General features: G+C 35.7%; 2 protein-coding genes and 3 long non-coding RNA genes across 23 annotated transcripts in view; 3 read left to right on the forward strand and 2 right to left on the reverse strand.

Moving 5' to 3' along the window:
• Positions 1-4,127: 4,127 nt before the first annotated feature.
• On the forward strand, positions 4,128-41,207 carry LOC139982982 (neuronal acetylcholine receptor subunit alpha-9-like). Of its 5 annotated transcripts, XM_071996296.1 has the most exons (9): positions 4,175-4,256; positions 7,651-7,713; positions 8,802-8,906; positions 9,775-9,920; positions 11,523-11,567; positions 36,096-36,205; positions 36,748-36,937; positions 38,757-39,108; positions 40,067-41,207. In XM_071996296.1, exons 3-9 carry the CDS (start codon positions 8,846-8,848, stop codon positions 40,315-40,317), a joined length of 1,155 nt encoding a protein of 384 aa, XP_071852397.1. In that variant the 5' UTR covers positions 4,175-4,256; positions 7,651-7,713; positions 8,802-8,845; the 3' UTR covers positions 40,318-41,207. The 5 variants fall into 5 exon arrangements, with proteins under 5 accessions (XP_071852396.1, XP_071852399.1, XP_071852397.1 ...); XM_071996295.1 differs by lacking the exon at positions 7,651-7,713 and having other exon boundaries at positions 4,128-4,256; XM_071996299.1 differs by lacking the exon at positions 9,775-9,920.
• Positions 17,184-28,085, forward strand: LOC139982996 (uncharacterized). The gene is made up of 4 exons (XR_011798462.1): positions 17,184-17,767; positions 21,281-21,533; positions 22,104-22,293; positions 23,028-28,085. It is a non-coding gene; the product is annotated as an uncharacterized lncRNA (long non-coding RNA).
• Positions 31,618-35,477, reverse strand: LOC139982995 (uncharacterized). Its single transcript, XR_011798461.1, has 3 exons — positions 34,923-35,477; positions 33,016-33,236; positions 31,618-32,290 (listed from the first exon to the last, which is right to left on the reverse strand). It is a non-coding gene; the product is annotated as an uncharacterized lncRNA (long non-coding RNA).
• An 8,206-nt stretch (positions 41,208-49,413) lies between the features above and the next one.
• Positions 49,414-51,669, reverse strand: LOC139983002 (uncharacterized). Its single transcript, XR_011798470.1, has 3 exons — positions 51,315-51,669; positions 50,270-50,316; positions 49,414-49,656 (listed from the first exon to the last, which is right to left on the reverse strand). It is a non-coding gene; the product is annotated as an uncharacterized lncRNA (long non-coding RNA).
• Positions 51,670-69,239: 17,570 nt separating this feature from the next.
• The window catches only part of LOC139982976 (uncharacterized), a 31,011-nt gene continuing 28,161 nt past the window's right edge, over positions 69,240-72,089 (forward strand). For 9 of the 15 annotated variants that reach the window (XM_071996258.1, XM_071996261.1, XM_071996265.1 and 6 more), the window contains exons 1-3: positions 69,241-69,454; positions 70,158-70,253; positions 70,419-70,542. In XM_071996258.1, the coding sequence (XP_071852359.1) occupies positions 70,172-70,253; positions 70,419-70,542 (206 nt within the window). In that variant the 5' untranslated portion in view covers positions 69,241-69,454; positions 70,158-70,171. Of the gene's footprint in view, positions 69,481-70,157; positions 70,254-70,418; positions 70,543-72,089 lie in introns of all 15 variants that reach the window. The other 6 variants (XM_071996270.1, XM_071996271.1, XM_071996272.1 and 3 more) reach the window with 4 other exon arrangements.

Raw genomic sequence — 72,089 nt, forward strand, 5'->3', positions numbered from 1 at the left:
ACTGTAAAATCTTATAATAAAGACTGATGGCCCACTATATGTTTAACAAAATAACAAAAGCATACCAATTCTTTTCCAGTTTCCACATGATTTAAATACAATGGTAATGGTTTAACAGAATCGTGTTAGCTTCATGCTGTAATGGCTGTAGCAGTAACTACATTTTTTTTTCTTCAAATAATTAAGGGTGCTTACAATCTATGCATAATAGTACTGTGTTTTGCAATTTCTTGAGCATTATAATATTCAAGTATTTGTTATTAGGTAAACCTATCCTAGATTCATTTGGGACGATCGAGTACATATTGCAGTTCTGACAAGCGTGCTTATTCACCCGACGAATGGGTACATATGCAGGACAGGCGGGCTAATTTGCCCGACGATCTGGTACCGTGATAGCTTCATGCTGTATTGGCTGTAGCAGTAACTACATTTTTCAAATAATTCAGGGTGCTTACAATCTATGCATAATAGTACTGTTTTGCAATTTCTTGAGCATTATTATGTTCAAGTATTTGTAATTAGGTTAACCTAGCCTAGATTCATTTGGGACGATCGAGTACATATTGCAGTCCTAACAAGCGTGCTTATTCGCCCGACGAATGGGTACATATGCAGGCCAGGCGGGCTAATTTGCCCGACGATCTGGTACCGTGATAGCTTCATGCTGTATTGGCAGTAGCAGTAACTACATTTTTCAAATAATTAAGGGTGCTTACAATCTATGCATAATAGTACTGTGTTTTGCAATTTCTTCAGCATTATTATGGTCAAGTATTTGTTATGAGGTTAACCTAGCCTAGGCCTAGGCTAGATTCATTTTGTGACGATCGAGTACATATTGCAGAACAAGCGTGCTTATTCGCCCTATGATCGGGTTCATATGCAGGACAGGCGGTCTGATTTGCCCGACGATCGGGTACATATGCAGGACAGGCGTGCTTATTCGCTCGACGATCGTGTAAATAGGCCCCACCAATTATAACAATAGCCAAGGCCCTATTTGCTATAGTACAGCCTAGCTAGGCCTACCTCGCGCGCAAGCCTAGAATAACTAACGTTACGAACTGCCAAGCTTTTATTCTTTATTAATTGGAAAACAACAAAAAACATACATACATACCCTCGAACACTGTTATCACTTCTTCGTGGAAACCTTTATTTGTAAGAAAAGTTCTTAAAGACTCAGCCATTGCTAATTTATAACCTTTACTCTAGTTTAGACATACGGTCGTCTGTCTCGTTCATGCCTAGCTGTGTGTACGTCGTGCGTACGTACAGTATAGCGAGTACCTGGCTAAGCGAAGAATATAGTAGTACATATGTACACAAATTGTAGCGCTCGTTGTCACTTATTTTTGTGGGGCGTATTTGCAAGTTTTCGGATGACGTAGGCGCATTTCTATTCTCTGATTGGATACATTTTTCAGTGGAATACAGAGACTGAAAATGGTAAGATGCCATGCCACATGTGATTAGCTGATTGGTTAATACAGTCAGTCCAAAACAGCGACTGAACGGTGTAACTGATAATATAGTCTAAGTAGGTGTTTCTCAGTCTAAGCTCAGTGTATAACACTGAAAAAAATTTCAGTCTCACAGAAGACTGAATTCTTCAGTCTATCATTTTAAGAGAGTAGTTACATGTAGGTTACTCGCAACATTGATCCGATCTCTGTTTATTATTTGTAATCTCACTCACACCAAGGGAAATTCCTACTTTTACTCGTACCAATGTTGTTTAACTACTATAAAACAAGTCTGATCTATGTTTAGAATTTGTAATCTTACTCATACCTAGAAAAAACTCTACTTGTATCCGCAGTCACGTTGTTGTACTCGTTAAATATAAATCTGATCTCTGTTGATTTTTTTGTAATCGTACTCATACCGAATCAAACCAACCTTAGTTTAATACGTTAATGCGAGAAATTAACACTACAACACAAATGAAGAGCTGGTACATGTAATCAACTGTGAATAAATACTCGTATAGATGGCCTTCTTTTGTGTACTCGGGGTCACCTTTTTGTCGTTACATTGACTCTACCCAGGCTTTCCAAAGAAATATCAGAAAATGGCGTACGCAAACATTTGTCTCGTTATCTATAAAAAAAATAATAATATGCACATTTGTATGTGCTAATGACATAACAAAATACGGTATGTCAGGTGATTGTATTCTTAAAAAAATGGTCGAATGATGGCGTTAGCAATCAGTTGATAGTACAGTTCTTGATGATAATAGTGATTAACATCTCGTCTTCTTGGTTGCAAAGTTACGCGATGATGCAATGCAAACTCTTTGGGAGAAAGGAGAGAGAGAGACAAAGTAAGACTCAGTCAGGTAAATTATTCAATCTGTAGTAAGATTTTAGCAAACCTTCATCAGCGGTAAAAAATTAAAAAAAAATCTTAGTACGGGAACACAGATCTTACTCGCACAATATGGCTTATTTGATAAAGTAATTGCCATTATTTTCTCTCCACACCCGCCATTCAAATGATTTTTTCTCTCACATCACACAACGAGAGTGGGTATGGCTTGGTCAGGAACCCGGTGGCAAAAGAGCATGTGAGATAAATTCCGGAAGTAAAGTTCTCTTTCTTAGCTACTGGTCTCTTCCCGGGAATGTGGGATAATTAGGTCTGGGGCAGCCTCCCAATTATGTTTAAGTATCATAGCTTCCTTTCTGAATATTTTGCTTGTCTGCCTATTATTATTACAACATTACTTAAAAAAAAAGGAATGGTCTGATTTGTGAAAAAAAAAGGTTTTATTTTTTTGCTATCCTGCAGGAGCCGATCAGGCATCGATCAGGCATGACACTCTTTGATCATCCACCCGGCTGATTATCTGTTATATTAACAAACTTGCCACGTTTCACTGTTATATACAACCGATACATTAATGCAGTACACCACCGACCAACTGATACTGGAAATGGACGTGACGTCATTTCTGTCGTAAATCATTCACGATGAAGGTCTTTGACACCATTATTCAAGAAACTGAGTTGTACACACTAAATGACTGATTAACGCACACCCTTTGCCTACTGACAAAGATTTAAATACGTTCAATCTACATTTTCTTACTCTTATTAAAGAATCAAGTTAAGAGATATCAAATTTATACATCCAATTATTCACATAACAAACATATTACAATGTACACATGCAGGGTGTACTTTATTGTTTAATATGTTTCGATAGTGATAGACTAAGTTCAACATTTCCCCGACTGATTTAAGTTAGGAGCTCAACTCTTATTAAAGGGCATAGGGCGAATGAACAATGTTATAAAAAAGGATGTTTCCATATGGCCATTGAAACCGACTGCTTTGTGAGGATCTTGTGATCCTTCCCGGATTTATTCAGATATCAAATGATACATTCTGAGGCATAGTTAAATTACTTTCAGGTTCTAATGTTCTCGGCGTCTGTCGTCCATTATACGTGACGTATTATATATAAACTTGAACAATTCCTCAACGGTGTGTGACGGGACTTAATTGTACTGTATTATCCAATTCATTTTTAATATTAGTTATGGTTTTCCTGTATTGTGGTCCTAAATGTAACAGTGAAAACCAATGAGCACCATTATTTTCCATATTTTCCATATTTGACTTCAATCATTTTTTTGGAACCAGATAATAATAATTTCAAATTTTAATTTATTAGCAACGGAACTAGCTATATAAAAGCAAGTGTGTCATCAATGTTTGCCTGTTAACTTATTTTTGTGTTATTTGTAGTCGTCGCTATCCCGTAAAATCCTGAAAGTTCTCAACTAGTTGAGTTGCAAGATCTACCTACAGTTATTCATTATGTTAGTTCTGTGCAAGGTTGTTGAAAATGAGTTATATTAATCATTAGAAAAAATCTGAACCCGACTCGAATTTAACTTATTTTCGGGTTTCATATTTACATACAATGCAGTTTACGTCGAGGTCAAGTTGCAAACGTGGCGAATCCCTGCCGTAATTTACTTTTCATCGGTATTGCAACATCGTTGATTATATGCAAATTACCCGCATTGCGTTTCACTTTACTTCGCCACATCTCCTCAGTATAAGAGACATTTACACGGTGAAGTCCAATCCAGTTAGCTTTGTTCGGTACCACTTATCCTGGTCTACTTGTAGTGTGACATGACACTGCTGTTTTGGGATTCACATTTCTTGTAAATACTTACAGTCAGCCTAGAAGCTTGAGCCTCACTCAACGGATTAAATCGGTATAAACTAAAGGTAGGCCTATTGTTGACTTTTTTGTTCCTATAGCAAAACCAAACAGGTGTACACTCACTGGCGCTCCCAACGTACTGTTTGACTCTTTGAACAGAATAACATTCTTGAATAAGTAATGCATAGTCTCATTAATTTACATGAATACACTTAATCATCATTTCCAGACGTGAACCATATTCCATTGTTATACCAATCAATATTTACATTGGAAGATTCATTTCTTTGGCACCCGGACCTTCTCCACTCCTTCTGGCTACAACTGATTAAGCCCCAGCAAATAGTAAATGGCATAGAATATATATGAAATTTACCTTTAAAGCGATTGTACGTTAGAGGCTTACGCTCGTTGACAAAAAGATCAATTACGGCCTTCATATTTTTATTAAACAAATGATCATAATTTAAAGTACTGTTGTTAATAAGAATGAAGGAGTTGTTCCACATCATTTGGTTTCCAAAACTTTCCTTCGGAGGTCAAAAGGACCAGCCACAAACAATTTGCCTCACAAATTATTTTCTTTATGTTGATTACATCGTTCTTAGAATTCTTGCCGTAAGAGTTCAAGTGAATATCGAAAAAGAAAACCGTCAATGGGCCTTTATTATCATTGCAATTTGTTCTAATCTATGTACACTTTAATCAGTTTATAAAGCTGTGGACGTGGGTAACCTTTAGCTATCCGTCGCTAATCTAATCAATAATAACTGAACGTTTAGTTTTTTCGTGATTACCCGACCAAGCAAAGTCAAAGATGACTTTTTCTAATAACCTCTCTAGGAGTCTGGAGAGCTTAGGCACGTAGTTCAAGCGAAACAAGTCATTTACGTCCCATTAATTTATAGTACAAACGCAAGTTTCAGTCTTGTGAAGGATACGCAGAGTCTCGTCAATATATTTTTTGCTACCATCAAAGGAAAACGTAGTATCGTCGGAATATAGCCTAATTGTTACTTCCATGTTGTTAATAGTGGTACCTTTAATTATATTATTATTCTGAATCCTAAAAAGCTAACATCTTAGCAACTAGAGTAAACAAGTACGGACTTAGAGGGTAGCCTTGCCTGAACCCTCTTTGAACAGGGAAGAAACCTGTAGAGTGCCCATAATTGCAAATACAAGCAGTTCTATTAGTATATAAGACTTTAACTCACTTTTTATAGCTACCGTTAAATTGGGAGTAGGAGAGTGTGCTATCAATAAAGTTTTATTCCAGTTTAAAAAAAAATATATCAAATTCTATTATAAATCTACCGAATGGACTATATTCCTGCTTAATAAAATTAAAAGTTAAACTAGGATTAATAAGAAATACAAACTCTACGACTTACGGTAGTCCCATGCGAGAATCAATTAGTTCCACCCCACCTTTTCAGTTAAAAAAGTACGACACCATATTGTGTCGCAAAAAAGGGCACACAAAGTGGCGACTGAATAGGATCAGCAAGAGCAAGAGCAAACAAACAGGAAACAGTCAACACTTTAATCGAAACTAAGAGAAGAACCTCGGTAAATGTTGAGCCGAACCGTGGGTGAAAGAGGCTTCTACTATTCAAATTCAAAAGGTTTTACATTTACTTATCTCTAGCCGCATCCGCTAAAACGTAATATGATCCCCTGCTGGGACATCTCATTCACCTTCCCTGTTCATCTTCTCTTCTCCTTTAAATCCATTTTTTGTTAAATTGTTAATTATATAGTAGCTCTCAGATTCTAACGATTGTCTAGCATTTCGAAGAATAACAATTTGACAATGACAACACATTATTTCTAGCAATTGTACACAGTACATAATTGATTGGCAAAGAAAGGTACAAAAAAAAAATAATCATGTTAATCGATATACAATATTTAAGCTATACAAATGCATTGAAAAGGAGAACAAAAAAGCGCAATGCTTATAGAATGTTTTCTCCATTTGAATGTAACAAATATATACATATACTGGAGAAAAATTGGTGAAAGGAAAAAAAAACTACAAAACAAAATTAAATAATATAAAACAAGAAAAGAAAAGAAAAGTGGGGGTAAAAAATTGTCGTAAATCAATACAGTAAAAACTGGAAGTAAGAAATTACTTTTGGCAAGTTAACACTATTTATTTTGTATCTATTTTGAAAATAGTTCAAGGTTGGGGCTTACTTAATTATAATATATAATGAGTTCCAGAATCTAACTCTAGAAATGGAGATGGAAAACTGTTTTTCTCTTGTCCTCGCATAATTTACATAGAAATTATATTTAAATCGTTTAATTGAAATTAAGGAAATATAATTTTGTAGAGTTGAAGTTAAAACCATGTGAAAAACTTTGAACATAAAAACACCCGTGCTGATATCTATTATATGATGTAACTTTAATGCTCTTAATTTGAAAAAAAAAAGCTCAGAGGTATGGTCCCGAAGTTTAGCATGACAAACGATACGAATAGCCCTCTTATGTTTCAAAGAGGGAACTGTTGGTTTTATGTACTTCCCCATGCTTCAACGCAATAATTCAGGCAGGGGAGACAAATAGCAAATTTTAGAGATTTTCTTTGAAATATGAGTATCATGATCATTCCAAGTAAGTTTATGGTCTTTAAATACACCAAGTAACGTTGCAATGTACACTCTTTCTATATCGGAATCAGTTATGGAGATGTTTAAATTATTTTCACCTCTACGGTTGAGACTATCATAAACTTTGTTTTGTTTACGTTGAGAGATAATTTATTTAATGCAAACCATTCACTTAAATTATGAAGTTATTTGCTCACCAAATTACATAAAACATTGATATCTTTATGACAACAGAAAATATTTGTGTCGTCTGCAAATAATACAAAATTCAAAATATTTGAAGCACTACAAATATCAATTAAGTAGAGAATAAACAACTTGGATCCAAGGATTGGTCCTTGGGGTACCCCGCATGAGACATCAAGAAAACCGGACTTGGAATTCTTTATTTGGACATATTATTTTCTATTAGAGAGATAACTTGAGAGCCAGTCATGGCCTACACCACGGAAGCCATAATGATCCAGTTTCTTGAGTAAAATTTGGTGATCTATTGTATCAACAGCCTTTTATAGATCTATAAATACCCCTACGGTTGATTTGCTATTGTCCAGAGATGATGTTATTTCTTCAAGCAAATGTAGTATAGCCATAGATGAAGACCTGTCAGTCCTAAAACCGCATTCTGCAGGCTCTCTGCAGGAATCTTAAAAATTAACCTCTTTTCATCAATTTGTCGTTGTTTAGCTGCAGCTTTAGAATAGGCAATTGACACGGATCCTATAATAATTTTACATGCTTCCCATAGCAGGCTAGGGTTGTGATTGTGATGGTTACTGATTGTCTGCTCAATAGTGTCCTTGACTGAACTGATGTTATTTTGGTCTTCCAACAGCAAAATGTTAAGTTTCCAAACACCTTAATACCACAGGCATTACCAACGGCTGTTTCCATGGTTGTAAGGTACTTTATGCCATCTTGATTAAAAAACGAGATCAATAAATGACGAAAGTAGAATAATTACATTTTCGAGGATATTTTTGTGGATGGTAACACGAAATGTTTAGCAATTCATATGCAGTCTTGGTAAAGAGTTATCATCTACAGACCCATTTGACTGCAAGCACGGCATTAAAACCCTCGCACGGTGTTAAATTTGTAATGTAAACAGGCAGCTCGGGGTTGACTCGGGCTCAGTGATGACCTATAACTTTCGTTGTTGACTTGTTACGTTCGTAATTTGTTCAGGAACGCAGCCACCAAATATGTAAGTAGAGACCGATAATTATGACGTGCGGGTATACTAGTAAATGGAGGGTGCTTGCATCCAAAAGTAGTTTGAATTTATTATCAGTGCTGGACATCAAAAGGCTTTTGGTTTCGCGGATTCTTTTCCTATTATGAAAAATCGCAATGCAGTTCGATGATCACTGGTGCTTACACCGAGCAAGGGGTCTAATGTAAACGGTCGTCGGTTGCGAAAGCCTGTCCTACTCAATTCAGATAGATCTACATACTGAACTTTTCCTTTTAGATGTTAAGAGTTCAAATGGTCATACTTAGTACAACTTCAACTAGGGCATCACAATTAAGCCTTCAAATGGGTCCCATCAGTGTATAGCGACATACAAGCAGTTGAACCATCTCTAGAAACATGTTATATCTGAAGAACGGTCGCCATGGTAGAAAATGCTGTCAGTACATCAAAATCACCGTTGACAGAGTAAATACAGGGATAGATTCGGTACAATTAGCAGTTGAACCGACTGAACAATTTCTAGTGCTTGTTCAAGACGAAATAAATGCATACTGCTATTGCAATGTCACCTTTGAGTGGGTACATACAGCGTTGGCAGATTAAAGTTGAACCCACTAAACGACTTAAATGTTATCAAAAGCATTTTTACAGTCGTTTGCTGAGAGACACCTACGTAGGTGTTGTTTTCGTATATGTTGATTATTCCTGATAAAGTATGACACCAGCATATAAAAGAAGCTATATAAATCGAAGCATAGCATATCTTCTTTCATTCTTGATTAATATAGTTTTGGGTTTGGATGAGCTGTGACATCTTCATAATCGGAGCATCATGTTTTTCTCTCACTGCTTGCTGCTTACGTTAATGTTAAATGCATATCCCTCATATTTCGGTGAGTATGTTGATTAATTTAGCCGAATTTAATGAAAAGACTTGAAAATTTATTAACAATACCTGTTAGCCTTGTTAGAGAATTTACATTTGGATTTGTAATGAATGGAACGCTCAGCTCTTTGGTAAAACGGAAGTTACTACATTTTCGTTAGGGAACATTTTATATAGGTTTGCGTAGATAATAGGTTTATTTTTCATTAACGTTGAACAAAAACGTTAACATAATCATTAGTATACGTAATAAAGATAACTGTGATGAAAACTTCCACAAACAGCTAAAAATTATCTTAGGCCATGTGGAAGATATCACAGATTTAATGTTTGGTCATACATAATACGGAAGCCGAGCTATTCAAAATATGACATCGTCATCAAGGCACGTGTGCTTCAATTGAAATCATTTTGCTTAATAAATGACTGTTTATTATGGCTTTTATAATGACAAAATAATGTTGTTTGTTTCAATGTCAACACTTTTAACATACTACCTTGAACACATGAAATGAAAAACTATAAAAAGTAAATTTCAGAGCATAGCCTCTCTATAACAAATAAGATTACAAAATAAGAGCCCTTAGTAAAGAAATTTACAGTTGGATATCTCCGAAATGGAGCAAGGGGACATTGTTCAGGGGACATTGTTCATGACAATGATTTGTATCACAAAAACTGCATATTCTCATCAGGTGTATATCGTCTTTAAATATATGAAGTATTCACCAACACTTCAGGAATAAACCTATCATGTCCCTCACATGTTAGCTGTATTTTAAATATCTTACAAAAAAAAAAAACAAGACAATACAAGCGAACCTTAAATCGTGTGATATTTATGACCGTCCTTTATTTCACGTATCCTTCTAAAGTGGAGAGTGCTAACATGAACGTTCGAAATTGGTTGTATCGCAACCTCACCGACACAACAGAGTATGTGAAATACTTGAGACCTGTGAAAGATTCATACCAAACAGTAGAAGTTGGATTCCGATTTGAGCCGTTTATACATTATTTGGTAATGTACACTATCTATCTATCTATCTATCTATCTATCTATCTATCTATCTATCTATCTATCTATCTATCTATCTATCTATCTATCTATCTATCTATCTATCTATCTATCTATCTATCTATCTATCTATCTATCTATCTATCTATCTATCTATCTATCTATCTATCTATCTATCTATCTATCTATCTATCTATCTATCTATCTATCTATCTATCTATCTATCTATCTATCTATCTATCTATCTATCTATCTATCTATCTATCTATCTATCTATCTATCTATCTATCTATCTATCTATCTATCTATCTATCTATCTATCTATCTATCTATCTATCTATCTATCTATCTATCTATCTATCTATCTATCTATCTATCTATCTATCTATCTATCTATCTATCTATCTATCTATCTATCTATCAATCTATCTATCTATCTATCTATCTATCTATCTATCTATCTATCTATCTATCTATCTATCTATCTATCTATCTATCTATCTATCTATCTATCTATCTATCTATCTATCTATCTATCTATCTATCTATCTATCTATCTATCTATCTATCTATCTATCTATCTATCTATCTATCTATCTATCTATCTATCTATCTATCTATCTATCTATCTATCTATCTATCTATCTATCTATCTATCTATCTATCTATCTATCTATCTATCTATCTATCTATCTATCTATCTATCTATCTATCTATCTATCTATCTATCTATCTATCTATCTATCTATCTATCTATCTATCTATCTATCTATCTATCTATCTATCTATCTATCTATCTATCTATCTATCTATCTATCTATCTATCTATCTATCTATCTATCTATCTATCTATCTATCTATCTATCTATCTATCTATCTATCTATCTATCTATCTATCTATCTATCTATCTATCTATCTATCTATCTATCTATCTATCTATCTATCTATCTATCTATCTATCTATCTATCTATCTATCTATCTATCTATCTATCTATCTATCTATCTATATATATATATATATATATATATATATATATATATATATATATATATATATATATATATATATATATATATATATATATATATATATATATATATATAAGCAGCACATATGTGAAAGTATATATTGCAACCCGAGGAAAAATCGTACGCTTATAAGTCCATGTTTATCAAATATTTGGGACCAGAGGCGGAATAAGGTATTCGTTTTACCGGCTCAGGGATCCAAATCCGCAAATTCAACACCTAAACCAGCTGGTTCACGGGTTGCGAGTAGGTAAACTGGTAAACCATTTCGCCTCTGATTGAAGCCAGGAACAATTCCGAACCCTTAATGTAAAATTCAATCAACCAAAACATTGTACAACGAATCGGGGATTTTGTCTTACTTATAATGAAAGCATGTGTAATAACTTTTGTCATCTACCATATTTATATATATATGTTTATGTATATTGCTTGATACATGATTGCGAAAATAAGTGGTGGTACATTTGATATCGGTACGATACAATGAAATATTAGTATAGCTGACTGTGATGCTAATACTTAACTTGGACTACGAACCGTTTGAGGTATTTATGTTGCCTATTTCTTTCAGGATTACTCGAGTCAGGAATTGCAGTTAAGAGGCACCATGGTCATGGTTTGTTTGTTTTCCTTCTTATGTTAAACCGAGCAACATTTCTCATGTCAGGATCTCAATCTCTATCTCCATCTCCATCTCCATCTCTATCTCTATCTACATCTCTATCTACATCTTTATCTATATTTATATATATATATATATATATATATATATATATATATATATATATATATATACCTATATATATATATATATATTTATATATCTATGTATATATTCATATCTATATTTAATATTTTATATATATATACATATATATATATATATATATATATATATATATATATATATATATATATATATATATATATATAAATATATACTCTAAATACAAAAGAGTGAACTTTGCGGAAATTCACTCCATAGACAGCAGAAATCTTCGTATTTCAAGGCCAAAGTACTTAATATTCACTCTTTACAAAGAAGTAAACAAATGAGCCAATCAAATGCTAAGAACGCTAACTCTTTTTTGGAGTGAAGGATCAACGAATCAGTATGCGTTTCTTCGAATTCAGAAATATTTGTATTTACGCCAATATTTTTACTCGTTTGCCTTCGCTCGTTCTTGTCGTTTTACATCTCAAAACATGGTAGTTTCGCAGTGGCTTGAAGAAAGCGGATTTGGACGTGATGGTATTCAGTTGGTTGGAGGTAAGTTTATCAAGCAAAGGTTAAAAGAACGTTAAAGTGTATATAGTTTAGAAGGTCGCCATAGCCGCAGGTCGTCGTTGCCTACAGTCGATTGGCTAGGCTCTTGAACGTTACGCTTAACAGCGTTCTTTAGCGGAAACATTTAACATTATTCTTGACGCTATACACATAACACATCGGCTAGTTTATTTGAGGTTAGGCCTAGGCCTAATGTTAGGCCTATGAGTAATGGGCCAGAAGTTAATGCAGCTAAGGTCCAGGAATTGTGTTTTTTCTTCATGAACGTTTTTCTTTATGAGTTCTTGTTATTTCACGTATAAAGATGTATAATGTCACAAACTGAAACAGCATAATTACCAGATTGTTTTTGGATACATATTTATTCACTGGTGGGAAATTCGGAATAAGGGGAAATTTCCTGAAAGAAAATTACAAAATAATATAGAAACAATCAAATGCGGTCGACAAACATTTGCAATAATCAATCATAACTATCATAAATAACAATAGCAGATAATAGATATGTATATATCACTTTAAACAAAGTTCAATATATCAATTTAACTTCAACATACAGTAGAAAAATAATATACGGCCTTCAGATTAAGCGTTCACTGTACAGACAGCAATGGGTAATACTGTTGAAAACAAGTCATAGCCAAGAATACCAATAATAAACAAACTACCAGTTACTACAACAAAGTTTAAGCACTTTCACTGCTTAATTCACAAGGGAATGCAAATATGGACAGAAAATACAATGAAATGTTGCACTGTGTTGGAAAATCCGAATGACTGATTACAGTTCAGGTATGTTAATGGTCCTACGCAGCAATGAAAGAAACTTACGCCAAAAGATTGCATGACCTTCTTACCCCTTAAAAGGGAATATCCTGAGAGAATTACAAATGCCTACTACACGGTGTATGGACATAGCAAATGAAACACCCTTCAAAGCAAACACAAGATTCATCTACTTTAAGATGGGTACTATCTGTGACGTTGAGTAACTTCTTCATTCACAGTACAGACAGCAATGAGTACTAATGTACTAAACCAGTCAGGGCCTTAAAGGAATATCAATAATTAACAACGTTGCCTTTTACCAGTTAATAATACAACAAAGATGTAACCCCTTTCACTATTTAATTCACAAGGGAATACAAAATTAATATGGACAGAAAATATAATTAATCTGTCAACTGTGTTGGAAAATCTGAATGATTGCTTACAACAGGGATGTTAATGGTCCTATGCAGCAGAGAGAGAAACTTATGCCAAAAGATTGATTGAACTTCTAACCCATAAAAGAGAATATCCTAAGAGCGTTACAAATGCATACACACAGTGTATGGTCCTGTTAGTGCAATACAAAAAGTAAATACCATTTGTTGTGTTTGGTTATTACCCTTCCTGCTTTAACTGTTGGATAGTTTTAAAAAGAAACAATTTATAGTTATGTAAAGAAAGTTATTTTTGTCAACTAAAGTGTACCACAGAATAAGAAACTAAAAAAATATGTCCATTTTATCCATAGCCACACATTTAACTGGGTAATAATGTTTTGAAATAACTTTGCCTTTTCAGGTAGAGTGTGGGCACCAACGTTGGCCAACTTGTTAAGGAGAAGCCCCTGAAGTGTATCCAACCTTTTCTTTTAGGCCTTGGTCCAGACAGGAGGCCAACCCAATTAATTTTCATTTTGATTCAACAAGCTCACCAGTTTGTGACTCAATCACTGTTGTAATTGGCAGGGTTTTTAAGTTTCATTTGTTTTAATCTTCATTTTGCCCTTCCGTTAACAATATTTTTGAAGAGCTAATATTTAAGGTGCATGGTAAGACCAGATAAAGTAAGTCCACCAATTAGCTCTCTGGATGTTTCTCTGGCAAATGTGTGAGCATTCATAGATTTCAAATATTAAAGGTATGTAGACAGGTAGCTATTACTTCAGTTGAAATATCATAACCCCCGCACCCCCAACCCCCCAAAAAATCCTCTATGAAAAAAAAAAAATATATATATATATATGTATATAAAGGTTTCGAACCTATGGACATACAATCAGCGTCCATAGCCTAGTGGTTAGGGTGTCCGCGTACAAGGCCCGTGGTTCGAATCCCGGTGGAGGCTGAAAGTTTTTCACTGTTCTTGATTTTCCAACTCATTACGATTTTCATTTATATATATTCATTTGCCTTTGTCGTTTACCTCCATTGCATTAACATAAAGTCTGTTCAAAGTATCTGTTTCGAGATCCGGCTTTAGGAATCACAAATGATTTCGAGTTGGTTAGCATCATGTTTGATCTCTAGAGTAAGGCAAAATATGTCACCAAAAACAGAACTAGTATTGTTCGATACAGGTGACAAACGCCTACAGTGGAATTACGACCTTCCTTAACAGTTTCGAACCTCTGGACATACAATCAGCGTCCATAGCCTAGTGGTTATGGTGTCCGCGTACAGAGCGGAAGGCCCGTGTTCGAATCCCGGTGGAGGCTGAAAGTTTTTTCACTGTTCTTGATTTTCCAACTCATTACGATTTTCATTTATATATATTCATTTGCATTTGTCGTTTACCTCCATTGCATTAACATAAAGTCTGTTCAAAGTATCTGTTTCGAGATCCGGCTTTAGGAATCACAAATGATTTCGAGTTGGTTAGCATTATGTTTGATCTCTAGAGTAAGGCAAAATATGTCACCAAAAACAGAACTAGTATTGTTCGATACAGGTGACAAACGCCTACAGTGGAATTACGACCTTCCTTAACAGTTTCGAACCTCTGGACATACAATCAGCGTCCATAGCCTAGTGGTTAGGGTTTCCGCGTACAGAGCGGAAAGCCCGTGGCTCGAATCCCGGTGGAGGCTGAAAGTTTTTTCACTGTTCTTGATTTTCCAACTCATTACGATTTTCATTTATATATATATGTATATGTATATATATATATATATATATATATATATATATATATATATATATATATATATATATATATACATATATATATATATACATGTACATATATATATATAAATCCCAATTAAAGGGGTTTGGACATTTTGCTATCAAATGTTGATATATATATAAATCCCAATTAAAGGGGTTTGGACATTTTGCTATCAAATGTTGTCAGCGTAAAATTAAAGTTTATATTACTTGAAAAGTGCAGCTGCTACTTTGACTTTACAGAGACCATCTTACATACACTTCTATATGAATGGGAACTTTGACCTGTCGGTTTACCTTTACATTCCCATTTTTTTTCTATATTCTATTAGCATTTTTGATAGTTTTAAGAAGCAAATGAAGGTATGTTTTATTCATTACGTACTGTTATGTTAGTAATTAAAAGGTTTAATTAAACCGTTAATGGATGATGCATTCTTTGTAAAGGATTTATTCCAAAGCAAATTTAGACCACTTGGCTCACTTTCTGTTTTGATATATTTTTCATTCATCATTATTACATTATTACTTTACATGGTCCCAATGCATCTGCTTGAAAAATGGACACGCTTAGACTGTTTTCAGACGCTACCATTATTTGTTTACAAGAGATTTAGTACCACACTGTTTGTACAACAAATGTTATGAGGGTCCTTGTTACTATATTTTTAAAATATGATCCCTGCCTTTGTTGCTCCTTTATTAATGGTTAAATATTTCATTCAAAAAGTGCAGTAGTTTTATGCTGGCATTATGTCACTTAAAAATTAGTTGACAAGGCAGTACTTTTATGCTGACATTATGTCTAGACACTCGTTTTACTTGATTTCAGACATTCATGGCATATACACGCAGAATTTAATGGTTTACTTGAATATCAGTTGCCAAGTGCAGTATTTTTATGCTGACATTATGTCTAGACACTCGTTTTACTTGATTTCAGACATTCATGGCGTATACACGCAGAATTTAATGGTTTACTTGAATATCAGTTGCCAAGTTCAGTATTTTTATGCTAGCAGTATGTTTATCTTGAGTCGTTTATCTTGATTTCGACATTCACGGCATATTCACGCAATATTTAATGCTTCACTTAAATCAGTTGACTAGTGCCGTATTTTTATGCTGGCATTATGTCTAGACACTTGTCTAGACATACTCGTTTTTCTTGATTTCCGACAATCCACAGTATATATTTAGCCGATAACATTATCAAAACACAATTTTGCGTTCGCAATTTGACAGTAGTCATTTTTTTATTGTATATTAATTATAGGTTTCATCATTAAATGTGTTTGAATACATTGCACTCTAAAAATAAAAGAGTGAACTTTTCACTCTCTTCACGGAGAAATTTTGCCGTAGACTAGTTACAATATATGCAGGCCTGGACGGCGTACATTGCACACTGTTATACGGTATACAACCAAAATTTAACTCCAAAGGAGCGGAAATTCACTCCATTAGACAACAAAAATCTTCGTATTGCAAAGCCAAAGTACTTAATATTCACTCTTTACAAAGGAGTGAACAAATGACCTTTTGCTATCAAAGTTTGTCAGCTTAAAATTAAAGTGGAAATTACTTGAAAAGTGCAGCTGCTATTTTGACTTTTCAGAGACCGTCTTACTCAGAATTACATACACTTCTATATAATGGGAACTTCGACCTGTCTGTTTACCTTTAACTTCCACTTTTTTATATTTTTTATTAACATTTTTGATAGTTTTAAGAAGTGTGTGTGTATGTATTATCTATACATCGATATATCGATATAGATATAAATAAAGATACAGATAAGAAACTTTATATAGATATATATATATATATATATATATATATATATACATATACATATATACATATACATATATATATATATATATATATATATACATATATATATACATATATACATATATATATATACACATTGGTATTTTTGTTTACTTCAACGCATGATAGCTGGGACTTAGGTTTACCTCGGGGATAGGTTTACCTGACACCAGGTAAACCTAAGTCTAGGGCCTTCTTGTTCAATCAATTTCACTTCCTTTGAGGAATGAATATTTCGAGTTAAGAGAAAACCTCATAAACTTTTCAATTCCGAAGTTACAAAAAAAAAATCGTTCATTTAAAGGGTAAAATTTCCCCTCAAAAGTGGAGGTAATTCCGAAGGGTATATAACAGAATTACGAACATGGTATATATGTTGATCCCAACTTTACACCTCGATTTTGACCAAATGCGGATATATATAGTTCCGAAACTTAAAGGTTCCTCTAATTACACTGAAATCTTCGTGTTTGTACTTTTTCTTCCATTAATTTGGGATATTTAAGAAAATAAGTGTTTCTATTTTAACTGGCAAATTTACACGTAACGAAACAACGCCCCCACATATAAGCAGTTCTTTCTGTGTTCGGTGGTAGGGCAGTCGATCGGATCGTATCGTTGCTATCCCAATAGCCTACATTCAACGTTACTTTATGTGGGCCTAGCCATGTAGTCTACAAAGGAAAGTGCCGCAGGTTACCGTAAACGTTGCCCATTTGAAGTTGGCTTTTGGAACTTTGGTGGAGTATATGCATTGTAAGTAACTTCCTTAAAAGTGTTCCGGATATATTAATAACATTTAGAGTAAATACCTTCATGCTGAGCACAAATAAAGTAAGACCATGGTTAGAGTTAGAGTAGACTAGCCTAGGCCTAACGTTAGCCCTAAATTGGACCTATCAGTATTACTGACTATGGTAAATCACAGCTGCCTGCTACTGCCTTTGCTGATACTCGGAATATAAAATGTGATAAATAAATTAAAGTATATACTTGTAACAGACTGGTCAACCTACACATTTTGCAGCCTGGTGATCTTCCAGATCTTTTAAAGTAAAGGCTTAATAATTGACGCACCTCCAAATATTACTAGGCCTACAAGGCTAGTACTACTATTACTATACTAGCCTACTACTACTGTAGCTAGTACTAGCAACTATACAGCAGGCAACCATAACTTTTTGCAGCCAAGCAGAGTTAAATATTTCATGAGTTTGAATCCATTTCAGGTACTGTATATGCTGATCAAATTGTGTTTGTGCATGTTTTGGGGCATTTGGACATCTTACTCCCTAAAAATAACCAAAATTACCTCAATATAATACCACTAATATCTGGGACCTGACCTTTCTGAGGTTAGAGGCTCAGAGCATAGCAAACAGCATCCAAAGATAATGGATGTTTACTTAGGCCTTCACTACAGTAAGCTTATCGACAGATGTGTCAATTTAGGGGTATGAAAGAACTTGCATTCGTGCGATGCAATTTTGAACCATTTCACGAAATATAAATCTTTGGGTATGTCTCAATCTCTCTGCCATAAAATAAGGCAGTCAGAAAGTCACAACTCCAAAAAACAGATACTCAAGCAAACGGAACACTACAGTAAAAGAAAGGGCCTGATAGATTCCATAAATGAGTTACAAAAGTAAAAAAGGTGAAAACTTTTGCCGTCTCAGTACAATATTCATCCCCACAATATTCTCTATATATGTGTTAGTGTGCATCACTTAGCCCTGTGCGTACAGTAGTAGTGGTGTGACATTGGTTCTGATTCAGAGAACTAAGTCACACAGGGCCTCAGTGTAGCAGTGTACAACAATTTTTTGTAACATGAGTTTTTTCCCCCTGCACCTATGGGATGAATCATGGCTGAAGGTAAACAATTGAGTATTCATTTTAGAATAACAACGCAATCATGGCTAAGTAATTTAGGCATTTTGATATTAACGTTATGATGTGGGTAGTGTTAATAGTGCTGAAGTAATAGCTTGATCAAAAGTATTCCTCAAAGTCCCGCAATGCCTTTACAGGGTGACCTACTGTACAGTCACTTGAGCACTTAGGAGTTTTTGCAAAAAGAGCAAATTCCTTGTCCAAAATTGCTAGGTTTGATCCAGTTTTAAGGAGTCCCATAACAAAAAAACACAGTCTGTGATATATCAATGGAAAAGTGTAAAGATTCAATGTAACATATTTGAAAGGATTAGAGTATGTTGAAAAACCACTAGATATGCATTTTAAGGAAATAAAAAGTACCTCATTGAACCTTGCATTGTGTTCACACTAATGAGTGATGAAATTGTTATCAGTGTCTTCATCATTAAAAGCTAATAATTAGGTTGATCAATGGTCTCACATATTAGTGCAATCACAGAGGTTAAATTTCAATCAGGTTATAATGCCAAGGGAATCCAGACCTACTTCATAAAAAAAAAACAAATTCATGGCTCCTATAAAAATCATTCATGATAAAAACCAGCATACATACAGTATGTGCAACTAAAGTAGTTTCATATTGGGTATCATGTCCAAATAAAAGCTCTTGATTGTATTCAGTTTTCATACTTTTAAAAATGACCATCGGTGTGCAGTAATTTGGTGTTAGTAATTTAGTAAGTAACATGAAAATGCACAAGACTAATGTTCAACAGGCACAAGATAGTTCTCATGTCCATAGCACAAACCAGGGAGTTGTTCCATTACAACTCCCTGCACGAACATGCTATTATGATCAGAGTTGTTATGGAACAAATAAAACTCCCTTGTATGATGTTAGCACTGTACAGTGTGACAAAACACTTAAATGCATACATGTGGTAACATGTTGCTATGATCCGATACTAGCTGGTTGGGTGCATAAATAGATCACCATTATGCAAACTGCACTGCACACGGTTTCCATTATGTAATAAGTTTCATTTTATGAATTTGTCAATCTGACATGTATGCTCCTGTATGTGTAGGCTGCATGTACAACTTATTGTATCTTAATAATATACAGCAAGAAACTATTGAGAACTGTGATAAACAACATTTTCAAAGTGACAGTTGGGGATCTAAATAGACCACTGAAAGCCTTCCCAGCCCCCCCAGTGAAAAAATGTGGAGGGGCGGAAGTATCATTCCGCCCCCCCCCCCCGCTTCGCAAGTCAAAAAACCCCTTTTTCATTTCCAAATGAGAAAAAAATCTCATTTGGAGCACCAAATTGCATCTAAGGCCTGGTGAAAATACAAAATTAAGTTTACAAAATGGAGTGGGTGTTGAAGTGTTCTATACTGCACCAAATTGCATCTGAGGCTACCTGGAAATGCAAAAAAATCCAAAGGGGAGGGGGACACCCCCCTTATACCCCTCCCCCAGGCCGGCCATCAGTCTTCAGCCCCCCCCCCCACTCAAAAGTACCTTCCTACGCCACTGAACATGATACTAAACATTATCTATCTCTGCAAGCTAGTGTACCCTGCTTTGAGATGTATGGTTTAAATAAGGTTTTCACAAGTTTGCCCTGTTGACCCAACCACTGGCCTAGACATACCAATAAATAGATCTATCCATGCTTCAAATTGAGTTTTCACAATTTGACCATTTTTACCTAACTTTCCTTTGACCTTCACCAAAACCAATAGGCTTCTTGTACTTGTGATGCATCTATACATACATACTGTACCAACCATGAGATCTGTCCAATAAAGCTTACTGTCATGAGAAACTGTGTTTACAAGCTAGGATCACAAACACAGTACTCCTACCAATGCACACGCACACATATGCCTTAGTGAGTGGAAAGTTTCAACATCATTGAAACCAAACATTAAAAATGAACTCAGTCATAATGCCAAAGTCTGTGTACACGAGTAGTCCTGAGCTTAAACCCCAAATGATACGTTGAGGGACTAAATGTACCGGTATACATAGTCTAGGGTGCATGCAATTTTTAAGTAAATGAACTGCATGCGGGATGAGGCATTGAACCATGCATGAATACTCAGTCAATCTCTTGAAGTGATTGCATGCTAAATTCCTGGGTACAACTTACATACCAAATAATAGATCAATATTCAAACTTAGTAGTGTGGCATTTTTCTCAATTGTTGCATATGCGGTTTCCATGAAAAAAGTGATAGCTAACTTAACTAAACTGACATGAATATTGGACAACATGTACACTAAGTGTTGACATCAAATAGGGAACTGCACTGTCAAGACTTCCACCTGCAATTTATGAAACAATTATCTGGACTTATTTATGTTCATTCTCTTGTCAGAAAAGATGGCTTAAATTTGGCACAATTTGAGGAATGCATGAATGCAGAATGAGAACACCACAGCAGATATGCTCCACTTTATTGCAAGAAGTACAGGGCTGCAATTTCAAGGTCGACACAGGATATCAAAATACTGTAACTTTGAGCTGCTGGTTCATGCTGACCATGGGATGCAGCGAGAAATGGCTTATATGGAAATAAGGAGCTCCCACAAGCATATATTGCAAACATCCCCAGTTGTCTTTAATATTCAGTAAGTATTGACTGTGAGATATATTTTAAATCCCTATGACCTGAAGTTAGTTTTCTAAAGTCTTCCTTTTAATATCCTCTAAGTCTGATCAACACACACTATACATAATATAAATTTACTGTACTAAGTTTCAACACGAACAAAGATGATGAAAATTTGCTGTTTATTTTCAAAAACTGTAAACGATCTAAGGCAACGTCTAACAAAGTAATGTAAGAAAGACTTTCCACTTCCCACCAAGTCCACTGCCAAACCTTTTGTTTTACTTTGCTACTTCCACCATCATAGAATGTTATCAGAATTGAAATGACTTTATGTGTAGTCTTTGAAAACCAAATGTACTGTAAATCTGCCATCTGGCAGGCTGGAATGAATTGTAGGTAGGATTGCGAAGCAAAGACTTGAGGTGTTAACAGACCATCACATTTTAACCTTGATTATGATGTGTTTATTTGTACCTTTTGCAACAATGTCAATATCAAAATGTGAGGCTTTAAAAAAATATTTACATGGAATGTACTTCAGTGAAACTTTGACATATGATTGAAATGTTGTTTTGGTTTGTTGTAGGTTAACAAGAGCTGGTGGAATTTCTCCACAAGAGAAGGAAGTACTGTCATCAATAAAATCTGCAGACAGAAGAATATTTTTACTGAAGATCAAAATTTTCAATGAAAGGAAAGGCTTTCGATTAAAATTGGACAAACAACTTCTGTAGATACAATGAGGACTAGATTTAAATGTCATTGATTGGAGCCAGGTACGGTGCATTCTATGAGTTTGAATTTTTCTTTTTAGTTTCTGGACAGGTATATGACATGTAGCATACAAATTAAAATTTGTTAATGAATTTTCTTCCTTCACAGCATCATAAAATTCATTATGAATAATCCATTTATACAAATTCTTATGTTGCTGTATTTGAAAATAATTTTCGTTAGTAAAACAAAGATTTTAATCATATTCATTGCATTAACTATTATTCATGTAACTCCCTTACTTCACTGTATCAAATAAAACATTGTTTCACCAATCCATTATTCCAGTTGTTATACTGCTGGGAGGGGAGACACCAAGGTCTTTTAATACTTCAGTTACCCAATTAATGCTAACTAGATGCTCAATAATGCTTCCCTCAATGGGGATGTTGGGTCTAGCAAACCTTAAGTCTAGTGGACCCTCAATGTAATGGGCATCCCCCCCCCCCATGTTGGTACTGCATGTGGTATACTTTTGTTAGTGAAACTAAGAGTTTCATCCTAGTCATTACATTGAGGGATGCTCTTTATTAAACTCCCTTACTTCACTGCAGCGTATTGGTAATCAACTATTCTAGTTGTAATGTTGCTAGTACTGTATTTGAGAATCCTTTTGTTAGTGAAACGAAGAGTTTAATGCTATCCATTACATTTAGGAGTACTCTCTAAGTGTCTACCTTCACAACATCATATAATAAATTATTAACAATCCATTATCTCTTTATATTTATGGCAGAGCTGTAGTCGAGTCCAATTAGCCAGAGCCCGATCCAAGTCCGAGTCCATCTGGTCTGGACCAAATACAAGACCCCTCAAGTCCGAGCCGACTCCAGATACCAAAGATCACCTTTGGTAAAAATTCTTGAACTGTTATGATAATTATGCACCCAGGAGGAAATTTACCTCATGCTATAATTGTTTTCGGACCAGATAAGTGGCAGCAAGCTTTTCCTGGTTCATAAATGTTCAGCCCGGGCGCTCAACTTTCAAACCATGCAGGGAGAGGCAAAATCATATTCAAACCACGACCACCGCCAGGTTAGAACATGCTTGTGAGAACCCTGCTCTACTAAAAGTGATATTCTAGTTACATTTAGGATTGCTCATTAAGATTTTCAAATCATCATCATTGTCATGGTTGCTACTTTTTCTGATGTCATCATCATTTGTGAATTATTGTTATTGTTGCCATGTTACATTTGCCAGTATCAATTTTGCTTATTGTTCTCTCAAAATTGCAGAGTAGAAGGAAGAAATGTTAGCTAATAGTTACTATAGCATATGTTCTTGGTCTCTAAATTGTTTACGCTGAGGTCAGTATGAACAGAAGTGTTTATAATAGTTTTCCTTTCTGTCAAAGTATTTTCTGAATCATTTCATTAATTTTATATTTATACTGGAATTTTCAGTAGGTGTTGGCTTCATTGAGGGTCAAAGGCTACTCAAGGTCAGTAGTGTAACATAGAGCATCTAACTCAACAAGGAAAAGTTGGTAGTCATATGTAGTGCATTTAGGTTTCTGACATTGAGTACTATTCTATAAATTTGTACAGTATAGCAGAAGCCCATGTGAGATAACTAGATATCTGAAACTGGAAGCTATGTTAACATGATAGTTCAATATTGGAATGATGAATGGAAGTTTGTATGCAGGTGTATCATGTGCTGAGTACTCTTAGCCAAGTCAAAGGTTATTTGAGGCCAATATAGGTAAAATCTGAAAACCTTCATGATCCCATACTATCTAGTATCTGACTAGTAGCTGCTTTAATAGCTGAATCTTAGGGCAATTAATATATTTATCAGAACAAGTAATGTACCTCAAAAGACTTCTTAAGCTCTTTTGAGCCCCCATTCAATATTTCAGTGTATTAACTTTATCATTCTTTTAACAAATTTACTCCAAATTGCTAGTTTCATGTTCTGGCAATGAACCTTTGTCATATCATGTTGCATGAGTGCTGTAACTGGAGGATAGGGTGTTGGGATAAATAGTTCAAAATAATATTAACAAAATTTGTACCATATTTTGCTTTTCTTTTTTCCCATATGTTGCCACTGCTTGAATAAGACTAGTTGATAGGACTTTTTGTGAGCTCCACCTTTGACAACAAGGTACCGTAGACTTCAACTGCATCTTGTTGGCAACATCCTAGGAAAGTTTCAATACACACAGATGTTTCTATAAATGAGGAATCTGATGAACATTCCAATACTGCGAGTCTTTATTGGACATTTCAGCAGGAGGCAATAACCAATTCTGCTATCGTTACATACTGTAGGTCCTTCATAAAATGCCACTTAAAGAACTGTATTACTTCCTTGGGAAGGTGAATTTTATTGTCAAATACAACATCTGTCAAATATTTAGTTTCCCAACCTGTCCAACTCCCCACCCCTCCATTTATCCCGAGTAGTTTACAGAAACTGGGACAGAACATTTTTTTGTGGGAAACAAGGTTAAATAATGTTGTTTGAGGTATTGAGCATTTATCTATGTCCCTTTCGAATCTAGATAGGAGGAAGTAGCAAACAATGCAAGGAAAAGATGAAGTTCAAGTGGATGCTTTAATTGCTTTTACCCAAAACATTGCTATATTCATTGATAAATATAATCCACTTCAAATTCAGTACCGTTATACAACATGCAAAAGAGTTATGATATTGATGTACTTTCTGAATTTAGACCATTGCAGGTGAACAAGTTTAACATTGGTTTTTAATTTGACTGTATGTAGAAAACACCGGTTACATAATGAACCTCAGATACAATGTCGTGTAAATACATATTACTGCTAGGAGCTGTTTAACAAACAGTGAAAGAAAAATGTATTACTTGACTATCAAGAGATTCGCAGAACTCCACTCCTTCAACAATATTTACAGTGGTGCAGACTTCAAAGCAGTGCAAGGGCAACAACTGCCTATCTCTTTAAGAAATTACCAAGTGCTTTCATTTCTAGCATTTGCATATGTTCAAAAGAAAAATGACAAATTAAAAGATGTGGTCTTTTCAATATGTTACCACATCTCCCCCCCCCCTCTCTCCCCCATCAAAAAAGTATTGCATGTACAGCAGTAACCCTTTTTGTACATGTGCAATATATGGGGCAGAGCCTTATTCATGACTTGACCAAGCCCTTTATCCATTTGAATAGCACAAGTTTATGTCAGTGGTATTCACATCAATGCCTCATAGAAAATGTGCCTCATGGTAAATTTTCTAGCTGATAGCATGAATGTGAATGAGCTGAAGTTGTAGAAGTTGCTTTGTTTATATATTTCTGAAAGTAACATGAAATTTCATATTGATTTTTAATGAAAATATTTGCATTTATCAGTAATAAACAGAAAGAAGACATAATGATTTCTGCTATAGTGTCTTATCTCTGCCTCTTATGTTAAAATTGTGTTCATTGGTTGGTCCTTGTTCTTCGAACATATTGCTCCCTAACTCAGCAAACCCATATTCGATCTGAATATGCTAATTCAGACAGCTTACTGTTCTAGCAAGTTCTCGACCAATTATATTGATGAATTTGCATCTGGATGAATTTCCACTGGATGAATTTGAATCATGCCAACTATGTAAGGAGCCATTTCTTTAAACCTTGCAAGACTGGTCTATAGAGTTTCAGCTATTTAATACAAGCCGATCGATGAAGAATTCAAATACTGTGTAATCCTATCCTACTTCAAAGGTGTACGTGGTCGAAAGGTTTCCTAGTAAAATTACTGGTCCTTTCAGATCTGCAACTTCATCTTGAGAACTTCTTTTTGGTCACATAGTAGCTTGAAACAATTGGAAGTTGGAGACAGTACTTTGAAGATATGTGCTTCGGCACCATGTACCCAGTGGCGTAGCCACGAGGGGGGGGGGGGGTGGGGGCGACAGCCCCATGAAAGCTTGTCGCCCGCCCACTGGGATTTTGGGTGTCGAAAAAATTACATGTGCGAAAAATATATCATTCATTGGTCTGCATGGTATCGAATCTCCATGATGACCACTCATGAACGACCCTTCGACCGCGGACCGGCAGTAGGCTATAGTTGCTGAAAAACCTGACGTGACATAGCGCATAGGCCGAGATATGTCATGATATTTCAAAGCAACTTACCAGATTGTCTTTTTTCTTCTATTTCTCTAAACTATTTGATGACCATATCAAGACATGGGGATCTCAAAATAAAGGATGTTGTGAAACTTTAGAGCAGCTTACAAGGCCTGGGAAGTGTTATTTCCAACGATCTAGGAGGTCTTTATAGCTGAAAACTTCCCGTACGCTGAGCGCCAACCCATGGTGGCACTCCACTCAGGTAGTAACAAGACGCCCTCCCAGGAATTGGTCAAGCCCCCCCCCCAAGCGCCCACCCCCTCCACTGGAACAATCCTGGCTACGTCACTGCATGTACCACAGGTTTATCTGATATCAAAGTGAAAGCGGCTTTCCACAAGAATAAAGAACTCAATCCCCACGCAAACAAGACTACCTACGTATAGTTTTCATTGAGGATTCCAATAATTCCTGCAATTTCCTACCAATAACATATGGAAAGTCACTCCTGTTATCGTGGCGGAGCTAGGGGTATTGGTAAGAGGGGGTGAGAATGGTCTGTATAGGCGCTTTCGACTTTATCTAAGCGGAGCGCCACCACAGGTTGGCGCAGAGCGTACAGAAATCTTTTGAGTAAAGATACTCCCTATATGGCCGGAAATTACCCTTTCCGGGCCTTGCTAATTTGCAGATAAACGAAGAATAAATAGGTGTCATCGCCAACAAAATGTGACAAATGTCAATAGGTAGATGAGAGCGCCATAAAAAAGTCAATAATCGCGAATAAGTAAAAAAAGTGATAAATAGCTGAAAAGGGCGCCAGCAGTCCATATGAGTCCGTTGAGGGGGGGGGGGGCATCCGCCCCTGACTGTATTGACGCTCCGCAACTGTTGGGAGCTCAGTGTAGGAAGAGAAGGGGGGAGAGGGATGGTATTTTTTAACGGTTTGGGTGAGCGTCTGCAATGTTTCGTAATGACATGTTATCGCAAGCGTTCAACATGCTCAAATAAAAAGAATGAATGAGGAGGAATTCATATCACTTTTCAATCATTTTTTGAAACAAATTGAGCGAATTGATCGCTAGTAATCTTGAAATTGGTTTTATCACGGTCATTGTCATGTTTCTCATATGTACCTTTCTCATATAAAAGAATTCTGTACGTAATGTTATCAGAAATACTTTTAAAATGACACCAAAGAGATTAACAATTCTTTTCGAATTTGTTAATAATATTGTCTTTTAAGAGACACCGTAGACACGTTGCTCGGTTGGGTTTACTGCAATAGTGGCAAATGGAGACCAATATCCACACTTAGTGGACCTAATGTTATAGTCGTGCATTGACCTTGAACAGAGGGGCCTACCGTGAAAACGTACGGAAAATTCACCCTTTTATATCTCAGCGAGACAATTCCACTGGATACAATAATACGACTCAAAAGTCCTTAGATGTGGTCATCATAACAATCACAATAAAAGATATGTATGAAAAGCAGATTAAAGATATGATGGAAACTCAAATGTGGACCAAAAACACGATGTCCCTACGGATGCCGTTTAGTGACATTTACATAATTTGTGTGTAGTAGGTTCCGTAGCTCTTTTGTGGAAAAACTTTGTAATATGCTTAAAGTTGGTAGTTCATCCATGCTTTAGATTAATGAGAGACATAGTTCATCACGTTTTATGAGGAGGGAGGCTATTTTTAAAAATCTGGGTAATAGGTACTGTAACTATTTTCTTGGAGAAAGCTTGGAATATGCGGATAAGGAAGAACGTTTCGAGTTCCTCCCACGCATTAGATAAATGAGGGACCTAGTTCATAACGCTTTGCGAGGATATCTCATATATTAGGTGTAAGAGAAGCGGTGATTGTAAGGAAGGGAAGGGGAGAATGGGGGGGGGGTAAATGATGTTACCAGGGGGACCTAATAATTTGTCCTAAATGAGATTTAAAAAAATCATTATTGTAAGTAAATTTCATTACTGCCTGCTCTCGCTGATTTCTTTTAACCCTATAGAGCGGAGTGTGTGAGGTGAAGAAGGGTAGGGCAGAATGGGGAGGGATGATAAATGACGATGTAACCAGGGGGCTGATAATTCGTTCAATAAGAGATTTGAAAATATATATATATGTAGGTTTATATCATTAATGCCTGCTCTCACTGATTTCTTTCAACCCTAAGTTACGCTTATCGGAAGACTATACGCCGATAATACAATTCTTTAACAAAGAGATGCTTCTAATTTATTAAACTGTGTAACTTTCATTAATCTATTTGGAAAAAATATGCTTTTAAGTTGAAAGACTCAGTAAGGATCAATTAAGTAGAACAAAGATCGTTGCGTGCTGCGTGTAACGATGAAGTTTCCTACATTGGGATGGAAGAGTATCAGGGAGTGTAAGATTGAGTGGGAAGTTAAATGACGGTGTAACTGAGAAATTAAAAAAATCTTAGTGATAAAATCATTATTGCTTGCTCTTTGTTGATTTAACATTAGAATAAATGTCTCTAATCATTAGATATTCCTTTAACATACGAGGTTCGGTTGGGGAAGGGGGGGGGGATACTAGACGGATTGACGGGGAAGAAGATTGGGAGCCAGTGGCGGAGCTAGGGATATTGGTCAGAGGGGCGAGAAAGGTCTGTACGGGCGCTTTCGACTTTATCTGAGCGGAGCGCCACCACAGGTTGGCGCAGAGCGTTCAGGTATCTTTTGAGTAAAGATACTCCCTATATCGCCGGAAATGACCCTTTAGGTATAGGTGTAATCGCCAACAAAATGTGACAAATGTCAATAGGTAGATGAGAGCGCAATAAAAAAGTAAATAATCGCGAATAAGTAAAAAGTGGTGAATAGCTGAAAAGGGCGCCAGCTTCCCGTTTGAGTCCGCCCCCCCCCCGCCTGACTGTATGGACGCTCCGCCAATGCCTGTTATGACATTAGAAACAAATACTGATATGAGATGAGTGTGGTATATACCTACTGACGACTGATAACAGTATTATAGTGCATGTTCTAGCCTTTTGACATCGTATGAATCTAGCAGACAACGTACAGGTACCGTCTGGTACCATTATCCGTTTTGAGTGCTATTTAGGGGTTCTAGGACAAAATCCCCCGGACAAAATCCCCCCAGACAATATCCCCCTGACCCATACAAAGCCTGCCTGCAACAACCAGGGATGGCCCAGGTGTGACAGTCAAGGCATGGGACATTGCACTGGTTAGGGTACCGTTCAGGGGATTGGTCAGGGGACTGGTCAGGGTACTAGTGAGGGTACTGGCGAGTGTAACTGTGAGGGCTCCTGTTAGGGTACATGTGAGGGTACCGGTCAAGGTACTGGTCATGTGACTGGTCAGGGTACAGGTCATCATACTGGTCACTCTACCAGTCAGGGTTCCACTCAGTGTACTGGTTAGGGTACTGGTCAGGATACCAGTCCGGATACTGGTCAGGGGATTGGTCGGGAGATCATTGAGGGTAACTGTCAGGCTCACTATTAAGGTACCGGTCGGGGTATGGTCGGAGTACTGGTCCGGGAACCACTGAGAGTACCAATGGAAATACTGGTGAGGGTACCGGATGACGGTACTGGATGACGATACCGGGGACCGGGATGACGCATTTTTGTAAAGAATTGATGGGATTTTTTATAGCTTGGGGAGATTTTGGCTTGGGTGGATTTTGTCCTAGGGGGATTTTGTCCAAGGGGGATTTTGGCTCTGGGGGATTTTGTCCTAGGGGGACTTTGTCCGGGGGGATTTTGTCCTGTCACCCTATTTAGGTATTAGTATTGGACCAAAAACAGTATTAATGTCGGCACGAAGCAAACGTTAAAGAAAGCTCAAATGTTGTTTGTCCATCTCTAACATCCCTGGTGGAACTATGGAAATATTTGAAAATTGTCAGCACTGTGGCAAGTCCCCAGACATTTTGATATGTTACCATTATAGTTAACAAATTGGGTAAAGCCTGTTCAGGGAATGATGATAAGCAGCCCCTCCACTTTTATGTTTTTGACAAAATACTATACACTCAAAGCCAGATTTTTAAAGCAAAAAAATTATGGCTCAGGAACTAATGGTATACTGGCAGTTTTGAACTAAAATCGACAGTGAATATTACATGAATTGCATCAAAACATAATTTATAAATGCATGCGCAGTTGCAACTGTTCACTGTATGTTTATTTTTTTCACTCCTCAGAGGAACACTGCTACAAATAGTCAAACAATTTTCAATTGATCAGGAATACAACAGAAATTGTCCCTTTCTGTACACTACTGTACAGTATACTGTGTTGCTGACTCAAAACATAAACAGAGATAGAGGCAGTGAATGTGATTGCTTAAAATTCATCAAAAATTGTTGACGATTTGTTTTTTTAAACTTCTACCCAGAAATCTGGCTTATTACCAAACACATACAGTAGTGGAGATTAGCATGATATTAAAAGACGAGACACAATAAAAATTGTACAATCATATTCAAGCAGTTGATTGTATTTTCTATCCCAGTTTATATTTTCCACAAGATTTATTTCACATAAACCAGGATACTTGCACTATTTCATGACCTCAATTTACTGACCTCTCTCATACATGAGAAACATTTTGGGAACTAACTTATACCTCAAGTATTTATCTAGACTTACCAGTATAGGCTGTATCTAATACCGTAACCAATGCAAATGACCACAATATCATGGAGTTTCCATGCTTGGAGGGACAAAATTATACACAATACCCCTGGATTGCACAATTTCATACCTACAGTATAGTTACAAATGTTGTGGTTTTACAGTATGTTTCATTGGGCTGCACTAGGTTTCCATGACATTGGTGCTAGTTGCATGTGCCTTTGCTGTATTCACGCCCCTCAATTTTGAGGGGAAATAATTTAATTTTGTTTAAAGAATAAACTGGTTCTTGGAGTAATAAAAGACCACACGCTTTCAGTAATTAAGTCAGGCCTAACATTGTAAACTTTTCCCATAGCATAACCCCTGAACCCCACTTGTAGAATTGTGAAACCGTGGTTCAGAAACAATGCAGTGTACCCCTGGAGATTTTGAGGGATAAAAGTTTGAAAGATTTTTATAATAGTAATCTGCTTAACAAATACCCTTAGTCCTGCACAAGTATCTGTGTGGTGGTTGTTGAAAATTACTATGGCTTGCTGATCTTGCTTGGAATACAAACTTAAAACATCTTAAAACATGAGAAATGCATTTAAGAACAGTTAAAGCAAGGTAAGGCAGCAAAATATCCAGTAACCTCAACACTTAAGCATCAGGACCACTTCAGTTGTATAAAAAGTTCCATGTTCTTGACAAGCAGCTGCAAATGTTCCCTAATACTTACAAAAACATGTAGTGCCACAATGTCACCAAACTAAAATATTTCAAGAAGTACATTGCAAAAGAATGAGTCCATTTATACAGTTAAATATGTAGAAGACTTCCCATGAAGACTGGTCTGCATTCTCTTGGTTCTGTCTGCTTGAAGCTTATCATATTAATTTCCTCTATCTTTTATATGGTGTAACAGTGTAACATATCCTGGAACTAGTTAGTTTTCTGTTACTGCTCTGCATTTATGTGAAGCAAATACTACATTACTGTGCCAATCCAACAACTATTCCCAGCAACTTCCTAACTCCATTGAAAGATGTGCTGTGTCCCAGAGGATATACATGAGATGTGTGAATCTACTTCGCGATTTACAGGACATACTTTTGCTTTGCTTGGCATCGGCTTCTATGCAAGCTTTTAATTGATAAGCCCAACAAGGAGCTACTGTATACCACTATGTACAGCATGATGAAAAGCTTGGTTGATGATTGTATTCACCCCACTGTAAACTGTGTGATAATCTTGCCTGGCATTTCTAATTAGAGCATATCCTTTGCTGTATTAGCCTGTAGATCTATCCATCTGTTGGTACAAAAAGAAAAGCTTTCTCTTAAAGATATGCTGATTTGGTCCCAATTATAGCACGCGCAATATAGCTTGGAATGTTTTGCGATTACCGATTATACCTCACATGACCTCACACTCTACAAATGAAGAAAACAATAAACTGCTTTACAAAACTAAATCTCCTGTAATTCAGCCAATATTTTAATCATCTCACTACCTTTCATATATACTATTTTCACTGTAAATTTCAATTCGTTTATCCATCCCATTTCGGGCCCATCAATTCTTGATTCATCTTGCCTTGTATACAACATTACACATTTTATTTATGCAGCCATGCATTCAATTGGAGCTGAAACAGCTCCCTACCATAGCAAGTGCTTTTAAAAGTTGCAAGTCATTCAAGCTTTAACAATTGTAAAGATTTCAAAATTTAAATATACATGTACATTTTATGTGGACCTAGCCTGACAATTTGGTGTTGTCTTGCATTGACCTTTAAGATTAAAAACCAGAGAGTGGATATACTGTAGCTCTAGTGTAGTTAAATACTATGGACATAGAGGAAAAGATACCACTACATTAACCAGATCATACAAAAGTTTTCATCCCTTCTGATTGTTTCTTTCTTCATTCCATAACTTTGGAATAAATTACCTCAGATGTTACTCGTATTTAAGATAATAGAGTCCTATGGTATCAAGTTTATGCAATGTCAAACATACAGAATATTAACTTACTTTTTGGTTAATTCAGAAAATATCTTCCATTTTGCTGTCAATGATGCAGTAGGTCACCACATCAGTCTGTCCCAGACGGCATCTGTGCTCTAGCTATGATTGCTACCGTTCCAACATTGACTTTTTCACTGCATGGCAGCTACATCGTACAGTGTTATTCCCTTGGATAGTGGGCTGTTGTCATTCATCTTGAGATTGAGAATGTTGATCATCAAATTTGTCTGAGAAAACATTAACAGTGCCAATCAAATGAATATCAATGGTCAGAGTGTAGATGTGCATTATTTCAATTTTTATTGTACACTTCTCTCCAATATATTTTGGGCCAATACAGAGCTCAGATCTTTAACACTGAATATTGCACATTTAGTCAACTTGGTATTACTTATGGATCTAAACAGACTTAACAAAATGACTTACAGTATATGCAAGGGAGGGGATAGAAGGCTTTATCAAATTTTTGTGTTATATAGATTTTTGGAGGATGTTAACTTTTAATTAGGTGCACTCAGCTTTTGTAATAGTTACATTATGGAAATGTACTGACTCAATAACCTTTTGGATGCATGGCATTGTTATTTTGTACAAATTTTGGCTAGTTATAAATAAGACACTTGAAACACAATGCATCACTTGAGAGACTTAGATTAAAGGTGTTCTGCATTGGCCCAAATTTGATGCTAGATTTTCTAGTATTATATCCTTTAACTGTTCTTATTGATACCCTCACTGGTATATTCAGACATCTTACAGTACAGTGGTGTTTAGAATGTCTGAGAATATTTTGGAGAGTAAAGACTTCCAAGAACTTTTTGAAAAGTTCTAGCAATTATAGCATCTCTTATTCAATACTACTTGTAAGTTACATTTGCATGTTGACTTCAGTCTCTAATAATCTAGCATAGCTACGTACAGTATAGTAAAGGCTTCATAATTGACGCACCCCCGTAATTGACGCACCTTAAATTATTACTAGCAACGATACAGCAGGCCACCTAAACTTTTTTGCAGTCAAACAGAATTACATATTTCATGAGTTTGAATCCACTTGAGGTATTTGCTGACCAACTTGTGGTATTTTTTAAGCTTTTAACACCCTCCCCCCAGTTTTGCACGTTTTTTGGCCATTTGTTAATCTTACACCTTTAAAATACCCAACATTACCTCAATATGATAACACTACTCTCTGGGACATGACCTGTCAGAGCTTAGAGGCTCAGAGCATAGCAAACAGCATCTAAAGTCAATGGATGTATACTAAGGCCTACACTACAGTTAGCTTATCGACGAATGTGTCAATTTAGGGGTATGAAATAACTTGACACGGCAGACATTTTGTGGTCAAATTCTGCTCAATTGTACGGTGCATAGGCACAGAACCTTAAATATTTTGAGATCAGAACATTTCTGAGGAACTAAACATATGAAAAACACACACAGTTGAGTAATTTGGATTTTTCCCTGATAGATATCATTGATCAAATCCTTAAGTGCGTCAATTATAAGCCCACATGCTACAGTATCTGGTCATGATTAGGGCAATGTACAGTAACATAATTGTCCAGAAAAATCTAAGGCCATATATGATACATACATGCACAGTAGGCTAAGAAGTTAAGCTGACCTACTTGAAATCTAATTTCTCTGGCAGTAGGTATTAATTTGTAGCTCAAACTACAGACCAGTTTACCCTTGACCCAATGATAAGGTAGTGTTAGGACTTGGACTATGGCCCTAGGCTACAGCCGAACGTAGGCTAGGCCTTACAAGTTTTAGGCTAGAAGCTAGTCTAGACTATAGTATTGAAATATGGGTATGAACAAATAACGTGAAGCTGTATGCAATAACGTTATAATATCAACGTTATTAATATCACCAAACTTATTGACTAATCTCATGGACCTTACCTGAAGTTGTTGGTGAGACGTTTTCGTGTTAACGGTACTTTTTTTAAGAAAAAGTCAACAAGGAAAGAACCTGGGCACGAAAACCAAACTACCCGGCGAACGACTGACCCGATCTCAAGCCCAGTCCCCTTGCATCGAGAGGGAACAGATACTACACATCATCTTATATTAGCCGAAACTGTTATTGGGTTGCATGCAATGCAGCCTACGGGTATGCTTTAGCGTTAGCCCTGGCGTATACAGTGTACACAGTGTAGAGCGTATACACTGAATACAGGCTACTGCCGCTGTCAAGAAAACTACGGATGCCTGTACGTCAGGTCAACTTATATACCAACTGGGGGATATACTTTGAGAGCAAGACTTAGGTTTACCGTAAGGGTTTGACCAATTGGATTTTTCCTTGCCAAATGACCCAAAAAGTAGGTAGCAACTTATAACGACTGATATGCAGTCCTAGTACCATAAGGTATGCTGATGTAAAATTTCAAGTTGATCCAATCATTTCACCTCAGGTAAACCTAAGCACCAACTTGGAGAAGTAAACGTAAATACCAATTCAGTGCTATATATATATATATATATATATATATATATATATATATATATATAAAGTTTCTTATAAATATATATAAATATATATATATATATATATATATATATATATATATCCTAACTATGGATCCTACCTTAGGTCGACAGTTACATTGACTTACACACTAAATTTAATCTAACCCTAACCCTTTTTTCTAACCCTTACCCTGAACCGACCATAACCAAAACGTTTAAATGAACGTTTTAGAGGACGGGGAACATTATAAAGCTATTTGCGACAATAAAAAAGTGTCTTAAAATGGTAGTGAAAACATTTTTTACCATAAACTGTCGACCTAAGGTACATATTATGCTTATATATATATATATATATATATATATATATATATATATATATATATATATATATAATATAATATATATATATATATATATATATATATATATATATATATATATATATATATATATATATATATAATATAATATAATATATATATATATATATATATATATATATATATATATATATATATATATATATATATATATATATATATATATATATATATATATATATATATATATATATATATATATATATATATATATATACAGACTTGGTATGACTGTCGCCTTTCCTGGAATCCTGATGAATACGATGGTTTAGACTACATAGAACTTCCCCTCACTGAAATATGGCGACCGGAATTGATTGTGTATGAAAGGTAAGAAACCATTTACCTGTCGGTTTTTATTAATTCAATGACTGTGCTATAACATGCGACATACGTTTCACAATTGGCCAAACATATATCAAGGAATTGTGAAGGTTTATATCACCCGGTGTCTATCCAAATGTAAAAAATATGGTAGGTCAAACATATTTCTTCACTGTCATCCTTTGAGGCTTGACTCAAGCTCTTTCACAAAAATCAGTTTATGCTTGTACCTCTATTCTCTTCGAATTATCCTTTGAGGATCTCAAATACTCGCTGACCACAAATCATAATCCGTCCTATTCGTTCTTCTGTTTTATTTTCGAATTTGTGAAATCCTCAAAGCCATGCATAATTGAAACAAGTACATTTCGTGTACTTTCTCCCAATGCCAACAGACAATTACTTTGTCACCAAAACGATAAACTTTTCCTTAGCAGGAATGAACAAATACACAGTCCATTTTATCACATCGACCCAGTTTGCTTCAAAAGAGTCATTTCTTGGATACTTATATTTTTTTCATCAATGTGTTGCTTGTTTGTTCTCAGGCTATCAAAACATAGCGATGTAAGTTTCCAAACGGAGACCGATATTGTAAAAGTTCGTAACACTGGTAAAGTAAAGTGGGTAACCGTAGCGTCAACGAGAACGTTATGCTCGATAGACGTGGAGAACTTCCCAAGAGACAAACACACTTGTGACGTTACGTTTACAACTTGGCTGCACCAAGACAATGAGGTAAACATTGAACTATCGTTACAAGCGTTATGAACACAGAGAGAGCAATTAAATTATAAACAATGTATAAAAATTGATTATTACTTGACTAAAATGAGGTACGGTTGCATAATTCTTCTGGAAGTTATAAATACGTTTTCATTATTTTGCTTTTGGCTTATTAAGAAAACATTTTGTTACATTTGGAACTGTTATTTTTGTTTTGTTTCGTGAGGAAGAATATTGATACAGATATAAATATCATCACTCAAGGATCTTATTACTAGAAACACATCTGTAAAACTTGTCTCGTAACATCCTTGTCCGTCGTTGAGATAAAACGTCCAACTTTTTTGAAACCTGTTTTGTCCAATAACTTAAACCATAATCGTTTTTGTACGCACTAACTGAGAAGTAGGGGATTAATGTGGTTACACAAACATAATTTGTAGTTCAGTATTGTAGCAATTTGGCTCACAACGTTGTAAAACGTCAAAGTTAAAAGGATACTTGTTGATTCTTCTTCTAAATATTTCTTTATTCCCCTTCCTCTAGCCCTGTTCCCCTGTTCCTATTCCCCTGTTCCTATTCCTATTGCAGTTCCTATTCCTACTCCTATTCTTTTTCCTATTCCTATTTTTATTCCTATTTCTATTCCTGTTCCTATTCCTGTTCCTGGTGCTACTACTACTGATATTCCTATTCTATTCCTATCCCTATTCCTATTCCTATTCCTATCCATATTCATATTCATATTCCTATTCCTATTCCTACTCATATTCCTATTCCTATTCCTGTTCCTATTCCTATTCCTGTTCCTATTTCTTTTCCTATTTCTTTTTCTATTCCTGGTCCTGTTCATATTCGTACTGCTCTTCCTATTGCTATTGCTATTCCTGCTCCTTTTCCTATTCCTATTCCTATTTCATTTCCTATTTCTTTTCCTATTTCTTTTCCTATTCCTGTTCCTATTCCTATTCCTACTGCTATTCCTGTTCCTATTTTTTTTCCTATAACTGTTCCTGTTTCTATTCCTACTGCTATTCCCATTCATATTCATATTCCTATTACTATTTTTGCTCCTATTCCTATTCCTATTCCTCTTCCTATTCCTATTCCTATTTATTTTCCTATTTCTTTTCCTATTCCTGTTCCTGTTCCTATTCCTACTGCTATTCCTATTCCTATTCCTATTTTTTTCCTATTACTGTTCCTGTTTCTATTCCTATTGCTATTGCTATTCCTATTCATATTCCTATTACTATTTTTATTCCTATTCCTATTCCTATTCCTTTTCCTATTCCTATTCCTATTCCTATTCCTACTCCTATTCCTATTCCTATTCCTATTCCTATTCCTATTTCTATTCCTATTCCTATTCCTATTCCTATTTCTATTCCTATTCCTATTTATTTTCCTATTTCTTTTCCTATTCCTGTTCCTATTCCTATTCCTACTGCTATTCCTATTCCTATTTTTTCCTATTACTGTTCCTGTTTCTATTCCTACTGCTATTCCTATTCTTATTTATATTCCTATTACTGTTTTTATTCCTATTCCTATACATATTCCTATTCCTATTTATTTTCCTTATCCTATTCCTATTCCAATTCCTATTCCTATTCCTATTCCTTTTCCTATTCCTATTCCTGTTCCTGTTCCTATTCCTACTGCTATGTCTATATCCTGTTCCTATTCATACTGCCATGCCTATTCCTATTCATATTCCTATACATTTTTATACATTTTTATACATTTTCTTTAAATGTTTCTCTGGAATTAAACAAGTTTTCTTTGAAGCATTGAACTCATTTTTGTCTTTCACACTTTATTTATGCAGCAAAAACTACAAATTTTGGGCAAGATGGATCCATGTGAAATTGAGCATCTTACTTGGCGTTTAAAGTTTACTGGTCTTGGAGGTAACGACTCGCTCTACATATGTGACCAATACCTTAAAAACCAATCATATGTTCGTTACATCGCCACTTTGGAAAGACTTGACACAAACTTTGGCATGTACACCTTAGTGACACCAAACGTATTTGTATCATTTTTGAGTGTGATTACTATTTGCTTTCCAAGGGGAGACAACACCGGGCCAACGTTTGGTATGATGTGCCTTCTGGCTTTAATCATTCAACTTTGGACACTATACCAAGTACTTCCTGATACTGCTTTCTCTAGAGTGGGTAAGTAGAGTCCCCCCCCCCCCTCCCCACTCTCCCAATTCACCGTTTACGGTTCCTCCTTTATATTACATATTAGAGTATTTATATCAGAAATATACATCTACAAAATGTATTTACGCATTCCAAACAACTATTAACATTGCTCGAGTTAGACGTAAAATCCCAATGTTTGAAGCGACTTTGGGATCAAGCAATTATTTCTATGGACTAGCATCTGTCATACTACGCTGGATTTGAACATACAATTTAATATAATTTATGGCTTCAATAAAATGACCACTCTTTAATCAAGTGTGCATATTGGGGTTGAGACATTGTACTCGTTCGTCAACTGATAAAATAAGTATATGCAATTCTTCCCACCTTTCATCGTTGGTAGCACTGACCTGAAACTTAAATTAATGCGCATTATTGGGTGGAAAAAAAAAGTGGTAACATAGTGTGTGCTTACCCGTTCTGAGGTTAGGGTAAAATATGTTATGCTTGTTAATGTGTTGTGGAAAAAAATAACGAAGTCTTCTGAAACCGTACAACCAAGTGACTTGATTGTTGCGTGTCTGTCATATGATCAAACTTCAGACAACATAGGTAAACTAGCATTTGGTCATTACTCGAGAACCAAATGTCAAAATATCGAAACCATCGTGGTTTTCTAGGATACATTACTTTTAAGATAGCCCTTTGTTGCCATTGAAAGGATTTCCCTTGTTGGTTTGTCAAGATATATTTTTGACGGTAATCTCTGATTTTTCTCTGTTTTTTGAGATATATTGTGGCTTGTCAGCTGCTTTTTTTTTCGAGATATACATTTTGATGTGTCAAAAAAATTCCTACTAGGTAAGAAAATGGTTAATTCAGTGAGTAAACGAGAATATATGATATATAAACAGATGTGCATACAGCAAATGTTTTAGGTAACCTTCAATATTGTGTATGTATTTTTCTATGGCTTTTTCAGGTAAATGCATTGTGACTTTAACTATTGTAGTGGCTTTGGAAACGGTCATTTCTGCAATAAATATGGGCATTAAAGACGTATGTTCCTGCTGTTGCAACAAACGTAATCAAGAAGAGCAACAACCTGTAGCTGATCAATCAGATGTAAACGTGGTACAACACAACGATTGTTGGTATTTTTCTAAGATATTGCTGATAATTTTCTTTCTCGTAGTCATATTTGTGATCAACATGATAATGATTTGTAGTTAGAGCAATTAATAACCATGGTACAAACAATTAAGGTATACCATATGCATCTGCTAGTAAGTGTGATAGCTCCAAGGCAACTGTAGATAATCTGTTTTAAAAGAACTCAACTTTCTGAAACATTTCCTTTTATAATGTAAGTATAATTGAACGAACCAACAATGTAGCTTTCTGATGTACTTTGTATTTGATAACAAAGAAGTTACACCGCACACTGAATCAAGTAGAATATTTGACCAAGACCTGTTATATGTACTATACATTTCAATTATAAATACGTGAAACATGTTAGAAAATGAGTTATGATTACTTAAGAATGAAAGTTTTATTAGGAATAACCTTGTTTACTTTACAGCCTTTCAACGTAGATTATTATTTTATGAATAACTGTTATATTTGGTCACATTCTTTGAGATCAGTCATAACGTACATTGAGAAGTGAAAAGTATCTCATATATGATTTTCTATCAATACTATTATATTTCCATTTTATTGAACATGAAATATTGTATGCATTGCTTGAAGATATTCCTTTGTAAATATCATTAATATTTGTTCGGTAGTATTATAGCACTAACTAGATTATAGTATTATAGTGTTATAGCACTAACTAAAAGAATGCGATCTAATAAGGTTAATTGATAGTTTTACAACTATTAAATATATTGCTCCATTAGTTTACTAAAGGGACATATCATATGGAAAGCAGAATAACCAAACTGAAAGCCTGCCAAATCAAAGAAGACATGATGCACTGTTGTTGTCTCTACCGACTCATGTGTCAATAACTCATTACGTCTGTCTCACCGTATAAATACCCCTCCCATTCCCTCTTTTTTCTTTGGGTAACTGCAGGCTATCAAGACCTACCGTACTGAATCAATAAAAGTAACACCTGTTAAAATGTTTTGTTTATGTTATCGCAAGTCACCTCTTGCGGTTAAAGAGAGCCGATTATTCCACTTATTATGTACTGATCTACAATATGCAAATGCACGCAGTTCCAAGAAATGTCAGTTTCAAGTGGTAGTCCAAAATCTCAATCAGCACACCCCTGATATCATTTCTCTGAATGAGACAAAACGAGATAATAACACCCATGTAAATACCTTAGACTATCATATTTTCCGAAAAACTTCTTGATGTCATTGTTTGCTCTGATCACATGTCTCCATAATCCACTGTATTCATAATATTAAGGACGATATTATTTGTAATCACTACCGTATTATCTTCGAAGCCAACTTAAATATAACCCTAAACCAGGCTATTTTGATCTATCGAATGCAAACGGGTGGGGGTGGACATCACTCTTGGAAACATAACCCCTCCCAATGAGAAACCCTTAGATTACTTTGACAGGTAAACCGATTAAATTTACCAAACAATTTGTTCAAACCTGCCACAAACACTCTTCATTTAAGATTCTTAAACCTAAGCTGTGGAAATTAACCAAATGAATTTTTAATCTTATCAAGCAAGAAGAACGCTCAGCAGATTTTTATATGCTTAGTCATGACTCACATACTAAAACACACATCAATTAGACTAAAATGAAATTAATAGGCTTATCGCCGCTACAAGAAATACACAAGTTGAAAATAAATGTAACCATATCACAAATGATGAAACCCCAGGACCTACTGGAATAAAATCAAGCGAATCACCAATCATTATGCTAGCCCAAACTTTCGGAACAAAACAAAATTCGACAAGGTCCATATTAATATCAAAAGACCAAGATTCAACTTCTAGAAATCCATTTCAATAATTCTACTTTGACAATAAGTATAAACATGAGATCGATCGCAGAATCATCTCAAACCGCAAATTCATCCCAACCCCTTCTAATATTCTCAAATTTGACTGCCCCAAAATAGCCCCATAATCCCACAGGACTGGAAAACCCTCTTCTTGCTGTGACAGGATACCCTACCTGTTGGTCAAAAATATTCAAAAGAACTATATCGGCAATAATATAATTCCCCTGTTTCACAAACCTCTTCGCTTCGTTCTCTGTTCGTTTCCCACCCGTTGAAAGTCATTTTTATATCCAAACCAAATAAAGATCTTACAAACGGCCAAATCAATCGTCTCCCATCACTTGATAAGATCTTTGAAATAATAATTGATTATCGTGTATATAATTATCTTGAAATAAACAACATACTTGAACCATCACCGTCCGTAGACACAGAACCACTTTAATCGCTTGTCTGCACAAATCCAAATTGGTTTAGCTAAAAACTCTTCACTTCTGCCCTGTTCGAAGTTGCGGAATAAAAACATTTAATAAGGCTTGGCTCAATGGAATTCGTTATAAACTGTTAAACTTGAATTTATCGCAAACATAACTCGGTTTCTTTTCTCTTTCTCTAGTAACCGTAAACTTAGGATCTTTTATCAAAATTATACCTGTAATCCCATCCACCTTCATGTCGGAACCATACAAGGTGCAGCTCGAAGCTTTCTACTCTATTCAATACTTGTCAATGACCTTCACATTCCCCTTATAACTCAATTTCAGCCTATATGCAGACGACATCACCCATCTAAAACACTGGCTACACCCCTAAAATTACAGTAAAACATATCCATAAAGTCATTATCCACTTGAAGAATTGGTGCAACAGTTGGCAAATCAAACCTGTTACGTTTAAGTAGTAGCACGCAGTTACCCAATTGCACGCCTAAAAAACAATTTGTACTGCTGTATCCCAATTTAATTTTACCCATCATAACACTGATAAAGCAAATTTCGTCGGGTCAAGTTTATCCATAAACTTTCCTTCAAACCTCACTGCGACAACAACGCAGCCACATGTTGGCAAGTTTTAATTCACCGTCGCTCGCTTGCTTTAAAATCTGCAAACTCTACCAATCTATTTACTTTTCTAAAAAATACCTTAATAGCAAACTCTAAAATAAACACTAAACTAAAATCCCCCATATTAAAACCTCCTTCTGAGCTATACTATTACCAACTTTCACTACTGTCCTAACAAACCTCAGTTCTCCTCATTTACTTCTTGGCACTATCGCTAGCAGTTGCCCCCACCACCACCCCCCCCCACCCTCATCTAGTCTGTTCTTTTTTTCAGTAAGTGGTATGGCTGTTAAATCAAGTTTAAGTAAACATTGAAGGAACTCAACAGGAATTCCCATCTTAAATATCTGTTTCAACCACCTAATTCTTTTAATTCATAGCAGAATGTTTCCCCTCTACCTATCGGCCAAATCCTCCGGAATGATCCCATCGCGTGATCGGACAGGGTATAAATATTTCTGCACGAACATTTCTCTCCTCCCATTAAGTTTCGATTTGAAGTTATAAGTTCGTGACTATACAGCACAGCTCATTTGCTGTTTCATAACGCGTTATTTGTTAGTCCAGTGAATCATGATTGGTTACACATACTGTAATGATAATCGGACTTCATGTGAAAGGAAAACGACGAGCCTTCAGGTCTAACAACGTAAAGTCTGAAACAGAAACCATGGGAAATAGTGTTGAAAGTCCGTATTAGGTGTAGACCGTCGGTACTAGTAGTGATCGCTAAGACAATCCTCCATGAAAGCACCCGCAGTCTCGCATGTAGCAAAATGTTCGTGGTGTGTGTAATTGCAGTAAATTATATACATGACAAATTTACTTTCTACAAAAGTATGTGTAGAGTAAGATTAGTTTGGTTGAAACCACGTTTGCCGTATATTGGTAAAGCCTAGTAAGGAAGTAAAAGAAATAACAGGAGATCAATCAATCCAGGTAGATGCTAATCTCATCAAAAGATTGATCTTATGACTATTGTCATGTCATCACTCCGTGGGAACATTTTATAGCCACCAAAACGATTGGGGTTTTCTTAACCATTGGAAATTCATTCATTTATTGAACATTCAACAGTTTTCCTACCTGAAAACCTATTGTAACTCTAACCCTCTCTTTGATCGCAGGAGCCTTCCACGATTGATTTGAAGTTGTTTAAGGAACTAATAAAGTTAAACACAACGCGAAATAAATGAATGGGGATAATCCTGACTTGTTAATTATGTGTACACTGTCAGATTCTAAACCGTCAGGGTGCACTCTTTTAAAATGGTAGAACGTGTGCCATACGCTCTCATTGACAGTGATAGAAAGCTACACTACGTATTCCACCGGATGTGTCACTGTGGCTTAGTGGTACGGACTTAGACATGTCAAATGAACGTCCGATTTCGATTCCTGCCTTCGCCTGATGAGTCCGTGAGGTACGAAACCGGTCCTATAATTGAATTACTGAGACTGATTCTTATAACAGTTTGCCTTAATAGTGAGGGTATATCTCGACGAAAAAAAATCTTCATGAACAAAACGAGGCATGTTCCTGCGCATAAACCTTTGATTTAAACAAGAACATTTCTTTTGGATATTTGGTAGCAGGGTGATGTCGATAATTGGGTGACTGCAAACCGAGAATCAACACAACTTTGCCATTTGACTAAGGTCATTTGTATCTGTTCTTTACAGAAACACAGTCCAGTGAGTAGGTTATTGTGCCTCCACATTTGACCAGGATTATATGAAAAATCTCTTCCCTGTCGATGGGAATCGTGATACGTCTATTAACGTAACACCGTAATGATAACATGGTTACAGTACTAGTCTTGATGTGGACTGGGGGTCAAGTTGGATCAAGTTGTTTAGTTTTCATGTTTTCATGCTGCCTTTTCATAAAGAGCATCAAAACAATTTCGTCGGAGGGTATAGTGGGGACGGTGATTGGGGTCAAATCCCAGACGGCTCTATTTAATAACATTTTGTTTTAAATTTCTCAGATAAGGAGTAGTTTTAATTATATAATGCTGAATTTCTAACCAAAAGAGCTCATTTTAAGTAACAAACGGTAAGGTTTTACGCTCCCGTTTTTAACAGGAGCACCTTTGAGGTTTTTTTCACAAACCTGGGGGCAGGTGTCTCTCAGGTATATATGTCTTTATATGGCTCTGCTTCCCTCCGTTTAGATAGAACCTGAATTTAGCAATAGTGACTAATTTGACAAAAAAATTCTTGTATATTATGTTGTTTTCCACCATAAGTAGTTCAAAACTCTCAGAGAAAGCCCGATGTTACAATTGCAATCCAGTAAGACTAGTACTTATAACGTTAAGATGTAGCAAGAGCAAGCAGTAACTTATATATAGTTTTAGTATTAAGTTTTAGTTTTAAGTCTTCACCAGCTTACGTTTCAATTTGTTTGAATAAACTGCAACTTGTGTTGAATTGGTCAAATTCTGGTGTTATACGACAGTTGGTCTCTATAGGAGAGGTAATGTTCCTATAACATACTCAATTATATCAATTTACAATAACAGCACCGGGAACGATGAAGTTGACAAACCCTTTCAAGATTTCCAATTAATAGCAAAATAAAATGTTGTTGATAACTTATCTTAATTAAACCGTAATCCCGATGTGCTTCAAACTTGGTGGGTGTTTTGAGGTCCGACGGAAGGGTAGAGGTAGATGGGAAGGGGGCCTACAGCCTAAGGCACGAGAAATATAGGGAATACAATAAATAGTATATTTTCTTCCTCATAATATACGGTACTTTACGAAAAATGAGGAGGGCATAAAATGGGTTGTAATGGCGCAATTGTCTCTGGGACTCGACCTGGCTCTTGACTCATATGTGTGCATGTCTAGGAATTGAGTGCAGAGCCTCATTGAATTATGTCATCATCTGCCAGAGGTCAAATATCAATGACCATGCATGAAGTGCAAAGTTTTAAAATGGTGTTTTGCCAAATCCACCTAAAACGGTTACTCACCCTCGATACGTGTATGACGCAGTGATGACAACATAGCAGTCATGTGACTAAAATTTAGGACGCGCTATTACAACTCCATGGATTGCCTACGTGTTAATTATTTCAGACTGTTTATGCTTAATGCAATCGGTCATGCTACACGAGTTGGAGGGTGGTGGGGGAGAGGGAGATATATATATATATATATATATATATATATATATATATATATATATATATATATATATATATATATATATATATATATATATATATATATATATATATATATATATATATTAACGTATAAACAAATTCAACATAGAATATCCCATTGTATTTTACTGATTTACAATGGGATAACTTTTAATTATTCTACAATAATAACACTTACACATTATAATAGTGCAGTTTATACAATGTAAGGTGCGCATCAGCACAAGGATATGTCTAAAAGCTTAAGTAACCGGTATAAAAAGAAGCATTGAGAAGGGATGATCTTACATATTTATATCTGGAAATATTTGATTGAAACAGATCAACCCACACCCCCAAAGTATTATCTGGTTACATCCATAAACGAGGCTTTCTGAAGCGTTCTTCATATTTGAGAATACATGGGGATCTCCTCGCATACACTGTAGCAAGTCTCATAATAGTGCTCTCCAAGCTTGGGGAGTATCCTAACTAACTAGTCAATCAAGTTTGTAGTGTGAACGCTCTGGGATCACGTGACTCGAGATTTCTTTTGCTTGCCTTATTGTCACCGCTGCAGATAAACAGAGCGGTGATTGAAGGAGGGTGCATGTAAATAATAGAAATATGTACTTGAGTTGTAAATAATTATCGTTTTCCACGCGCATGCGTAATAATTGTTCGTGCAATGTTAAAAACCACTCTTTCTCATACGCGGACACGTCCAAGGTCATTTTTACTAACTTCCTGAGGGAAATCAATATGTAGAAGAATGTGAAGAACGTATTATCGATTATGTTTTAGCTTAATACATTTATTTATATCCATCCATCTTGTTATTCTAGTAGGATATCAGTCAATATGCAACAGTACAACTATAGCAATATCCCTACGTAGGCCTTAGCTCATAACAATATTTGCATTAATTATCCACAATTCTTTTCATGGAACGGTTTGTTGTGAATCACCCCATATCTGCGCATCACATGGCTGATACTCCTTATTCTAAGATACTTCATTACCATATACCACTCCACTGAGCAAAGCCAGCACCAGCGACGTAGGTAGGATTTCCACTTCAGAGACACGAGCAGAAGAAAATCACACTGTATAACATTGTTATAGTGCCTCGCAACTACGAACATAGGGCTGTGGGAACTTTACACTAAAAGTACTTTTTAAACACTGAATGAAAAGTTGTTTTTCGGCTTCAGTAAATATTATAAGCCCAATAACATATAGAATAGCTATAGTAATAAACTTGTATAGGATACGCCTGCTGTTACCCCAAAATAAAATAAAACAAAGAGTCAGCAATAAAAACATATACAGTTTTGCGGAAGATCCTGTTAACTCGTCATCACGTGAATCGTTTCACGGTTCCTCGAATATTTGTGGTAGATTTCTTGGTAATGACACAACCAATACTAAGGCGATAATATTGAACTGTGTATGTTTATGTGCATCCATGGATGGTGCCATTGGAGCTATGTATGTCTGAGTACACGGGATTCGGGTTGGGGGAGGGTGGGAGTTTGGGTGAGGGCAGGTATAACCTAGTAATGCAATATTTAACTTCATACTTAAACGACATTGAAATTTAATCTTATGAAGTACAAGAATAGTCTGATACTTTCGTGGAGCACAACAGCGGTCACATTATAAAATACATTTGAATAATTAGCATATATGGAGCATAGCAGAAATTTTGTTTTTTAAAGCTGAGTATTTGAAAACAATATTGACAAACTAGTACTCAAATGATTCCTTTCCGATTAGACTTTGACTTTTTTAAACTAAAATTATGTGGATATATCGACAATTTGTGATTATTTGCATATATCAATTACTTGAGACAACAGCAATGAGAAATCCAATAGAAAGGAGTAACTTAGTATAAGTATATTTCATCGATTTCAAGATGTGATTTATTACTTCATCTCAATTAAAATAGAAAAAATAGTTTTCGCGCAGATGAGAGTGAGTACAGTATAATGATATAAATGTTTACAATTTTGGACAAAACAAATATTCAGACATTATTGAACAGTTGATGCTACAGTTTTTAAGGTGGCACAAACACTGGACTGTTGATACTACAATTAGTCAGGTGGTACAACATGGGACAGTTGATAACACAGTTAGTCAGGTTGCTCAAACATTGGACAGTTGATACTACAGTTTTTAAGGTGGCACAAACATTGCACAGTTGATAATACAGTTAGTCAGGTGGCACAAAATGGCAGTTGACACAACAGTTAGTCAGGTTGCTCAAACATTGGACAGTTGTTACTACAGTTTGTAAGGTGTCACAAACATTGCACAGTTGATACTACAGTTAGTCAGGTGACACAAAATGGCAGTTGACACTACAGTTAGTCAGGTTGCTCAAACATTAAATAGTTGATACTGCAGTTTGTAAGGTGGTACAAACATTGCACAGTTGATACTACAGTTAGCCAGGTGGCACAAAGTGGCAGTTGACACTACAGTTAGTCAGGTTGCTTAAACATTGGACAGTTGATACTACAGTTAGTCAGGTGGCACAAAGTGGCAGTTGACACTACAGTTAGTCAGGTGGCACAACATGTAACAGTTCATACTAAAGTTTGTCAGGTGGCACAAACATAGGATAGTTGATACTACACTGAGTCAGGTGGCACAAATATGGGACAGTCGACAATAAAGTGAGTCTGGTGGCAAAAACGTTTAATTGTTGGTGATTCAATAAACCTGATGATGACTCTTTGGTCAGGTTATTACATCGTCTACATAAGACCAGTAGTTAATTACAATGTAATGAGATATAAGACAGGTAAAGGTATCACAAATTGACATTAACGTTTCTTAGTAGACTGACGCTAAGTAATGAAATCAAGAATCAGTTGATAATTTCACTGTGACGACACTCTCAGTCAGATGATATATACATATAACAGATGACGAAAAGACGACCCAACAATCTCAGTCAGGTGATATCTACATATAACATATGACGAAAAGACGACCCGACACTCTCAGTCAGGTTACATCAACATATAGCCGATGAAACGAAAAGACGACCCAACACTCTCAGTCAGGTGATCTCTACATATAACAGATAACGCAAAAACGACCCGACTCTTCCAGTCAGGTAATATCAAAATACAACAGATGACGAAAAGACGACCCAACACTCTCAGTCAGGTAATATCAAAATATAACAAATGACGTAAAGACGACCAGATACTCTCAGTCAGGTGATATCTACATATAACATATTACGTATAATCAGTTCAGGGTACAGTTGTTCAGGACAAACGTAAGAAGTTCTTTTCCGTCTTGATCGAAAATCTCAGCTATGGCAGAATATACACCCTGTACGCAAACAAAGAAAACCACAAAGACAATTATGCAATATTCATGTAGTTTGGTTATCAACACAATGTCTTCTCTTTAAACTAAGAACTATCCCACTCAGGTGTATCTCAAATTGGTTACAACACGAATACTGGTTTATACTACCAGCTACCAAAAAAAAGCAGGCTAAGCAATGAACGTCTTACACCGCTAAACAACTGCATGAGTAATATTGTCTGTCAGTCTTGGTGGGTTCGGGTGCGCTTTGGGTGGAGGGGCCGGGATTGGCGGTGAGTAGGGGTGGATAATCTCCATGGATTACTTATATTACAGTGGTTAAGCCTTTGTAGAAGTATGCGTGGATGTTCCCCAGATTACATTCACTTTTCATGTGACAGAAAAGTTGGTAACATTGTATCGGTGCATCCCTCATAGGAAATGAATCAACCAACTATCATACTTGGCCAAAATGTCGAGAAGTAAAATATTCTATACACGACTGTAGCCAAATTATGTACAAGTAAGATACAGCAACGGTCCAATATTAACGTGCCAACAAAACGATTTTATTTTTTTTATAAGATCGGATGCATAATTTAAGGAGTACGTGTTGCAACGTAGCGTTTGTTACCTTTGCAAGCATACTAATGCTGTATAGCTTTTCGAGGTGGCGTATTTCTGAAGACAAAACGAAGAGGTTACATTTTAGTACAAAGCAATACAGTGATTTAGTATGGGTAGATAAGTGGTATAAGTGACAAAACATATTTAGATATGCAACGAGCAAAGTAGGTATGTATAACATTCATTTTCAGTCGTCGTTTCCAGGAAAGTCTCCAGATGGGCTACACAAGATCACCTCGGAGAGTCAATCGTGACCTTACAGAGGTACTCACTCCTCGGAGATACGCGTGTTAACGTATGATATTCTGAGACTACTTGGAATCTTCCACAAACGACCAGGAATATATTTACTATTTAGTAAGAATATAAGCTTTAATCAAATCTACAATTTATTAGTATTCTCGCACTGCATCCCCACGTTCCCATCAATACTCCCACTTTTGCAAATGAGTTATGGTAAAACAGATCATTTAGAGACAGTATTCAACATTTTTAGGGAACCTGTACAGGTCGTCTTACACCAACACCGCCCCAGTCGCAATTGCATGGAAATACAAACCTTTAGAGAAACGAATTATAAAGCATACATACAGTATTACAAAAAAAAGAAGAAAAACAGCGGGATGTTTTTAAGCCTGTGTTAAAGGTAAAGCCAAGTCTGTGGTTTTGTTCTACTGATGAATGGGTTATCTCGAGTCATACATGCACAAGTTCTTTGCCTTTATATTTGGTCAATTTCTTAATCGGTTAATCGGCTGTTCACTTGCTCTTGCACAATGCAGTCAATAAAATACCAGCTTACTTTAGTTCTTAAGTTCTCACATGTTGTGTATTGTTACCCATGTTTATAAGTAATGCAAGTTCCATATACCAGCATATTACATGTACCCGCATATATACCAGCATATATATTCCATACACCAGCATATTACATGTACCCACATCAACACCATACATATACAACAACATATACATTACATACAACAGCATATTACAGTGACAAACTTGGACAATAGTAGATAAACTTTCTAACCTTTTGTTTTCATTCTTACCTCCCTTCCTAGCGGGACAAAGCTTGTTTGTTGTTCCCAAACCACAAATCGTTGCCTCTTTCCTAAATACTACACCACTCCCCTCCAATGTCATATTCGCTCTGTACGTTAAAGCGAGTGTGTCCGCCTCTGCAAAGAAAAAAATCACCAGGTTGGTATTAACTCTAGGAGAACAAGCATGTTTGTCCCTAGAAATGTGCCATATGAGGATGAGCACTCATTTACCACATGAAAACAAAGGTGTACTGCATATATACTAATATCGCCAGTTTACTGTAATCTATGTCTAAACGAACAGAACCATTTTTATTGTTACAGTCGAATATTAACTTTAGAAAAGAACTATTAAATTTACACTAACAATTAGACTAATTTACTTTTTTATTATGCTCAATATGTAAACAAAAGTCAACACTATGTAGTTAATACAATCCTTATCCTCACAGACAAACCAATTATTACAGAAATGATGTGACTACTAGTCGCTTTTTTTGCATATTTGAACAATCATATACTTACTAAAAACGCAATCAACAGAAATTGTGTTGGTACCACCCTGAGTAGGTGGATTTGGTGAGATGGTTATGTTAATTGCATCAGCCCATGGCCCTGTCAAGGGAATAATCAAAGAGTCAAATATTAAAACACAATTACTAAGAAATCGAACCAAATTACATAATTATTTTACAAACAATGAAAATGTGAAAAAGGATCAGTCAATGAATGTTGCTCTGTTAATACGTTTTCATTCTTATAGACTTCCGTATTCTTGATCATGTGATCATGTGATTACGTCCTCGGCTGAAACCAAAGACGCACAGATATAAAGTCTATGGGATAATATGTACATGTAATATGCAGTAAACATGTGTTAAAGGAGACGGATATTAGTTACTGTACGAGCCATGAGTATCGGATGACTGAACCTACTGAGCCCATAGGCATAGGAGCCCAATTTGATTTTGGGTGGGGGTGGGGGCTGTAACGACTTGCCCGATATATACCCAATGTTTTTTTCTTGCGCCCGCGCGCGTGCAACATGTTAATGTGCATATCATATAGGCATGCATCGGTTATTACATCGCATGTCAATTACATACAATCATATGCCGTGTTATTACCCTTCTGCATTGGTTAAAACTGTTGTGGAAGTCGTTACAATAATAATGATGGCAATAATATATATGTTTAACCATTGAAAAACACATTGCAATTTACTTTTCTTTCAGTAGGTGCCCTAAAAATACTCAGCATATTGCCCGAATTATTTGAGAAAAAAAAATTGGTTGAGGGAGGGAGCTGCACCCCCACCCTCCGCCTCTTACGCCTATGACTGAGCCTATAATGGTAACATTCAGTTATGCCTTTAACAAGCAAGAATCTTAACCTGACAAATATATATATCACTTTCGCTGGTATGTTGGTTAGAAGAATGCTAACCTACCGACGGAGGACGAAGCATATCCATGTTGTCAGCCCTCTCGAAGATCATAAGTGTTCATCCAAAACTCTAACATGTCTGAACGAAGCTTGAGTGTAGCCTTGTAATGTTCTCGACGTTCAGGAATGAATCACTGTTATCTGTATTTCTAGAACATTCGGGGAAATAATAATGACGTTTCAGTTTTGTCATGCAATTTTCCAACATCAAACTAATTAATTATTTAGTGATGATCATCGTTTCACACGTTCAATTTTGTTTTGAACAAGCACATTTTACTTCCCGAATCGGTTATTTTATACTTGCAGGAACTTTATTAAACTCATTGTTTGACATAAATTGACATAAATGTGTTGGTAAAGATTTACACAACCTACGCTAAACCATGCATTATAATCGTTGCAATATAAGAAACATACAAGCCAGCAAGACTATAAAATAAAATTGTAATATACATAGAATTCAATATATATTTAACTTTGTGAGAACACCAAAGTATACACTTGTCAATGTGGTCCCATTCTAAGTCGCAGTGTTGTAGCAAACTCTCATAGAGGATATTTAGTTTCGGAAACTGGGTAATTTTTAAGAACTTTGTTTGAGATTCACAAAAAATTACCCCGTATTATGTTTTGATAACTTCAGCAACAAAATTAGCTTTGATATGCCGTGGACCGTTACTAAACACTGCTCTCGGTCTAGCTATGTTTGTATAGCACATTTACTTATTTTATGTTTGTTTTTTTGGAATGGCCCTTTAAATAGTTGAGGTTCACTCTTTAAAGTGACTGGACCTTTTAGTTTATTACACAGCCCATCACACTAGATCCTCGGTTGCATTACAAAACTCAATGGAGATGTTAAGATTATTATGGTCTCAAATGACATGTTTATAATTTATTACAAATTTATTAAGGACAAATGATGTCGATTGCCATCCAAGAGTGCTCTGTTGCTTATATGAAGATTAACAAACATGTTCTGGTTGACCTCAAAAACAACCGTATATTAACTATAAGCACTGCAGTGAGAAGCCGACGTCACCATCAAGTTAGCTAAAACGAATATTCCAGAAATTAAGTATATTTAACGATACATATCTTGAAAATACTAGAGAAACAGTATTGCATTAAAAGATGTCTGTTTTCTTTTTGTTATAACATCTTAAGAAATTTGTTTCTCTTATTCATTATTTAATTATTTAAGTAAGTTATCAAGTTACAGCAAAATCTACCTGTCGAACATTCTCCCATGATTGATTACCGTGGGTATTTTTATAAGAAAAGTCAGGAAAGAATCTGGGCATGAAAACCAAACTACCGAACGTCTGATCCGTTCTCAACCCCAGCCCCCTTGCATCGATACTGTGACTGTGTATAATCATCCCCTTAAAAGGAAACATATACTGCACATGATCTTTGGGGATGTCTTCAACTCTTCGGTCTATATGTTCGTTGTACATGTCTCAGGATAAAACTAGTTTGATCTCGGAAGAATGTTATCTCATTCCTTGTTCTTTATTCTATTTGTTTTACAAGTCAATGGACTACATTCTGATGAACAATGAAAAGATGAAGAAAACTGCCATTAATGGAATACCAATTAGCCCCCGTTATGTCCAACACGTAACACACTAATGGACTTTATCGATTCTCATTGAGGAACCACGTCTTCCTTATTGGAAACAAGTCTATAACAATAGAGAGAGATTAATGCCGTTCAAGTGTTTGCTTTCATATTACTAAAACCTGTACGACAAGATGTTTACGCTATGTGAGCAATCCAGAATGTACAGTGAAGGTTTAGTGTTTTAACCGGCTTCCGGTAACACGTACTAAACATTCAATTGATGACTATATAACGACGAAAATACATTAAGCACATGAACATTAATATCCTCCATGTGAGACTCATTTGCATCCATTATTATCATTTCCTGTAAATAAACCTTGCAAGCATTTTTTCCCGCAATCTGGGATATCAAACTCGACCGCTTCGAGGAAATTTAAGGTCCCTGAAAAGCAGTGTGTAATTGTATCCCCTCGGTAGGACCAGGTATGATAATGTAAGAAAATCCCTTTAATGGGTTCCAAATGAGAAAAATAGAAGACTATAAATTAAATTCGACCTCGACCTCGTTTATAGTTGATCAATCCATAACCGCTTCGAAATGTACAGCATGGTTAGTTAAGTAAAAAAAAATTATGTCATTTATAAACCAAGGTATTAAACTGATTTTCCTGTTATAAAAGTTTGTTTATTTACAATTATATCGCCTTTGACAGAAAGTGAAATAATCTGGAAACAATTCATATCAGATAGTTTAATCACACGGGGGACTGTGAAACGGGGGACAGTGAAACGTAAAGCAGATTGAAACGAGACGGTAATAATAACAAAGCTGTACCCATTCAACAGTACAAAAAAAAAACATTAAATTCGTTATACACAAATGATTTGTGTGCATGTGCTTGAACCGACACATCAATCAGAGACCTGTGTTTGAACACACACCTAGACGTTCGGGGGTGGCATTTTTTTTTAATTGGGGACATCTAGGTGTCCTTTAATTGAGTTATGTATTCAAACAGTGTGTTCAGTGATATCCGAAACACAAAATACACGAAAATTGGTGTATAACAGGATAGAAAAGCGCCCTCTTAAAATGTTGCAGTTGAGGTTGTATGTTCAGATTACTGGCAATTTGTAGGCTAAAGTTGTTGGGGTTGACGAAGGGTGCGGTTAGCTGTGGCGTGCCTACGTCCTGGCATTCTAAAAATGGGCAGGTGAAGGGTAAGTTTTATTTGATCATCATTTTAGTATCTTTCCAATTGCATGAAACTTTGGCCATTGTGTATCCCGACTGAACTGCAATTACTGCACTGTCGAGTACAGGCTATGCTAGATAATGAGGATTGAAGGCCCGATTAAGTTAACAAGACTCTACCGATACCCACCAGTCTAGCTATACGTATTTTAGTGTAATGTTCTGCACTGGATTAAGCCATCAAAATCAACATATCATCCTTCCATGACGCCAAATGTGCTCCCACTCTTCTTGGTGATGACTTTTCCCCTGATACCAGACGTCAATGCTATATCATATCCATGCTGAACCATATTGCACTTTTCTCATCCCGACATGACCCATTTTATCCAACCCATTTAAGAAACAGATTGGTGAGGCACCACTTTTTCAAGCATTTGATACAAGAGAACATGGGGGTGATTTAATCACTCCTCTATGCTTCAAATGTATCCTTAGAATATGTTATATGGGGCTTGAATTTTACATAACTAGATGAGCATAGGATGAAGCAATATTGGTATATGATAATATATTCCCACCAGGTTATAATTGGTATTACCAGAGATTGACAGAAAGTTCTATTAAGAAATTCCCTTGCTTTAAAGCTAGCAGCCAAACACAATAAGATGTCAACCTTCAACATGATCAAGGATTAAAACATTTATACATATCAATTATAAGTGGTGCAGTTGAGAAATAAAGACAGCTAGGGTGAGAAAGTACATTTATGAATGGAATTATATGGAATGCACTATAATATTTCGCTCATTTAACTTTTCATATTATATGGTAACAAATGTTATATCCATAATATCACAATTTGTCGATATAACCATAATATCACAATGTGGCGATATATTAATAATATCAAAATTTGAAATACAACATATAAATTCAAGAAAGAATGAAGGATATTTATAACGTAGACATTTTGGAAGTAAAAAACGAATTTTAGTTTTAAAATATCAAAGTCTTAATTGGTAAGGAATAACTTGTGTACTAGTTTGTCAATATTGTTTTCAAATACTCAGCTTTAAAATACAAATTTCCAAAATGCTCAATTCATGCTAATTATTTACAAATAGTTAAGCATGTGACCGTTGTTGTGCCCCACAAAAGTATCAAACTATTCTTGTACTTCATAAGATTGACTTTCAATGTTGTTTAAGTATGAAGTTTAATATTGTATTTTTAGGTTACACCTGCCCTCAACCCGTACCCAGACATACATAGCCTGAACAGCTCCATCCATGGATGCACATATACATACACAGGTCAACATTATTGCCTTACTATTGGTAGTGTCATTACCAAGCAATCTACAACAAATATTGGAGGAACCATGAAACGATTCACGTGATGACGAGGTAACAGGAACTTCCGCAACTATTAAATCATACTCTATCCGTTTGTATTGCTGACTCTTTGTTTTATTTTGTTTTTGAGTAAAACCAAGCGTATCCTACGAGTAGGAAGTTCCTCTTTTCTTACTGTATCTATTCTATATAATATTTGGGGTTATTATATTCCTGAAGCCGACAAACAACACTTCATTCAGTGTTTAAAACGTATTTGTTAGTGTAATGTTCCCACAGCCCTCTGTTTGTAGTTACGAGGCACTACAACAATGTTGTATAGTGTGTTTTTATTCTGCTCGTGTCTCTGAAAGTGGAAATCCTACCTAGGTCGCTGGTGATAACTTACCTCAGCGGAGTGGTATATGGTAATGAAGTATCATAGAATAAGGAGTATCAGCCATGTGATGCGCAGACATCGGGTTTACGTCACAACAAACCGTTCCATTAAAAGAACTGCGAATGATGAATGCAAATATCGTTATGAGCTAAGGCCTACGTTAGAACCTAGCTATAGTTGTACTCTTGCATATTGATTGATATCATGCTAGAGTAACTAATTTGGGTGGGCATGTATTAATGTAATAAGCTAAACCATATTCGATAATATGTTTTCCAAATTCTTTAACATATTGATTTCCTTCAGGAAGTTTTTAAAATGACCCTGGACGTGTCCACAAATGTGAATGAGTGATTATTAACATTGCACGAACAATTATTACGGATGCGTGTGGAAAACGATAATTATTACAACTCAAGTAGCTATTTATACTATTTAGATGCATCTACCATCAATCATCGCTCTGTGTATCTGCAGTGGTGCAGTGGCGCAAGCAAAAGAAAATCTCGAGTCGCGTGATTCCTTAGTGTTCACGCTACAAGCTTGATGGACTAGTTAGTTAGGATACCCCTAGCGCGGAGAGTCCTTTTACGAAGCTTGCTGCAGTGTAGGCATAAGCGAGGAGATCCCCTTGTATTTTCAAATACGAAGAACGCTTCAGAAAGCCTTGTTTATGGATGTTTCCAGATATTATTTCGAAGCTAATTGCTTACAATGAAATCATAGACATATTCATCCTCATCGAAAGTGTAATTTCATCGGAGGAAACAGAAAAAAATGCTATAAAATTTGACTCAAATCACTTACTTTATAAGTAGGTTAAAATAGATATCTCTGCTCAAATATTACGTAATGCTTATTTCAATATTTACATTTTAACCAATTGTTGTGTTGCTGTTGTGTTGTGCATATTTGTATAGAAAAGCACTGTTAATGAAGACTTTTAGGATGGTACATTTGAACATGTCAATCGAGCAAATGACCCGGATGCTCACCTGTATGAACCTAACATGTAATTACCAGACGATATCTGATCTAAAACTGTTCACGTGATATATCTATCATAGGACTGCGTACTATCTTATTTTTTTTTTTTTTGGGGGGGTGCATGTCTTCTTTTTTTCGTAAAGTTCCGTTTATAATGAGGAAGAAAATATACTATATTGCATCTCTGATAGTTATCGGGTCCTAGTCTGTAGGCCCCTCCCCCACCTACCTCTCCCCTCCCGGCCTCAAAACATCAGGCAAGTTTGAAGCACATCGGGATAACGATTAAATTCGGATAAGTTATCGACAATTAGATTTTGTTTTGCTATTCATTTGAAATCTTGAAGAATTCGTCAACTTCAACGTTCCCGGTGCTGTTATGGTAAATTGATCTGTTACTAATATGGTATGTCTAGGGACATTATCTCTCCTACAGAGACCTACTGTCGTATAACACCAAATTTTGACCAATTCAAATCAAGTTGCAGTTTATTCATACAAATTGAAACGTAAGCTGGTGAAAACTTAAAACTAGAACTTAATACTGAAACTGTATATAGTTTACTGCTTTCTCTTGTTACACATTAAACGTTATAAGTACTAGTTTACAGGATGTCAATTATAACATATGATATTCTCTGAGAGTTTTGAACTACTTATGGTGAACAACAACATAATTAATATACAAGAAGATTTTCAGCCATATTAGTCAATATTGCTAAATTCAGAATCAAATTGGAGGGAAGCAGAGCCGTATAAAGACATATACGGCTCTGGGGGAAGAGGATTGGGAAGGGCGAAGGAGGGGGAGAAGGGGGGACACCTGTCCTCAGGTTTGTGAAAAACCTCAAAGGTGCTCCTGTTTTTGGTGCGTAAAACCTTACCGTTTGTTACTTAAAAGGGGCCTTTTGGTTAGAAATCCAGCATAATATAATTAAACTGCTCCTGGTCTGAGAAATTTAAAAAAAAATGTTATTAAATAGAGCCGTCTGTGATTTTACCCCAATCACTGTCCCCACTTTACCCATTTTAGCCTCCGACTAAATTGTTTTGATGCTCTTTTAGAAAAGGCAGCATGAAAACATGAAAACTAAACAACTAGATTCACATTGACCAATGGTCCACATCAAGACTAATACTGTAACCATTTTATCATTCCGGTTTTATCATTACATTATTATCATTTTTATCATTTTATCATTACATTTTCGCCTCCGACTAAATTGTTTTGATGCTCTTTAAGAAAAGACAGCATGAAAACATGAAAACTAAACAACTTAATCCACATTTACCCCCGGTCCACATCAAGACTAGTACTGTAACTATTTTATCATTACAGTGTTACGTCAATACACGTATCATGAGTCCATTCGACAGGGAAGAAATATTTCATACAATCCTGCTCAAATGTCGAGAGACAATAACTTACACTGTACTGTGTTTTTGAAAAGAACAGATACACATGATCATTGTCAAACAGCCAATTTGTGTTGATTCTCGGGTTTGCAGTCAATTATCGACATCACCCTGCTACCAAATATCCATAAGAAATGTGCTGGCTTTAATCAAGGGTATGTGCGCAGGAACATGCCTTCTTTTGGTCATGAAAACTGTTTTCCTCGAGGTATATCCTCACAGTTAAGGCAAACTGTTATAAGAATAAGTTTCAGTAAAGGTGGTACGGTAATGAATATATAAAACCATTCCGTTACCATTAGCTTGCTTCATCAAAGAGCGTGAAAGGGCATTACTTTACGTGTTGGGTTAAACGGGTACTATATAATATAGGCATTCCTGAAATAGAAGAAGCTGTTCTTCGTTCATCAGAATTTAAGCCCATTGACTTGCATTGAACTCATAGAATGAGCAACCAGAAGCCGGTGACATCGTTTTATCGTGTTATCGTGTTATCAGAAGCTAGATGTACAGTCGTTGGAATAGTCAAGAGAATTTGACTGTAAATTATAATACCCTGCTGAAGTAGAGATCGTTTTTCGGCCCTTTTGTCTAAGATATTGTGTAGTATCTGTTTTTTTTTTTTCAAGGAACGCCTGATACACAATTGATGTATCATCTTCTTGATCATATGGCTATAGTCGTCTTGCGGTAAAGAGATTTGGAGATGATAGTGAATCAGTTAAAGTAGTTTGTTTGTTATGTCCAGGCAGTACTTGGATGTCTATTCTTTTATTATTAAACAGTATTGTAGAAACAACATTGGAGAGTTATTAATATCAAATGAAGTTCTTGAGAGCATATGAGCAGCTTCCGAATCCAAAATACCCTCTAGCACAGTAAATTTCAGCATCTTTAACAACGTTAGGTTCAGTCGACTTGATTAACGTTGTCATGCTCATAATACTCCAATAGTACGAGATTGTTGGAGACGGTGCGTGAGGGGTAGGGGCAGGTGCGGGGTGAGGGAGGTACACTGTTCTAAAGGGTTATTCAGCACAGGGGCCAAATTCTATCGCAATAGGGGTACGTGGAAATATCCCAGGAAGGGGATTGGTTGTATCCATGAGTTACACATAGAAGATGATATCCCAAAACGAATTAATATGCAAATTTACAGCATCTCATTTGTGTTTGCATGCCAAGAAAAGCTTGATATGAAGTACTTTGCAAGAAAAGCAGCCTAAGATGGAGCCTTGGCTTTACAGGCGGCAGGAGAGGGTTTCATCGGAGGGTATGGGGCCGGGGTATTTCAAAGTAACCGCCAAACGCCCTTGCGAAATTCCAGTATTTTCAAAGTTTTTCGACAAAACGACATTATGTAGTACCTTGCTATTGTTTTCTAGTTTCAGCTTCTGTACAACAAAAATAACAATATAAAAATATATTAAAACATTAAATTGTTTCACGTTCTTTCATAAATCATATGTAGAGGGGAGCCCCCCCCCCCACCACCACCCGTTTCTTAGTCATCTGCTCAACCCTCTGAGCTAGCGAACAACACTGAAACATTATCTAATTAATTTTTTTCTTTGATAGATGGGATAAAAAAATCTCGTTGCAATGAAAGCGAAAAGCAATGCGTCTCCTTTCAACTCGTTTTAAGTGATCAGATAATGCGAGATTCTTTACAGATCTAATGAACAATAGTCTTACCCTAGGATTTCAGTATTGATTCTTTTTTTTTAAACAAGAGATGCTCCATTTATTAAGGAGTAAATCTCAAGTGAAATGTTTTTCTCTATCACAAATTATTTGCTTCCGATTACATCATTTGTTATCTTAATATAAGAACAAAAGCATTCCTTCTTAGATCTATGTTTTTATTCTAAAGCTCGACATTTGACGAAATTGAACAACAGAATATCCATTTTCTCAAGCCAAAAGTCCAACAGCACGCAAGGTAGATAGCACCTCCACCTTCGACCATTATAGAGATGCAGGGATGGTGGTAGGAGCGATCACACCCTTTTTCTTTTACTTTATAACTCTTCCTCTCTCAGTCAATATCATTCCGAATAAATAACTAAAATAAATAAAGAGCATAAAAGCCCATCCATCTTTCTCTGCGCACGAGAACTCACCATAGTTTATTGTATTGCTTACCTTTATATTGCTTGTTGCTCTCAGATATTCTGTATTATTGTCACTCCATAAACGTCTTTGTTCATTTCACTTGTGTGTACTTTTCGCTTGAACTCAAGCCTCATTACTGAAGAAGGTTCCAGGGGGACCGAAAATTCAATACATACTTTAAAATAATCGGTATTCATTCTTTGTCAACTGTGAGTACTTTCTCACTTTGTTTGGACATTACAGAAATGTAATAAATTATTAAAGATAAACGCACCAGAAAAATTCAATTTTACGACCGGTTTCGTACCTCACGGACTCATCAGGCGAAGGCAGGAATCGAAATCGGCCATTCATTTGATATGTCTAAGTCTGTACCACTAAGCCATATTGACTCATCCGGTGGAATACGTATTGTACCATTTCTGTAACTATCATTGAGAGCTTATGGCACACGCGCTACCATTTTATAGAGTGCACCCTGGTGGTTTGGAATTTGACCGTGTACACATAAAACTTTAAGTTCCTTTTAGTTCCTTAATCAACTTCAAATCAATCGTAGAAGGCTCCTACAATCAAAGAGAAAGTTGGCGTTACAACAGGTTTTCAGGTAAGAATGGTTGCTGAGTGTTGAATAATTGAACAAATATCTAATGGTTAAGAAAACCCTATCGTTTGGTGGCTGTAAAATGTCCCGACGGAGTGATGAAATTACAAAAGTCAAAAGAACAATATTTTGATGAGATTAACATCTATCTTAATGGATTGCTCTCCTGTTATTTCTGTTAATGCCTAACTAGGCTTTACCTATATAGGGCAATTGTGGTTTCAACCAAAACATCTTACACTACACATACTTTTGTAGAAAGTAAATCCGCCATGTATGTAATTTACACACAACACGGACATGATGCTACATGCAAGACTGCGGGGTGCTTTTGTTGAGGGTTGTCTTAGCGATCCCTATTAGTACCAACAGTCTACAATTAATACTGACTTTCAACACTATTTCCGATAAGCCAGCATTTGGAAAATAAAACTCTTCAATTATTTTTAGAATCTTGACAGTTGTATAAGAGTGACGCGCATATCATTTTAACATGTTCCAAACAGTTCAGGGCATACATTGGGTATGTCCCGAAGGTCAATTTGGAAGGAATCAGCTCAGCTAAATAAAAGTAATACCTTCACTATTCAAAACCAGAGACGAATAAGTCCGTCCAGCTGACCATTCTTTGGATGATATTTGGGCAAGTAGGGCAAGCAAGACCAAGTAGAATGTGATCTGGGATACCAATAAAACCTGGAAGAATCATAAGCCCATATGTGTTTTACACACTATGCATACTGGAATCTCTGAAAATCCATGATACTGCATATTGAAATTTAATAATCCAAGCACGTGGAGTCAGAACTAAATTACATTATTTTTATAGCAAGGAGTAGCACCTCTAATGGTATTGTCAATACAATATTAATTGAAGTTGCTTTCAGCTTGTTTTGTTATGTTTTATGTTAGTATAATGAAACTGATATTGACCATTTTAAATGCAACATCAGACCGCATTCCATAGATGTGTTTGTTGGAATCTGTGCATGATAATGAAGTCTACAATTCACTGTGGAGCGAATAGATTAAAACAGGATGAGATACCGGGTTCCTTTGACTCTCTGCTTCGTAGAAAAGACTTTATCCCTGTTAATTTGCAAAAGAAATCGCAGATTAATTGGTACCAAGTTTGACATGTAAGTTGGTGCAAAAGCGGTGCCCACTCTATGCCTTTGGCTTCTCTTTCTACCAAGGCTCTCCCACGCATCTGCATATCATGGCAATAACAGTCAATGACCGTGCAGTTCGACACGAATAACTAGTTGCTAAATATGTGTTTGTTTGGTGCAATTGATGAAAAGAACAATAGATGATGGCACGATTATATGTATTATTTCATTCTCAGACTGCATTGTTTTATATTAAGCTACATGTTTAATTGTTCTTTGAAACCCGTGTACTTCAAGTAACCATCTACGGCTGACATGTTTAGAATAAACTTGTTACAATATTACCCAGGTTCTTGCAAAAAGAATGCTGTGTGTTCATATCTCAATTAATAAATGATGCTGGTATAACTGCATGAGAACTTTCTACATAATGTACAAAATAATTACTGTTCGGCCTACCAAAGAGAAACAAGAAAACAGAACATGTTACGTAAACTGTATGATTTCATATGGAGGATATAACATAATTCTAAAAGACGAGGCCATTTTCATCATAACCTGGAACATTAAAGGATTAGCATATATACGTTAATAAAGAGGCACGTGTTTGCGCAATCCCTATATACATTGCTGTTTCTTATGTTAGAATCAAGCAAGTGTCAGTATAGCTTAATCATGAACAAACGGTACGATGAGGACTCACTCTGGTCTGCTTTACAACCCTTGGTTAAATATTACCGAACGTTATATTCGCAGTTGATAAAGGAAGAAAATAAATGTGAGATCATGTCATAAAAACAAAACTCAGATTAAACTTTATGGTCAATATATAATTAATTAGTAGCAATATTTAATCAAAGAAAACAAGAATCGCACTTAACAACTCCCTTCCAAATTTTGAAAATATTGCTGAACTTTATATTCGCAGTTGCTGAATGAAGACAATAAGTGTAAACAACATGTCATTAAAAGCGTCTGGACAGTTCATAAAAGATGATCGAACAAGAATAGCAGTACAACACCCTTAGAAATATTGATAAAAGCGTAGGCGACTTTGTAATTGTGACTTTGTCAAAGTTAAATGCTGATATAACTTCATAATGACAGCAATGTCCAGTTATAGGTAGGATATGATATGATATACCGGTATCTAAAATATTCCTATTCCCACTAAAACTTGGTGATATATTTGTAACGAATGTAAGAGAGTGATTGAAATACTATTGTTCATTCTCCGAAAAAAATACCAGAAAAGGATTAACTCTTTGCATTTTGGGATTAAACGGTGACTTTCGGCAGACTTCTAGCCTTGGTATCTAGATGTTCATGGTAAATGGACGCATAATGAGTATTATTAATAATTCTCTATCTATTAAAGTTGGCAGGATACTCTTTATAATATGAGGAAACTCTGACATGCTCATTTCAGAATTCAGATAGAATGGTCCAGTTATAAAAGTTTTACCGTTATGGTATAAAAAGGTAATAATTCAACCCAGACGTGTCCTATTCATATCATATAAAAATCACAAAAATGTATTTTAAATTTGTCATTTGAGGCCATAAAAAGTATTTTTCCCTTTGAGTTTTGTTTGTTGACCTAAACTTCCGTGTACTATGCAAACAGTCTAAGCACTGCCATTTATTTATATTACATGCTTAAAAGTTCGTTTTGCAAACACCATCTCTGTTATTTAAAGCAATGGTGGTCCTATAGCAGTATGTATGACGATCTGAACATATTTAATTAACAGTTGCCCCTACAGATACGCTCCCAGTTTTAGTGTAACGATGGACCGTTTGTTACTTTTAAAGAAGCCCTTCTCGTTAGAAATTAAGCATAATATATTAAGCATAACAAATATAGGAGGTACTTTCCTCAAGCTAATAACAAAGCACACCCCTCTGGATCATAGGCTCTACCAAATGTTTAACATACACGTAATGAAAGTCAGCTAAAGCTACACGAATAATATGAAGTCAATCATTTAATCCCATAATAAGGACAGTATAAACAGAACTCATTTTAAAGTGCCGCCATGTCAACTAACCGCCCGACTGTGATAGGAAGAACTAACATGTTAAGGTCACGTACACGAATGTTTACGTCCAGTTGTCAATATATATATATATATATATATATATATATATATATATATATATATATATATATATATATATATATATATATATATATATATATATATATATATATATATATATATATATATATATATATATATATATATATATATATATATATATATTGACAACTGGACGTAAACATTCGTGTACGTATATATATATATATATATATATATATATATATATATATATATATATATATATATATATATATATATATATATATATATATATATATATATATATATTGACAACTGGACGTAAACATTCGTGTACGTGACCTTAACATGTTAGTTCTTCCTATCACAGTCGGGCGGTTAGTTGACATGGCGGCACTTTAAAATGAGTTCTGTTTATACTGTCCTTATTATGGGATTAAATGATTGACTTCATATTATTCGTGTAGCTTTAGCTGACTTTCATTACGTGTATGTTAAACATTTTGTAGAGCCTATGATCCAGAGGGGTGTGCTTTGTTATTAGCTTGAGGAAAGTACCTCCTATATTTGTTTTCACGTCCATATTGAATGAACCAGATGTTGTTCCTGTTGCGGGTTCTCTTTCTGTGCGCTCGGGGTAAGCTACCTTGTTTCGGTTGGGTGTATTGTGTGGATTCTGTGTATCCACTAGATTTCAGGGCTTCGCCGTACACGCTAGCGACAGTATTGAAAACGTCTCGGTTCGAATGTAGCATAGATATTATTTTGCTTACGGCGACGTGGATGTGCCTAATTATAAATGGTGGGTGGTTGGATTTGGTCATTTGGATTTCTTGTATGGTGTGTGTATGCCAGTTACAAGTTTGAGGTTGATGTTGATAGTTGACTGGTGTGAGGTTGGTTTGAACGGTTATTTGTAGGTCAAATGACTGAAAATCTGGATCAGTTCTAACATCTCCGTACACCAGCAATTTACCTTACCAGGTCATGTTACTTTATATGTACAGAAAGCTGCCCCCTACATGGGAAATTTTTAACCAGCGTATTAGTATATAAAGCTAAACTCACATCGGACACAGCATCTAAGTCGTACATACATACGTAACTGCATAGCAATCGAGATCGTTGCATACTGATGAACCTTGTACACCACCACTCAGTATCCAAGACCTTGCCAATATTCAGGACACTTTGCAGGTGAAACATTCGAAAATCGTACAAGAAACTGAATTCACAGCAAAGTGACATACACTTCCACTAAAATGTATGGATATGACTATATGTATCAGGGTGTTATGCTGCTGTTATATTTTCATGAGAAGATTGATATTAAAATATATTTTATTCACTCCTCTAAAGCCTTTTGAAAATTGTATATAGGAGAGAGATTTTTGGACGTCACGTCAGAGTAAAAAAAAGGTAACAGGGGTTAAGGGAGTCAACCCATTGTCAGTGGTTGTACATCAGCTTTGTTTATTGCATGCAGCTTAACATACCATTCCTTTGTTAAATCTACATCTTACCAGCTTTGTCTTTTTAGTTTTAATTATATAAAACATATTGATTTCTTTTTAGGACTTGTGTTGCATACCACATTGAATCTTTCAAAAGTAGCAAAGTGTCTTTTTATATAAATTCAAATTTCAAACAACATTAACAAAACTTGTCTCCAGAATGTGTTCCTATTACTACGAAGGAAATGAAGGAAATTGCGAAGTTGTGCAATGCAGACAAATATTTAGAGGGAAAGTATACTTCCTGGTAAACAAAACGAGCAAGAATGATACAAAAAAAAAGGTGAGTCGCACCTGAAATTGCACCGAAAATGTCAAAGATATACTTTACAGGTTAAGTTCACTAGAAAGGTGGATCAAATTTCTATCCCCAGAATTATCGGCACCAATAAGAGAATAAATATCTCACCCAAATTGTTTTATTTGAATAGAGTCATTCAAAGATAAGTTTATTCCGTGTGACGTTTACTCCGTGTGAGAATTTGACGTAGCGTTTGTTCATCAATACATTGTTGTAGGCTAGTCTTGCAATTTTATTGGCAAGCTTTCCGTCTAACTATTTACACTGTAGCAATATAAATGGCATCGCAAATAATTATTGAATTTATTTATATATTTTGCTTTCAGATTATATTTCATTAACTAACTAACAATTTAACTGCAACACCAATATCATAGAAAAGATAACACTATAAAACCAATATTATTTGGTATTTGGTATTAAACAAAAGTATCAGTATTTCATGGTAGACATGCAAATGTGACTAGAAAGAGAAATAGTGAAAAGTGAAAACAGTGAAATAAAGTCATCAAATGTTACTCGATTTTTCTAACACTGTGTGTAAATGGTTGACGTACACTTGCCGAGGCTTCAAAGATCTTAAATGATAAGTGATTTTAATTATATATTGTCGTAAATGGTTAACTAATCTCGTTAGTCAGCTGAACGCTCTCAGCTGTGGTATGGCTATCGCGAAATTTTGCCGACTGCTGTCACTTTTTGCCACCGTGTTTAATTAACTGTCGTTTCGTCAATTTGTATTCCATTTGGCTGAAAATGTCGCTGAAATGTATTAATGTGTGCGTCCTTTGAGGGTCATTCTCTGAAAACGTTAGACATATATTGCTGAAATGTTGTTGATATAAAGTTTGAGTGGTGGTGAACCAAATCTGTGAGGAACATTTTATTGTCGTCATTGAGGGCCCAAAACAGGGCGTTCTGTATATTTTCAGTTATGATGAAACGTAGGCTACAGCTAATGCAATGATCGATAGGACTAAAATGTCGTGATTGGTTTGTGTGAGTTATATTTTCCTACATGCGATCAATATCTTACATATGAAGGTCATTGGACGTCACGAGCGTTCATTTTCTGAAAATGTAAAAAAGTGCTACTTCCTCTAGAGCTTTTGTCCAAAGGTGCTTCATAGTTGTAGATACAACGTTTGAAAGGTGGTGAACCAAAGTTATTCAGGAAATTTTTATGTCGTTATGTGAGGGTGCAAACAGTTTCACAGTTTCAGTTTCAGTATAACAGTATAGTAGTTTCAGTAAAACAGTTTCAGTTGTAATGTACTCTTGGATAGCTAATAAGCTGAACCCCCTGTGTCAAATGTAGTGGAAGTGTCCCACGAAAGTTCAACAGAACTTCCATACTTGAAAGTATATTCGGATATCACCATTTAAAAATAAGGGTTGTTTAATGTATAGTTTCATTTCATCATTATACGTCACCTTAAGTGTGAACAACCGTGGGAAGATAACTGAACGATGAGCGAAACGAAACAAAGATATTTGAAGTGACATATATGATTGCACTATTTCAGGGAAACTGACTTGAACACGAAAAATTAAATAAAATTAACAGCCTAAGAGACTTTTGAACCCTCGGGCTATATAAAATATTGCTATTATCTTTTAAAATAAGTTTAAGTTAATTATTCACCAGCTATTCCATTGTAAATTAATCGCCTAACAGACTTTTCAAAATGGAAACGAAAAAGAAAGTTGAATATTTAAGTGCATATGATTAAGAACCCTCTTGGCTGCATACAATAGTTGCTAAAAACACTTAATATCCTTTTTATTAGACCTTGTTAACGGTTAGTATCACTTTCACACTTTACCTAACAGAGTGATCTCTTGAGCTGTGTTACAGTGCATGTAAAAAGGAAGATCACAAATAACTCAACCATTTTACTGTTATGTATCTCTGTCTGAAGAATATGCCCCGTGAAGAAAAAGGCGTGAAGTTGGCGGACTTATTCAGTTGTTGGCAAGATTAATATTCGTATAAATATTAATAACAGAAAAGAAGAAGACTTCCTGACACGCAATCGTTTTGCATCAAAAGCATAGTATTGTGAGGTTTCGCTGTATTGTTTGTCTGTGAGGTTAACAGTAGTTTAAATGTAACAAATATGTTTTCGTTCGTAATCTGTATAGTTAATATGATATATATTTCAGTATCCCGACTGTAGGCAGAATTATAGTATTTTTTTATGTCGTAGTTCAGGAAAAGAGGTAGAAACGAAGCATTTGTGTGCAATTATCTTTCTGTAGCTTTGCCAGTTTTCAAGGTTTTACTAATTAAAATATGCAATATCTATGGAAATACTTTTCAGATTGTAATCGATGATAATAATTTAACAATGTTGTTCTTACAACAAATATGCATGCACAGCACACCTTTCAAATCACATCATCTTCTGTACGGCTACATTACGTGTAGAATATTATAGATTAACGTACGTACAATATTAGCGAGTTACTTTTGCTAGTTGGTGTTTTAGTCGTCAGGAAATGCATGTGGAATATTAAGAACGTTTATAGGCCTGGCTTATTGTTGCATAATTAGCCAATTTGCTGACGAAAATGTTCAAACTTTTGCTAAACTTTTGCATGATGCTCATTATACTTTAAAATTGGAAAATTGTTGATACATTAAAAACTTATTAATGTCAGCATCTCAACTGTATCGAAGTTGCAGAAACAGCATCTTCACAATTTAGCACCTGCGTTTTCTTGAAGATGTGTGTGTCTTAATTTTACTGATTTTCTCGCAGAAAAGAACAGGAAAATGCTTGCGAGCAGGGTGACTACGTTGACTTGGTTGTGTGTCATTTTTTATTTACGTGTAGCTTTGTTAGCTAACGGGCAAGGTAAGCAACGTCCACAAAATACTTTTTAGTACTACAAACGAAATATTTAGTCACCTTTAACATATGTAGTTTACTTTCTCGTTCTTCTTTAAAGTAATTGCAGTGGTGCAAATTGTTCTAATGATTAAGCACAGTATCTCATCCAACCTATTTATCATTTTCTAGATGCATGTGGAGACCAAGGGATTTGTTATTGCTTCTTTATTGAGGAAAAAGCTCTCATCGTCTCCTGCTCATCACTTGGATTAACTCTTCCACCTTCGAATTTCCCCCCGAAAACAAATAGATTGTGAGTCTGTCTTAAAACTCCTGAATGATTTGCAATTGTAGCATAGTTGTCTGTATGGTTAGTAATGCGAATGGACAGTATGATCCCTGTTTCCGTGATTTTTACCTGAACATTCCAACATACATATTGTCAGGAAGACGTGATAACTTACGGTATAAATGAATGCAATGTTACATGGGAACATTATCAATTCAGACGGTTATGCCTTCCTTTAGGGCAATATCTTACTCGTTCTATACGAGTACTCGGAAAACGAAGAAACTTAACGAACCCACAGTTTTTTCAAAGTTAGAAATATCATACTCAACCATCTCCGTTGACGGAGTACAATACGAAAGTATTATTAAGTTGTGTATTTTTGTGTATCGTGGCCAGCAAGTCTACTCAGCCTAAAGAAATGTATTAGCCAAAAAAGGAATCAAACATGAAACGTCAAAACTTCGTTTTAAAATTTCGTATTCGTCATCGAAAATCCCTTCCCATAGCCTGATCACACATGCAAGAATTTTGCGGTGCATTTGCTATTTCACTATAAACACATCAACGGACGATTTGCCTTCGTCTGTTCTACTTACGCGCAATACCAGCAGTAGGATAATGCTTTAAGCTACGTGAGTACTTTATCTACATTTACCGTCATTCTATAATATGGCTACCTACGACACTACTTGCACAAAAATGTTCAGTTCTTTGTTTGTTTCGTTTTGTATGAATCATGAAGTAATACAACGTGCACGTGGGATGGGCCTAGTTCTGGCGGGTGCGTTCAAGATTTACTGGGGTTCCCCAAGTCCAAAAACATGGTCAATAGACTTCGTAGTTTATAGTACTTTCTAGTCATCCGAAAAGCGGTGAATTGGTACATGGGATAAAACATTGTAAATTAGTCTCTGCAAGTTGCCGTATATTGGACTCTTCAAATTTAAAAGGTAGAATCTCATAATTTTCAGTCACTGCAAAATAAGTTATCATGTAAAGCAATCATGTAAACATTTTGTGTACGAAATCCAGTGATTATTATTATTATTAACCTTTAAAAGGGTGACTCGGTTAGCCGAAGCTAATCTTCCCCGAGGCCCTAAAATACAGTCAATATAAAAAGAATAATATTATAAAACAATGAACAGAGAGTAAGACTATTAAACATACATATATACAACAGTAAATCACAAAACTGTAAAAATGGGTATAGAACATAAAAGCGTAATGAGATGATTAAGACTTGAAAAATTCATTGACTAAACGTTTAAAAATAGGTAAAGATTTGGCATGCTTGCATTCAGCTGGCAAACTATTCCATTCTTTGGCAGCTATGAAGGAAAATCTACGCTTGTGATATTCCGTTTTACCATCTTTCAGGTATAAGTTACTTTGGGTCGTGGATCTCAAATTGTGATTATGAATTTCGTGTGTAAAGTTGAATAACTGGGTTAGATAATTTGGGGATAGGCCATTCATGGTCTTGTTCATCATGATCAATCGTCGTATACGTATTTGCGTATCGACAAGGTGCTTCTTTAGCATTTTAAATAATTCTGTCGAGCTTT

This window comes from Apostichopus japonicus, chromosome 16 (genome assembly GCF_037975245.1).
Source record: "Apostichopus japonicus isolate 1M-3 chromosome 16, ASM3797524v1, whole genome shotgun sequence".
NCBI classification, from domain to species: Eukaryota; Metazoa; Echinodermata; class Holothuroidea; order Aspidochirotida; family Stichopodidae; genus Apostichopus; species Apostichopus japonicus.

Coding starts and splice junctions, on each gene's coding strand:
- LOC139982982 (XM_071996295.1), top strand. CDS start 8,846: ATGTTTTTCTCTCACTGCTTGCTGCTTACGTTAATGTTAAATGCATAT. Junction 9,921..11,522: donor AGCCGTTTATACATTATTTG/GTAATGTACACT, acceptor TATTTCTTTCAG/GATTACTCGAGTCAGGAATT. Junction 11,568..36,095: donor TAAGAGGCACCATGGTCATG/GTTTGTTTGTTT, acceptor ATATATATACAG/ACTTGGTATGACTGTCGCCT.